Genomic DNA, 72,089 nt, shown 5'->3' on the forward strand with positions numbered 1-72,089 from the left:
GTTTCTGGAACAGAAGCTGAGGAATAAATAGGGAAGAGGGGCGAAAAGAAGTGCGGCTAAGACAATATTCACTGATCAAAGCCCGAAACTTTAATGGCGCCAGACCTTTTAACAGTTTGGGCAAACCCTTCCCCCCAGACTCCAGGCTGAGTTCCGGTGGAAGTTGTCTAGCTTCTCTTGGAGGTCCTCCGTCTTGACTGCTCTGGCAGCTGGGTGGGTCACCTGTTTAATTCAGGAATTCCTAGACCTGGAGGAACAATGAACTTAACCTTTACTTCGAGCACTCCACCCTGGGTGGAGAAGGATCCTGGCTATCTGGGAGGAGTTAACCTTGACCATAGTCAAACTCTGACCAAATGCAAGACTGCCCCAATATGGCTCTGTACATGTCCTCCTTTTTTTTTATTAATTTGAAAATGAGGAGGTCAATTATGTAGCTGCCAGCAGCCACATGTAAACCAGGTTACCTGTTGAGAGAATTTTGGGGTAACAGGGACAGAGGAGACGAAAAGAAATTTGAGTCAAGGCGGGGATTCCGGTTCAAGACTGGTTTTAATAATTTTAAGACAGGTTAAATAGTATTTTGGGGGATCGACCAACCCCCCACAAGTCTGTGGCTTCAGAGGCGGTCTTGGGTCTTGTGAATTCTCTGGCCCCACGTCTCAGTGGGTCGTCTGCCTTCGGGCCGGCGACTCAGGTAAACACGGGCTTGGGGGTGGTGTCAATAGCCAAGGTGCGGAGCCTATTGTTCACAGAACAAAGGCCGGAGGTAGCTATTGGAAGAGTTGAGTGACTCCAGCCAGCTTACTTGCGGGGGGGGGGGGGGGGGGGGGGGGGGGAGGAGACACCCAGGAACCACAACTCCTATGCAAGCACATGAGGGTCTTTATTCAAGCTTGAGCTCAGGTCACAGAGATTCCTGATGGTGCAACAGGAGAAGAGAGAGGCCCAGAGATCTAGGCGAAAGGGATTATAAAGGAGCAAGCAAGATGCAGGTGTTTGCAAGCCTTGGACCTACATGAGATTGTAAAGGGATGTTGGCCTTTAAGCTGGTTGGTTTACAGCACCTGTTTAAACCATAAGGAGGGCACATACATCAAAAAGAGCACCTTGACCTGGGAACAACTTATGTTTTCTTAGCCCATTCTGTTGTTAGCAGCTAGCAGCAGCCAATTTGTCAATTTTGCAACTACTGGGGACCTTTCATGATCTGTCTCAGACCTCAAGAGGGGGAACCACGCCTCTCTAAGCCATGTTACTTCATCAGCTATATCACCCTTGTGCATATACCCTAAAGACACCCCACTGTACCACAAGGATACATGCTCCCCCATGTTCATAGCAGCCTTATTTGTAATAGCCAGAAACCACTCAGATGTCCCTCAGCAGAATAATGGATACAGAAAATGTGCTTCACTTGCTCAAGGGAATACTACTCAGCTATAAAAACAAGGACATCGTGATTTATCAGGTAAATGGGTGGAACTAGATAAGTGAATATTACCCAAAACGTACTGATTACCTAGGGTACAACCCAGAGAACATCACAACATGCAGAAATGCCAAGTAAGGAGGCTTCAATCCTGCTCAGAAGTGGAGGGGGTGGATAATCACAGTAGGCAGAGGGAGGGAGGGACCTGTGTGGGAGATGGGAGGGAGAGGGGAAAGGAGGAACAGGGTCTGATATGGAGGGGACAGGAGAGAGTATAGCAGAGGGCCAGGAGAATGAATGGAAATATGCATCCTCTGTGAATGGGAAGTAGGGGGACCATCTATATAGCACAAGAGACCTAGGAGGTACTAGACTCTCAGGACTCATTGAAGGTGACCTTAGCCAAAACCCCCAACATAGGGAAGAGGGAACTCAAAGAATCCACCTCCTTTAGATAGACAGTGATAATAAACTACAGTCAAGACTCTGATCCAGGATTGTTCCTGTCTAAAAGAACCACAGAAACAAAACTGGGGAAGAGACTGGGGGAAATGCTGCCAATGACCAGCCCAACTTGGGATCCATCTCATGGGGGTGACCAGGTCCTGTCATTATTACTGATGCTATGTTGTGCTCACAGACCAAACCCTGACAAGGCTTTCCTGAGAGAGGCCCTACCAGCAGCTGACTTACAGAGAGGCAGATACTTACACCTGACCATTGGATTCAACCTGAGGTTGAATTTGGTGAAGGACTGAATAACCTGAAAAAGACAATGACCTCATAGGAATAGCAGAAGAATCAACTAACCTAGACTCCCAGGGACATCCCAGAGACTGAGACACCAACCAGGAGGATACAGGCCCAATCTGAGGCCCCTGGCACATATACAGCAGAGGACTGCCTTGTCTGGCCTCAGTGGGAGAAAATGCTCTTAATCCTTAGGAGCCTTGAGGGCCCAGGAAGGAGGAGGCATGGGGTGAGCACCTTCTTGTAGGCAAGAGGGAAGAGTAATGGGATGAGAATCTGTGGGAGGGGAATCAAGGGAAGAAATCAATTGGAATGTAAATAAACATAAAATAACGTTAAAAATAAAAAAAATTAAAAAGGAAAAAGTGAGTGATCATGGACAGCAACCTTGGAGAACAAAGAGCCTTTGATGCTGGGTTGGATGTAAAGAATCTGACCATGGTCCAATGCAGGGACTGCACTCTCCAGAAGCAGAATAAGAGGGTGTTTGCAACTATGATGCCTGTCACAGTCCTCTGGACATCACCTAGGCTAGTGTACCACTTGTTAGTCTTCTGAGATGTCCTTCCTCTTGTGGCCATTTACCATCCAACTGGATAGATTTCATACCATCAACATAACTCTGCACCATGGATGTCAGGGATTCAAACTGTCAAATACCAGCTGATACTAATGCACATCCAGGGAACCCAGCAGTGAAAGACAAAGGCTTCACTAGAGTTCTTCTAAGCTAGTGGAAAGGACAAAAGACTGTTTCCTCCAGGAGCAGGATCAAGGCACTTCTGTATGCTGTCCCCATGACACTGACTGATCTTCAAGGTTTATCCTCCCTCAGTTCCTTTATAAATGCACATTTAGGCTGAAGAAATCATTTAAACCTGCATTGGAGCAGCCGTGGAGCCTCGGTCTCAGAGAGCTCCTGGTAGCCTTCCTCCTAGGGAGGCACACGAGGGTGAAGGAAACCCAAGTGTCAGTGTACCCAACCTTGCAATGCCATGGTCCCAACCTCTGCCCACCTTGTCCTGATCTTACAAACCCTGCAGAAACACATTATATTTAATTTGACCCAACGCCCTCAATTTATTGTGTGTATGCCATGTCTCAAAGAACACAAAATTTCCTGTTCTTAGTACTATTTTCTTTTCATTAAAAATAGATTCTTTTCTTCTAGAAGAATAACATAAAAATTCCATAAAACAATAAAGTAGAAGCCATAAATCATGCACAAAGTCACGATGCAGATTCTTACAGGCCCTGTAAATGCAGCTTCAGTCATTGTGTGTTGATATAGGCTATAATCACACCAATCAGTACCCTCGCAATATAGCTTAGTTGTAGAGCCTCATGCCTTAAGTACATGGGGTCCTGGGTTCGACTCCCTGTATCTCTGAGGATTTTCTTTTTCTCTTCAGGGTCTCATTCTACACAGTGTGTCACAACCTAGAACACATTTCCATAAAGACCTCCAGAGTCTCCTCAGTATAGTAAAAGAGCTCATCTAGGACCATGAAAACAATGTTGCTCTATAACTTTGATGTGAAAACAATGTTGCTCTTTAACCTTGATGATGTTTCCATGGAGACCTCCATCTTCTGGTGAGCACTGTCTGGCCATGCCTCTAGGAATGTTTCCTTCACAAGGTGAGGGAATCTCTGCTTTCTAGCTGGTTTAGTTTCCCTTATGGGTATGATTTCTCAGGTGATAAAGGACAAGGGTGAATGAATTCTGCTTTGAGAGAAAGGAATGCTGAATTCTGCTTTGAGAGAAAGGAATGCTGTGGAGAGCATTCCTAGTTACTGAGCAGAGAGGGGAGGAGCATTTGTGGTTTGACTGCTGTTTGAAAATTTATATCTGGGAAGGGGAAAAATACTAGTTCTCTCATTGAGAATAGAATAAGGCAGGGGAGTGGCTCAGTCAGTAAAGTGATAACATTGTGAGCAGGAGAACCTTGGTTCCATCCCCAGGAAGAATAAAATGGGTGTGGCAGCACATGCTTGCCTGTGAATGTAGAGACCCAGATTCCCAGGTATTGCTGAGCAGTCAGCCTAGCCTAGCTGGGGTGTCCCAGGCCAGTGACAAACCTTGTTTAAGGAAAATGGCACCTGACTTGCAAAACTGGAGGCTCTCTTCTGCCTCCTGCTGCATGCATGTACACACACACACATTTGATAGAGGATGTACATGTATATATTTTCTATACACAGTGACAGTATTGTGTTTGAGTTTCATGGAACAAATGAATGAGATGCACAAATGGATTTTCCTCTGTGTGCTCTGTGTGTGCCTGCAGCTGTGTGTTCCTGTTTAGACTCATCCTAGCTTCTATAGCTCCATCATGTCTATTCTTTGTCTTCACCTCAGACCAGGATCGGGTTCCAATCTCTGGGGTGTATTAGATATGCCTAAGGTATGAATTGTTATATGCCAAGAAAATAATAAGAGGTAAAAAATTCTGCAAACTCCAGAGTTAAGGTCCTATCAAGTTCAGTTCACAGCCTGTTTTCTCTTCCTCCCAAACAGAGATCATCAGGCCTGAATCACACTGATGCAGTTCTCATTACAGCCACAGGGTGGCAGCACACCTATAGTCTTACATTTCAATGGAAAGGGCTCATGTTTTACAGAGTGCCAAATATCCTCTTGTTAATGTATTGCTGTCTGGAAGCTTCAAGGGTATACTAGAGCAGTTCCCACTTATGGAGCACCACAGATCTAGTGCTCAACAACTCACTTCATCGCTGCTCTGAGTAAAGAGAGCAGTTCAAACAGTGCATACAGGGGTCCTACATAGAGAATATGGTATCAATAATCTGATTGAATTCTGTTGCACTCAGATGTGTTTCCCAAACATTCCAACCCTCTCCAGAAGCCTATGCTATGACTTCCCAGATCCCTCCCTGTCAGAAATATTCATTCTCTTTCAATCATCAGCATTGTGCTCTGCTCCCTGGTTACTTTAAAAAGCAACCAAGTGTTTGTGGTTTGCTGTACAATTATTCTTTCATGCTTATCATTTTATACACAAAGTTGGAAACATTTGTTTATGATAACTTAGGTTTTGTTTGTGTGTGTGAAGGCCTGTGCACATATATGTGTGTGCCTGTGTACATGTGTGTGTTTGGAGAGTTATGGATGTGCATGTGATCCTTGTTCATATGTGTGTGTCTCTGTGTGTGTGTGTATGTCTGAGGTTCATGTGCATGTTTACATTAATATGAAGTCCACACACAGACAAAAACACACACAGTATGCTTCTGCATCAGTGACAAACAAATGTCTACAGCCCTTCTTGTCAGCAGCAGTAAGAAGACAGGCCAAGCAGGAGTTGTGTTCACAGGGAACATCATTTATATAATGCTAGGTCATTGATGTTGGTTTCTGCACAAAATGTCCTGTCTGCTCACCGCGCTTGCTTGAGCGCGGACTGCGGGACACTGAGGGACACAGGGTCAGGCTTGAGCTAACAGTCTCATGCAGCACAAGACCCCAGAGGTAATGGACGGGAGACTTAGAACACCCCCATCTCAATACTGTCCTTATGCAACCAGAAATGACAGGAGAAGGCTAATGTACACAGGCCTAGATCATGCAATGCAAACATGAGATTATGTCCTAAGCAGACAATATATTCCAAAAGCAAACAAGGGGCTTCAATGCCAGCCAGAACATAGGACTGCCAAATTCTGGTCAACCCACATTTTGCTCAGTTTCGTTTTCTCACCCAGGATCGTCTGCATAGATTCTAAATGATCAAGCCAGGTCTGAATAAATGCAGCAGAATGAATGTCACAATTAGGTCTGCAGAACTAACAAGTATTTTACCTGAGGGTACCCCAAGACTCATTTATCCCACCACCCTCCCCCTGTTTTGTTATGGACAATAGTATTTAGTTTTACTCGTGGTCCCTTGGGCTATCTCCTCTTGTTTTGGTCATGGAAGCATTTGTAGGTCCTGTCTATTGGAGTGGGCTTTAAATCAATTCAGATGTTGGTTGTTGACCCCTGCAGGACTATTCTGCAGATGACCTAGCATGTCTTGCAGCCAGGACCACATTGTCGATCCAAGCATTTATGACTGGAAGATTTGTTTGGTGACACTAGATGGACAGGCAACACTCCCTGTCTCTCCCTTTATTTGGAGACCACATTTGCATTGACTTCACATAATTTAGACTATTTCTACTGCAATAATCTCCTTAACACCTCTCCACTGCCCATGGATTCTGTCTCCACTGCATTCTCTTGCTCAACACCATCATCACCCCTCTCCCAAAGCACCTGATCCTCCTATTCTTGTACCCTCTGCACTCACCCACATTATCTACTCTACTCTCCCCTCCCAGAGAGATTCTTGTGTCCCCTTAGTCACTCCTTCTATGCAGAACCTCTCTGGGTCTATGGATTGTAGCTTGGTTATCATTATTTATTTAACTTGTGATATTCACATATAAGCAAATATGTACAATGTTTATCATGTTGCATGTGTGTTACCTCACTCTGGGATATTTTTTACTTGTCCATCCATGTGCTTGCAAATTTCATGTATTTGTTTATTGTTGACATCTGAGTGAATAACTCTCAGGGACCTGCTCTGGCATTCATGTTCTCTCTTGATATCTGAGGACAGAGTGTGTAGGTGGGAGCAAGACTTGCTCTTGCAAGATATTAGGGTTGCATTTTTATAATGTTTACCTATCTTAAGTCTAAGTTACTTTTCAAGGGTAGCTGGCCTGCCTATCCTTTGAGCCCAAGCACTGCAGGCTGTAGCTTTTAGCACCTCATCAGCAAACAGGGGGATTAAGTAAAGGATTAACTGCCAGGGGTTTGCTATCTCTTGGCCAGAAGACTTGTCTCTAGCTTGTCAGGCAGGAAGAAGGTTTTAGAACAAGAAACATTTATTGAACCAGACTAGAGTCACTAGCAAAAGGAAATTCTTTAACACAAGCAAATATGTATAGACTCACATAAATTCATATAGAAAATCATGCATACACAGTCATACAACTTCATGCAATTGAGAAGAACTTAGTTGCATGCTAAAATCATAATTACATACATACCTACACACACACACACACACACACACACACACACACACACACACACACACCCATACTTACCTACATATACACACACATTGATACTTACCTGCATATATGGAGCAATAAACCAAGTGTCTCTGCAGAAAGAATTCACTCACTCTGGATGAAAACTGAGCTCCCATCTTCACTGCATAGAGAAAGAGAAAGCTTCTGCCCATTTATTGGTAAAAGATTAAACCTCAGTCTTCAAGGAAAAAGCTCTGTTGTCTTTAGTAAGACTTAGGCAGCCTTACTGTTAAGAAAATTCCTGTTCAGTCCCATGGCAAGGAGAAGCCTGCCTGCTCCTTCTGCTTTCTCTGCAGCTTCTTCTGAGTCCCTCTGTCTCTCTGCATACTGCATATTGCTCTCTTAATCTCCAAGTTTGCTTTTAATTTCTTAGTTATTCTGCTCTGCTGTCCTTCTCCTGCCTTCTCCTAATCTTGCTCTCTCCTCCTGCTCTGATGTAATAGTTCCCTACAATGTAGTGGACATAGTTTTTCCCTAACTATTTTAGGGAAATGGATCACATGGATTTTACAAAAATCCATTTCTTTTTTTACAAGTTCACTAAAATTTCAAATGTAAATTCATATCATAAATTTAATAAGTAGTATACAACAGAGAGTGTCTGCATATGTATCCATTAAGACTAGATGTTCATTAATTGTAACTAGCTTTACAGGTTGCTGGAGGTTTAAAACCCATAAGTTGTTAATGAACTTTTGTATAAATCAACCCAGTCAATATTTTATCTTCTGTCCTTGCACCTACAATAAATCATTTCTTCTCTTTTATCACCTTTAGTTAATTGTTTTACAACCTCTTGGAATGTGTTCTAAGTTGTAAATAACTGCTTTCTATCTCTGAATCAATTAACTTGTGACCCATGGAGACTGACAGAATTCTCAGTGTAGTTTTAATATCAGAAAGGATCTTAAGATCAGTTCTATTATGAAGGCACAGGGCCTGCACCCTGATGTCTGCATATATTATATTATACCATTCAGGTTTGACTGGATATGGGACACCTAAGTATGTGAATAGGTGGATCTCAGATTCATTGCCTAATTTTGGGTTCCTTTCTTCTGTTCCCTTGGCCAGCTTCTATGTGATAGTTGTGCTTTATCTTATTCTAAGTCATTTTGTTATCTTTCGATGTGATATCTTAGAAGCCTGTGCTTTTGTAATGAGAGACAGGAAGAAAGTAGATCCAAATAGGAGGGAAAGGAGAGTGGATCTGAGACAAGTACAGGGACTGGAATCTGGAATTAGCATATTTTAGGAGAGGAAAGGGTGAATTTATTTCAAATAAAGGAAGAATATTTAAGTAAATCATCCAGAGAGAAATATAATACAAAAGGATCCTGACTCACAGAGAAATACTGACACATAATTCATAGCACTTGGTCGGTTGAGTATCAGCAATTATCCAGCACTGCCTAAGCACTCTCTCCCCATGGGCAATGGGTTGTTACTACTTATCTCTTCCCCACACTTTACCTTGGGGGTCCCTCTCTCCTTCCCTCTCCTGTGCTTCTGTCTTCACTTTTTATTTCCTCTCACTCTCCTTTACTACCTCATCTTCTCTGCCAATGCTTGTTGTCTTTATTCCAAGTCATTGTATCTTATTTTGATTGCATTCATTGTACGATTTCTGTAATGGGCTAAGTTGAACAATGTACTTAATCTTAGACTCAGACTTCTATAATCTGCCATATCTATATACACTTCAATGGAAATGAAGAAACATCATAGCCAAACTTATTGGACACAAAGAAAGGAGAATTAAGAGGAAAAGTCATAGCACTCCATGCCTTCAAAGAGAAATTGAAGTGATCCCATACAAGCAATTTATCAGCACACCTGAAAGCCATAGAGTAGAAAGAAGCAAACACCCCAGAGGAGTCCATGGCAGGAAATAGTCAAACTCAGGTCTGAAATCCAACAGTTACAAACGTAGACAAAGATACAAAGAATCAACAATCCCAAGAGCTGATACTTTGAGAAAATCAACAAGATAGACACACCTTTAGCTAGACTAACCAGAGGGCACAGACACAGTATCCAAATTAACAAAATCAGAAATGAAATGGGAGAATTAACAGCAGAAGCACGGGGAATACAAAAAAACAAAACAAAACAAAACAAAAAAAACATCATAACCCACATCAAAAGCCTATAGTCTACCAAAGTGGAAAACCTGGATGCAATGGATGACTTTCTAGACAGATACCACACATGAAAGTTATATCAAGATCAGATCAACTATCTAAACCATCCCATAACCTTTAAGGAAAAAGTCATCAAAACCCTCTCACCAAAATATTCCAGGGACAGATGGTTGTAGTGCACAATTCTACCTGACCTTCAAACAACTAATACCTATACTCCTAAAATTATTCCCTGATATAAAACCAGAAGGAATACTACCTAATTCATTCTATGAAGTCACAATTACTCTGATACCTAAACCATGCAAAGACCCAAGAAAGAATAAGAACTTCAAGCCAATCTCAATTATAAATATCAATACAAAAATACTCAATAAAACTCCCTGAAACTGAATCTAAGTACACATCAATACAATCATTCACCAAGATCAAGTTGGCTTCATCCGAGTGATGCAGTGATAGATAAATATATGGAAATCCATCAACATAATCCACTAAATAAACAAACTCAAAGGAAAAAAAACCCATGATCATCTCATTAGATTCTGAAAAATCCTTTGACAAAATACAACACCTCTTCATGTTGAAAGTCCTGGAGACATCAGGAATTCATGACACCTACCTAATCATAATAAAAGCAATATACATCCGACCAAAAGCCAACATCAAATGAAATGAAGCAATCCCACTAAAATCTGGGACAAGAAAATGTTGCCCACTCCCTATTAAATCAATCTAGTACTCAAAGTTCCAGCTAGAACAATTAGACAACAAAAGGAGATCAAGCGGATACACATTGGAAAGAAAGAAATCAAAGTTTAACTATTTGCAGATGTTATGATAGCATATATAATCGACCTGCAAAATTCCACCAGAGAAGTATGACCATTGATAAACAACATCAGCAAAATGACAGGATATAAAATTAGAGCACACAAATCAGTAGTCTTCATTTATACAAATGGCAAACTGCCAGGGAAAGAAATGAAAGAAATTAGGGAAGCAACATCCTTCACAATAGACACAAATATCAATAGGTATCTCGATGTAACTCTAACCAAGCAAGTGAAAGATCTGTATGACAGAACTTCACAACCCTGAGAAAAGAAGTTGAAGAAGACCTCAGAAAATCCCCCATGCTCATGGAATGGCAATATCAACATAGTGAAAATGGCCATCTTACCAAAGGAAATATGTAGATTCAATCCAATCCCCATCAAAATTCCAACAGAATTCTTCACAGACATGGGAAGATCAATTCTCGACTCCTTAAGGATAGACAAAATATCAAGAATATTCACAACAATTCGCAGCAATGAAAGAACTTCTGGGGAAATCACCATCCCTGACCTCAAGCTGTACTACAAAGTAATCGTAATAAAGACCTAGGGGGTTATGGGTGCAAAGACACACAATTCAATCAATGGAATAGAATCAAAGACCCAGAAGTTATCCCATATACCTATTGACACTTGAAATTTGACAAAGATCCCAAAAAACATACAGGGGGAAAATAGTGAGTCTTCAATAAATGGTGCTGATATAACTGGCAGTCTGTATGTAAAAAACTGAAAATAGAACCATATTTGTTACCTTGCACAAAGCTCAAGTCCAAGTGGATCAAGGACCTCAACACTGAGCCAGATACACTGGATCTAAAAGAAGAGAAATTTGGAAAGAGCGTCAAACTCATTGGCGCAGAAAAAATTTTTCCAAATAGGACTCCAGTGGCTCAGGCTCTAAGAGCAACAATTAACCAATGGAACCTCATGAAACTGAAAAACTACTGTAAGGCAAATGTGACCATCAATTCATCAAAAAAGCAATGTATAGATTAGAAAGAAACATCTTCAATAACCCTACATCGGACAGAGGGCACACATCCAAAATATAAATGAACATAACAAGTTAAACTCCCAACAAACAAATAACCCAATTAATAATTTTCCTTGAGGACATCGGTGCAGGGGGAAAGTTTCTGAACAGATCACCAATAGCGTATGCTCTAAGATCAAGAATTGACAAATGGGACCTCATAAAATTACAAAGTTTCTGTAAGGCAAAGGACACCATCAAAAGGACAAATCGGCAACCAACTAGTTGGGAAAAGATCTTCACCAATCCTACATCAGATAGAGGGCTAATATCCAATGTATATAAAGAACTCAAGAAGTTAGACTCCAGAAAACCAAATAACCCTATTAAAAAATGGAGTAAAGAGTCAAAGAATTTTCACCTGAAGAACTTCGGATGGCTGAGAAGCATCTTCAAAAATGCTCAACTTCATTAGTCATTAGGGAAATGCAAATCAAAACAACCCTGAGATTTCACCTTACACCAGTCAGAATGGCTAAGATTAAAAACTCAAGAGACAGCAGATGTTGGCGAGGATGTGGAGAAAGAGGAACACTCCTCCACTGCTGGTGGGCTTGCAAATTGGTACAACCACTCTGGAAATCAGTCTGGCAGTTCCTCAGAAATCTGGGCACCTCACTTCCAGAACATCCTGCTATACCACTCCTTGGCATATACCCATAGGATTCCCCAGCATGTAATAAGGATACATACTCCACTATGTTCATAGCAGCCCTATTTATAATTACCAGAAGCTGGAAAGAACCCAGGTATCACTCAACAGAAGAGTGGATGCAAAAAATGTGGTATATCTACACAATGGAGTACTATTCGTCCATTAGAAACAATGAATTCATGAAATTCTTAGGCAAATGGATGGAGCTGGAGAACATCACACTAAGTGAGGTAACCTGGACTCAAAAGATGAATCATGGTATGCACTCACTAATAACTGGATATTAGCCTAGAAAATTGGAATACCCAAATATAATCCACACATCAAATGATGTACAAGAAGAATGGAGGAGTGTCCTGGTGCTGGAAAGACTCATTGTAGCAATATAGGGCAAAATCAGAACAGGGAAGTGAGAAGGGGTGGGTGGGAGAACAGGGGGAGGGAAGAGGGCTCATGTGACCTCATCTATGACTACAGCAACAATGTTGCTCTATAACCATGACAATGTTTCCATGGAGACCTAGTCTAGTGAGGAGAGCCTGGGCCATGCACGCCTCTAGGAATGTTTTATTCACAGCTTGAGTGAAGCTCTGCTTTCTGGCTGGTGGTAGTTTCCCTTATGCTTTCTAATGCGACAGATAACAAGAGTGAATGAGTTCTGCATTGAGAGAAAGGAAGGGAGGGATGGGCAGAGCATTCCTAGTTCCTGAGCAGAGAGAGGGGAGGAGCATTGATTGTTGTCATGGAAACCCGGATTCAATATTTTTTAGATTCAGCTGTATCCCCCAACCTTCTTTAGAGGGAGGGTTTCTCTTCTTTCTGCTGCTGTAGTATACTGCATTTATTGTACTACATGTATTATATTACATGTCCCATGTATTCCAGGCTACCTTGCTCGTCAGATTTTTGGTAATTCTTATGCCCATGTCTCCCACCTTGCTATAGGAACCCTGAGATTACAGATCATGAGGACCACTTGTGGCCATTCCCCTGATTTGTTACAACCGAACTCAGATCATGAAGCATGCCTCAAAAGAAGTGCTTGTACTTGCTGAGCCTCCTGCAAGTTTAAAAATGTTATCTTCTCCGGTCCATAATCTATTTTAAATTCTAACTGAAAAGTGGCCCAGTTGGGTTTTGATTGATCAATAAAGATTCCAGCAGGTAATGGTTGGGGAGAGAGGAACAGGCTGGACCCTTAGAGTTGCCAAATCAAGGAAGCAGGACGGAGGAGAAAGGAACCAGCATGATTTAGGGGGAGAAAGAGACTCAGATGGATGGATGGATGGATGGACATAGGACCTGCAGGAGATAAAATCAACTAGCCATGTGAAATTTGAAGTAAGTGGTGATTCCCAGGGCGAGTGGCTGGAAGTGCTACTACCCTCCTGGAGCATAAAGAAGTGTAGCACACACTCACCTCTACATGGGAGGATTGTGAAGGAACAATATTAACAATGACTCCAGAAAGAGCTGGACATGCACCACATGTGCACCACGTGTGAGGACCAGTAATCTAACAGTGAGCGTTCTGGGACACCTGATGTAATAGAATTTATCCAGAGTCCTTTGGTCCCTCTGTCTGTTTGACACGGCAGTATATGTTTTGCACATGGAATCACATTGAACCTCAACAGACCTGCATACTGCTTATACATTAGAAAGGCTCCAAACATTCCTAAATAACTACATACACAAACCCAGAGTCTATTATGTTCTTGACTCTGACTATTCATTAGTGGTAAGATGTCTATTGTTTCAAAATTATTCTACATGTTTCATGCAACAAGAATAAGATAATACTATTTATTTTAATTGGGTGTCTAAAGTCAAACTGCATAGATTCATGCATAGAAAATGAAAATTAAGAATCAGAAGAAAGTCAGAGAAGAACATTGTCTGAAGACAGACCTCCATATAGACCTAATGTAACTGAGCCAGAATGGTATTGGAATTAAGGTTGACAAGTCCCGAAAAATGGAAATCAACAGTCATACTGACATCCACACATTTACAGACAACTGCTAATTTGGAGCCAAGATTTCTCAGTGTATCTCATGCTCAGATCAAGCTAGTGTGTAGGCTGGGCTGAGAAGAATTGAATATATTCCTGCTACATGCCCCCACGGTGTGCTCCAATAAAACCTGCGGGCCCCAGCGGGAGCCTTCAGGTGCCTGCTTCGGGATCTGAACAGCCTGGACAACAGCACCCTGTCTACAGGCAGTGCAGAGTGTAAGCTGTGCACCAGAGGCCAACGGGGAAGGGGCAGCTTGCACTGGTGAGTCCAGCACTGACAAGACCAAGTAACACCAGTGAGAGCTAGATGGCAAAAGGCAAACGCAGGAAGGTCACTAACAGAAATCAAGGCAATATGGCAACATCTGAACCAAATTCTCCTCTACCAGCAAGTCCTGGATACCCCATCACACCAGTAAAACAAGATTTGGATTTAAAATCACTGGTCATGATGCTGGTACAGGAACACATGAAGGACATTCAGGAGAAAATGGTTCAAAAGTTAGAAGCCCTTGCAAGGGAAACACAAAAATCATTGAAAGAAATCCAGGAGAATACAAAAGCCAACAAGGAGGAAATGCAAAAAACACTTAAAGAAATACAGGAGAACTTTGGTCAACAGGCTGAGGTCATGAAAGACGAAACACAAAAATCTCTTAAAGAAATACAGGAGAACTTTGGTCAACAGGCTGAGGTCATGAAAGAAAAAACACAAAAATCTCTTAAAGAATTACAGGAAAGCACAAACAAGCAAGTGAAGGAGCTAAGCAAAACCATCCAGGATCTAAAAACAGAAGTAGAAACAACTAAGAAAACTCAAAAGGAGACAACTTTGGAGATAGAAAGCCTTGGGAAGAAATCAGGGGACAGAGATGCAAATATCAACAACAGAATACAAGAAATAGAAGAAAGAATCTCAGATGCTGAAGATTCCATAGAAACCATGGACTCAACAGTTAAAGAAAATGCAAAATGCAAAAAGCTTGTAACCCAAAATATCCAGGAAATCCAGGACACAATGAGAAGACCAAACCTAAGGATTATAGGCATAGATGAGAGTGAAGATTTACAACTTAAAGGGCCAGCAAATATCTTCAATAAAATTATGGAAGAAAACTTCCCTAACCTAAAGAGAGAGATGCCCATGAATATACAAGAAGCCTACAGAACTCCAAACAGACTGGACCAGAACAGAAATACTTCCCGTCACATAATAATCAAAACACCAAATGTTCTAAACAAAGAAAGAATATTAAAGGCAGTAAGAGAAAAAGGCCAAGTAACATATAAAGGAAGACCTATCAGAATCACAGCAGACTTTTCACCTGAGACTATGAAGGCTAGAAGGTCCTGGGCAGATCTCATGCAGACTCTAAGAGAACACAAATGCCAACCAAAACTACTATATCCAGCAAAACTCTCAATCACCATAGATGGAGAAACTAAGATATTTCACGACAAAACCAAGTTCACCCAATATCTATCCACAAACCCAGCCCTAAAAAGGATAATAGGAGGACAACACCAATACAAGGAGGGAAACTTCACCCTGAAAAAAGCAAGATAGTAACCTTTCATCAAACCCAAAAGAAGTTAAGCAATCAAATTTAAAAAATAACGTCAAAAATGATAGGAAGTAACAATCACTATTCCTTAATATCTCTTAACATCAATGGAATCAATGCCCCAATAAAAAGACACAGACTAACTGACTGGATACGTAAACAGGACCCTACATTTTGCTGCTTACAGGAAACACACCTCAGGGTCAAAGACAAACACTACCTTAGAGTAAAAGGCTGGAAGACAATTTTACAAGCAAATGGTCTCAGGAAACAAGCTGGAGTAGCCATTTTAATATCAGATAAAATTGACTTTCAACCCAAAGTCATCAAAAGAGACTCTGAGGGACACTTCTTGCTGGTCAAAGGAAAAATACAACAAGAAGAACTCTCAATCCTGAACATCTATGCTCCAAATGCAAGGGCACCCTCTTTCATAAAAGAAACTTTATTAAAAATCAAAGCACACATTGCACCTAACACAATAATTGTGGGTGACTTCAACACTGCACTTTCCTCAATGGACCGATCAGGAAAACAGAAACTAAACAAGGACACAATGAAACTAATTGAAGCTTTGGACCAATTAGATTTAACTGATATATATAGAACATTCTATCCTAAAACAAAAGAATATACCTTTTTTTCAGCACCTCATGGTACCTTCTCCAAAATCGACCATATAATTGGTCACAAGACAGACCTCAACAAATATAAGAAGATAGAACTAATCCCATGCCTCCTATCTGATCACTATGGAATAAAAGTGGTCTTCAATAGCAACAAAAACAACAGAAAACCCACATACACGTGGAAATTGAACAATACTCTACTCAATGATACCTTGGTCAAAGAAGAAATAAAGAAAGAAATTAAAGACTTTTTAGAACACAATGAAAATGAAAACACAACATACCCAAATCTATGGGACACAATGAAAGCAGTGCTCAGAGGAAAACTCATACCCCTGAGTGCCTCCAAAAAGAAAATGGAGAGAGCATACATTACCAACTTAATGACACACCTGAAAGCCCTAGAACAAAAAGAAGCTATTTCACCCAGGAGGAGTAGAAGGCAGGAAATCATCAAACTCAGGGCCGAAATCAATCAAGTAGAAACAAAGAGAACCATACAAAAAAATCAACAAAACCAGGAGCTGGTTCTTTGAGAAAATCAACAAGATAGATAAACCCTTAGCCAGAATGACCAAAGGGCACAGAGAAAGTATCCAAATTAACAAACTTAGAAATGAAAGGGAGACATAACAACGGAAACTGAGGAAATCCAAAAAATCATCAGATCCTACTACAAGAGCCTGTACTCAACACAACTGGAGAATCTGGAGGAAATGGACAATTTCCTTGACAGATACCAAATACCAAAATTAAATCAGGACCAACTAGACCATCTGAACAGTCCCATAAAGCCTAAAGAAATAGAAGGAGTCATAGAAAGTCTTCCAACCAAAAAAAGCACAGGACCAGATGGTTTCAGTGCAGAATTCTACCAGACCTTCAAAGAAGAGTTAACACCAATACTCTTCAAACTATTCCACAAAATAGAAACAGAAGGAACACTACCCAATTCCTTCTACGAAGCCACAATTACGCTGATACCAAAGCCACACAAAGATCCAACAAAGAAAGAGAACTTCAGACCAATTTCCCTTATGAACATCGATGCAAAAATACTCAATAAAATTCTTGCCAACCGAATCCAAGAACACATCAAAACGATCATCCACCATGATCAAGTAGGCTTTATCCCGGGAATGCAGGGTTGGTTCAATATACGGAAATCCATCAATACAATCCACTACATAAACAAACTCAAAGAACAAAACCACATGGTCATTTCATTGGATGCTGAAAAAGCATTTGACAAAATTCAGCATCCTTTCATGCTTAAAGTCTTGGAGAGAACAGGAATTCAAGGCCCATACCTAAACATAGTAAAAGCAATATACAGCAAACCGGTAGCCAGCATCAAACTAAACGGAGAGAAACTTGAAGCAATCCCACTGAAATCAGGGACCAGACAAGGCTGCCCCCTTTCTCCTTATCTTTTCAATATTGTACTTGAGGTACTAGCTCGGGCAATTCGACAACATAAGGAGGTCAAAGGGATACAAATTGGAAAGGAGGAAGTCAAACTATCATTATTTGCAGACGACATGATCGTCTACCTAAGTGACCCAAAGAACTCCACTAGAGAGATCCTACAGCTGATAAACAACTTCAGCAAAGTGGCAGGTTACAAAATCAACTCAAGCAAATCAGTGGCCTTCCTATACTCAAAGGATAAGCAGGCTGAGAAAGAAATTAGGGAAATGACCCCCTTCACAATAGCCACAAACAGTATAAAGTATCTTGGGGTGACTCTTACCAAACATGCGAAAGATCTGTATGACAAGAACTTCAAGACTCTGAAGAAGGAAATGGAAGAAGACCTCAAAAATGGGAAAACCTCCCATGCTCATGGATCGGTAGAATCAATATAGTTAAAATGGCCATTTTGCCTAAAGCACTATACAGATTCAATGCAATACCCATCAAAATCCCAACTCAATTCTTCACAGAGTTAGAAAGAGCAATTATTAAATTCATCTGGAACAACAAAAAACCCAGGATAGCTAAAACCATTCTCAGCAACAAAAGAAAATCTGGGGGAATCAGTATCCCTGACCTCAAGCAATACTACAGAGCAATAGTGCTAAAAACTGCATGGTATTGGTACAGTGACAGGCAGGAGGATCAATGGAACAGGATTGAAGATCCAGAAATGAACCCACACACCTATGGCCACTTGATCCTCGACAAAGAGGCTGAAAACATCCAATGGAAAAAAGATAGCCTTTTCAACAAATGGTGCTGGTTCAACTGGAGGTCAGCATGCAGAAGAATGCGAATTGATCCATCCTTGTCTCCTTGTACTAAGCTCAAATCCAAATGGATCAAGGACCTCCACATAAAGCCAGACACTCTGAAGCTAATAGAAAAGAAACTGGGGAAGACCCTTGAGGACATCGGTACAGGGAGAAAGTTTCTGAACAGAACTCCAATAGCGTATGCTCTAAGAGCAAGAATTGACAAATGGGACCTCATAAGGTTACAGAGTTTCTGTAAGGCAAAGGACACCATCAAGAGGACAGATCGGCAACCAACAAATTGGGAAAAGATCTTCACCAATCCTACATCAGATAGAGGGCTAATATCCAATATATATAAAGAACTCAAGAAGTTAGACTCCAGAAAACCGAACAACCCTATTAAAAAATGGGGTACAGAGTTAAACAAAGAATTCTCACCTGAAGAACTTCGGATGGCGGAGAAGCATCTTAAAAAATGCTCAACTTCATTAGTCATTAGGGAAATGCAAATCAAAACAACCCTAAGATTTCATCTTACACCAGTCAGAATGGCTAAGATTAAAAATTCAGGAGACAGCAGGTGTTGGAGAGGGTGCGGAGAAAGAGGAACACTCCTCCACTGCTGGTGGGGTTGCAAATTGGTACAACCACTCTGGAAATCAGTCTGGAGGTTCCTCCGAAAACTGGGCACCTCACTTCCAGAAGATCCTGCTATACCACTCCTGGGCATATACCCAGAGGATTCCCCACCATGTAATAAGGATACATGCTCTACTATGTTCATAGCAGCCCTATTTATAATTGCCAGATGCTGGAAAGAACCCAGGTATCCCTCAACAGAAGAGTGGATACAAAAAATGTGGTATATCTACACAATGGAGTACTATTCAGCCATTAGAAACAATGAATTCATGAAATTCTTAGGCAAATGGATGGAGCTAGAGAACATCATACTAAGTGAGGTAACCCAGACTCAAAAGGTGAATCATGGTATGCACTCACTAATAAGTGGTTATTAACCTAGAAAACTGGAATACCCAAAACATAATCCACACATCAAATGAGATACAAGAAGAAAGCAGGAGTGGTCCCTGGTTCTGGAAAGACTCAGTGAAACAGTATTTGGCAAAACCAGAACGGGGAACTGGGAAGGGGTGGGAGGGAGGACAGGGGAAGAGAAGGGGGCTTACGGGACTTTCGGGGAGTGGGGGGGGGCTAGAAAAGGGGAAATCATTTGAAATGTAAATAAATTATATCGAATAAAAAAAAAAAAAAAAAAGAATATGTTCCATGACAGGTGTCTTGGACAACTGGTATTCCAAATACAATGTCAATTCTGTTCAGAAAGGGTGGTCTTTCAGGAAACAGTGCTGAGGTAAGTGTATATCCTCATCCACAAATATAAATTAGAATCAGCAGTCTACTACATGGGAAGACAATTCAAAATAGATTAGAGAAGTAAAAATATAAAAATATATGAAATGTGTAACAGAACATGTAGAAGAAACTACTTGTCACTGCAGGTTAGGTGAAGATTTTGTAGACAAGATACCAAATAAAAAACATAATTGGAGAACTGGAGAAAGTGAAATCTGTAAAATCTGAAACTTGCACTGTTCCAAATGCATGGGTGAAAAAGAAAATAAGAAAGTTTAAGTCCATGGCTAAGAGGAAAGTTTGAAAACTCTATATCCAATAAAGAATTTTTATGAAACATGCAGAAAGGTCCCAAAGTTCACTCAGAACAGAGAAATAGAAAACTCTGAAAGGTTTCCGGAGTTCTGTTGTTCCTGGGGACATTGAATAGGATTGTTCATTTTATAAGAGATTTATTAGTGACACTAGGGCCATATGCAGGCAATAGCATTGTAGGGATTCTTAGAATACATCATGGTCACATGGAAGAGTAGATACCACAAAAGAATGCAACTTGACTCTCAAACTGACCCCTAGCACACACAGTGCCCCACAATTTTAATCTCATCACCAGGAAGCTGAGGTTAGGACACCGTGAAATGCTCTCTCAAAGCAAAGAAAAACTGAAAATTATGAGAGAGAGAGAGAGAGAGAGAGAGAGAGAGAGAGAGAGAGAGAGAGAGAGAGAGAGAAGGGGGAGAGAAGGAGAGAGTGATGTAGAAGAGAGGGAGAGGGAGGGTAGAGGGGGGAGAGAGAGACAGGGGAGGGAAAGAAAAGAGGGAGAGAGGGAGAGAGTGACAAGGGAGGGAGAGGGAGAGGGGGAGAGAGAGACAGAGAGAAAGAGAGAGAGAAAGAGAGAGAGAGAGAGAGAGAGAGAGAGAGAGAGAGACAGAGAGAGAGAGAGCTCTAAGTAATTAGGAATGCACACAGTCCAATCGCCTTTCTCTACCTGACTCCACAAGAACACTCTGACAATAGCTTGAGTGCACCCTAGTACAAAAGCTTCTGAGGAGGCAGAAAGGTCCCAATCCCTCTCCTTCTGCCAACAACACAAAGGCCACAAATCCTGAAGTGGGAGTGAGCCTACTTGGGTCTGGGATCCCTGCATCTGTCTTCCACCCTCAGGGAGATTCAACCTCTGGGAATCCACAAGCCTGGCTCCAGAGAATGCTCCTTTCACTACATATTCTCCTAGGTACACACTGAAAAAGGTTTCCACAGTGACTCTAGGTTTCCATGACAACCACAATGAGCATTCTGTTTAGTAACTAGGGATGGCTCCACCCCACCCTCTCTTCCAGTCTCTCAAAGTAGAACACATTCCCTCCTGTTATCTAGGCCCCCAACCTGAGAAAGCTTACCCACAAGGGAAACTGCCACCAGCCAGAAAGCAGAGCTTCACTCATGCTATGAACAAAACATTTTCCTGGAGGCATGACCACAGTGTTCTCCCCAGTCTGTGGAGTTCTCCATGGAAATGTCATGTCATAGAGCAACAGTGTTTTCATGGTCCTAGATGCGTGCTTTCATCAATAATTACCTATGCATCTATCACTTAATAACAGAAAGTTAAAGTCTGAGACACCTTGTGTAGAAAAGGATCTGAAAATAAAAAATCCGAGGTTGAAGAGACTTAAATGGAGATGCAGGGAATCGAACCCAATACCCCATGCATGCAAAGCATGTGCTCTACCATTGAGCTACATCCTCATACCTGTGAGTAGTCTGATCACTTCATATATGAATTTACAGACACTGAAGCAAAATTCACAGGCTTCCAGGGATTCATATCAGATCTTTGTGTAAAATTCATGGCATCCACTTTAGTGTTTTAGATTTTTTGTGTGTCATTTCTTGTATGACGAAAAAAATCTATTTTCAATAAAAAGAAAATAAGAATATTAAGAGCAAATAATTATTTTCTCTTCAAAACCTGACAGATCTATAACAAATAATACTGAATTATTCGGGTTCCTCCATTTTAACTCAATTTTATGTTGGAATAATAATTCAGTTAACAGTATAATGCCAAATTCATAATAATGTTACTGAATTAACAATATGCTCTCATCTTTCAGGGCATCAAAGTTTCCAGTAACTTGTTGAACACACCTCTATTCTCTTTTAAAACCTGCCATACCTTTCAGGCCTTCAAAAACTGTTTTAAAAAATTTTGGGGAGGCTGGTAATCTTTTTCTCAACTTTGCCACATACTATTTTTCACTTCATATAGTTCAGTGGGTAAATGTAAAGTAACTAGGCAGACTACTCTCCACCAGCTTTCTTGAACTCTCCACAAACCTCTTGAGAAAACAGTACTAAGTCCACAATTGATTGCTGCTGGTCGGAGGAGATGGCCTTGGCCTGCTTTGAAACTGTCTGCATTACATGTATGATTAGTCAAGTGTCACTAAAACTTAGAGGACTCTACAATAATCTCCTACAAAGAAGAGACAATCCCTTCTCACCAAGACCTAGGAGAGGGACTATAGTGACTCTTGCTAAGAGGCAAGACTCACCAGAGGCTTTGTCCCTACAGGGGCAGTGGGTGGAGAGGGAATGGGTGAGGGGTGTGTATCCACAGCTGAGATGAGGACCTCAGGAGCCTCAGCCCCACTCCACTTCTTTCCTTGTTTTTGTTTTAATTCAGGTGGGAGAGTCATACCAGACAGCAAATCTCATAAAACAGACCTGTTGGGAGGGTTCAGATGGTGGAGAGACAAATACAGGACTATCTTCCTCTGCTTCCAAGAGGGAGCTGAGAACTGGGACAGAAACACACAGAGTCTTTGTAAAGTGTTTCCTAGGGGGCTGAGTTTTCTAGAGAGGAGATTTCCACTGTGAGTGATGGTGGGATTTCAAGTGCTGAGTCTGGGGGAGCTCAGAGATTAGTGAGTTTTCCTGTCCCTGGATTGGTGGGTTTTCATGCTCAGGGATTGGTGGCTTTTGTTCAGACTTTTCACCTAAAATTAGCATGATCTGGGGCAGGTTCTGTTGAGAGGCTAGAGATAAACTTTATGAACTTTACAGAGGCTGGAATCACTCTAATGACAGTTAAGGAAGTCTGGGGGTGTGTCCTGGCTGCTGGAGTTCCTCAAGATGGGACATGGCAGATTTCCTGTCTAGATGGTTTACCAAGTTTACAAAATATACAAAGTTTACGAAGGGAGTCCACAGCAGACCTACTCTAGGAACCTGGGAATTTGCATATAAGTCTTAGTTGTTTTCCTTTACCTTTAAGCTTATGGGAAGTTTGAAAACTGAATATATGAATACTTGAAAATGGATAAGTATAATAGGAAAATGAAATTTTAATTTCATATGAATTTAATCTTAAATTCAAAGGCTACATGTACCTATTCAGTGCCACAGTACTATATAACATTTGGTCTAGATATTTTTTAATAACTCAATCTCCTCAATTATACACCAAAGATCATATATAATGGATAAAACAAGTCCCCTGCTTACTTATATCTGAGTTCTAGTACAGGATATAGACCTAATGTGGATTATTCAGAGACTCCTGCAATGATGAAAATCTATCTTAATTTGAGTCTTGTTCAGGTATCATTGATTTTACAAGGAGTGACCTTATGCCTTTTGGTATACATGCTTTGTGTTTTGAGAAGAGAAACTTAGAAGAAGGGTGGCTAGATCAGAAAGGAAATACCCTCTATGCCTAAGTGAGAAGATTTGAATCAGAGACTTCAGGATAATATAGCAGTGAGAACGAAATGGAAGGGGAGAGAGTAAATGGCTCCCTGGGTAAATTGCTTGACAGAAAAGCATGAATCCTGAGGTCAGCTCTCCAGAATTCACGAAAACTTGTATGAGACAGTACATGTCTATAATCCCAGAGCTCCTTCAACCAGACTAGCTGTGGTAACAAGACAATTCCCAGGATCTCAGGAGACTGCAAGCTTAGCATGAACAACTGCTAACAGGAGACAGTGCCAACAAGATGATGGGTGAGGACCACAGCCGAGTGGTGAGTGCTTCTGATCTAATGCTTTTGATTCCCTGTGATTTCTGCTTCCTTATATTCTTGCTGTATGGTATGGGGGAAGAGATTTCCTACTGATCCTCAGTAAGAACAAATATCACAACGGAGTAAAGTGTAATAATAATGAAACAGACAAGGTGAGAGATCATGCCTGCATTCCAGATGACATAGCTGTGTGCAGACCCCAGGACCCTGAGGGGGGGGGTGTTCTTCTAATCTGATGGCTTCTAATCAGTCAGTCAATGTTTGTAGACCCAGCTTCTTTCTAGGAATCCCTGTTCCCACATACACAATGCCTCTCTCCCTCACTAGTCTAGCTCCCTGGTATCCACTAATGTGTTTGTTGAGGGGCCTAGAAGTCAAAACACATCTTCCAACAGATTCACCAGTAAAAGTTACACACAGGATGCTGAAAGCTATACAGTCATATTCTTTTAGTGGGAATCTTGCGAAGATGGCCTGTGGATTTGTCTCTGGGACATTTCTCTCTCTTCCTTCAATAGACTCAGTATCCTCTGCATGCTCTTAAGGAAGCAAAGGTGAACTGCAATAAACATCAAATAAAGTCTCCATCATTGAGTAATCTATGCAAATTCTTCATGACTATCCTGTACATGTCTTTACTGACATTTAATAATAGGCTCACAGAGAATGCAACAGATAGAACTTGTAGATTAAAACAATACTAGGTGTATTTGAATCAAAAGTGTAAAATATTTGTGAGCAATATGGATGCATAGACCTATACTGTTTATACATTAGAAAGCCTCAAAACATTGCTGAATTATTACATACACCAATCCAGAGTCTATTATGCTCATGAGTCTCACTATTCATTAGTAGAAAGATGTCTATTGTTTCAAAATTATTCTACATGTTCAGTGCAGCAACAATAATAATAGTACTATTTACTTTAATTGCATGTACAACTCCAAACTTCACTTATAAGTGTATAGAAAAAGACACTAAGAAACAGAACAAAATCAGAGAAGAACATTGGCTGAAGAGAGACTGAAATGGAAAAAAAAAAGTTCACGTCTGTTAAAAACTCTAATCCATTTTCCCATACATTATCCCAACATTCTGAAGCAAATACAAATGAAATTGTGAAGGGTTATGAAAAGAGGAGAACACTTGACATGTGAATGCATAGTTGTTTGGCACAGAAGGAACTCGTTAATAGACTACATTTGTCATAGAATAATAAGAATTTCAAGAAATCATATATTCTCTGTAAATTGCAGTGAATATATATTAAAATTACATATGAAAACATTTATGAGATTCTAAGGACATGGTCTAGAAGATCCTAAGTTAGTTGATAGTGCCCTAACACACGCTTAACACAAACACTGGGACATGTGAAATGATGACACTATAGGAAAAGATACTAACAGTAATTAATAATAAAGCATCTGGAAACAATTCATTCCATAGAGAGGAGTCATTATATCCTTCAGATGGGACTCATATTGGACTCAAATGGTTACACCTGAAGACGATTATTTTCAATGATGCATTTCAGGTAAATGATTTCATTTTTTTAAGGATATATAAAAATTGATAATTCAGATAAGAAATGACCCCCTTTTAATCTTTATATTGATTCTTTATGAATTCTCCTGATGCACCCCAATCTCTCTCATCTTCCTGTCCCTCCATTTCCACCCTCTGCCCTTGCAAATGCCCCCCACCAAAAATAATAAAAACAAGAAAAAATAACATTAAAAATCAAATGAGAAGGTCAAAAACAACAACAAAACAACATCTCACTGTGGAAGCTGTCACAGTGTGTCACAGAGTGTCACACAGTATACCCTTTTGTCCACACATCATTACTTGCAAATGTTCATTTTAGAGAGTCTTTGGTCTCTTTCGAGGCCTCTGGCTTTTGTTACTCTGTCAATACTGGAACCTCACTGGGACTCCTCTAGGATATCCTGTTGTTGCTTCTGTGATGTGGAGCTTTTGTTCTGAAGTGGTAGCCAAGAAAGGGTAACATTTAAACAGTAATAGTTCTGCTTTCCATTGGCTGTAAAACTAAGTGACTAAATAATAAGGTAATTATCTAATTATAAATGAATTCTTGTCATCCAAACTCAAATCTGATACATGGTAGATATTCCTAAAGTTCTATGTGAATGACATGAGCACAAACTAAATTGCAAGCACTAAACAATTAATCTAAGTTTTTCATTTCATTTTCATGCTAACAATTCTATGAAACACTTTGCATCATTACCACATTTTTCAGATTGAGAATATGTTACCTAATATTAAAGAAGTATTTAATGAACATAACAAAATGTATGTCAAAGTCAGGGACTTAATGTCTCATCAGTTCGAGTCCAAGGCCAATATTAAATATTCTGTACTTTCATTTGTTTTCTCATTTAGAAAACTAGACACTTTTTTGAGCTCTATAAACTGCAACCATTTTGAACACTACACCAGAGACCTCTAAATAAACTGTGTCTGCCTCTGAGCATTATGAATCCCACACACATGCTATTTTTATAATTATTATAGAACTATTTCTTTAAACCTGTGATATATTAAGTTCTATTGGCATTAGAAATTTACCATGAGCCTATGAGGCCCTGGACTACGTAGGATTTCTATTACTTTTCCTAATTTTCACAGCAGTGTGAAAATGTGATAGGTATTACTATGATTCTGATTTTGTGGATGACAAAATGAAGTTTTAGAGGAGTGAAGTAACTTAGCAAATATTCAGCAGGTGACAAAAACAAGTTGTGTCCTATCCTGGGGCCTGTGGCTTCATTCATTTACCAATTTACTTTGGTGATTGACAAACCAGCCAAAGGGACCTAACAGTCTTTACTCCTGCCTTAGCAAGCACTGTCCATGGCTGCAGGAATGTAAGTCTCCTCCAGGACTCAGCAATTCTGACTTTGCTTCTATATTCAATCTAATCCCTACACCCTCTAGGATCTCTTTCCTGATTTTATATACATACATACATACATACAACCACTGCAGTTCTCTTTCAGCTATCATGGTATCAACTGAACCGCTGCCAGAGCTTGACCAATAGAGAGGCAGAAGCTCACAGCCAACCATTGGACTGAGCATGGGGTCCCCAATGGGGGAGATTGGGAGAGCACTGAAGTATCTGAGGGGGTTTGCAGCCCCAAGGATGGAGCAACAGTGTCAACTGTCCAGACCCCCTGGAGCTCCTGGGGACTGAGCCACCAACCAAAGAGTACACATGGAGTGACCCATGGCCCTGGGCACATATGTGGCAGAGGATGGCCTTGTTTGGTCATCAGTGAGAGGAGCAGCCCTTGAGCCTGAGGGTGTTTGATGCCCCAGTGTAGGGGAATGCCAGTGAGGAAGGACAGGAGTGGGTGGGTGAGTAGGTGAGCACCCTCACAGAGGCAGGGGACGGTGGGATAGGGGATTTCCCAAGGGGTAACCTGGAGAGGGGATATCATTTGAAATGTTAATAAAGAAAATATCCAATCCAAAATTAAATGAATAAATAAAAACCAATATAAATTAGGATCTGCAGATGTATCATATGGAAAAACATTTTTATAAATTTATTTTATTTTATTTTAGAAATTTATAAAAATAAATGCATATAAAATGTCTAACAGAATGTATAAAAGAAAATCTCATTCACTAGGATATATGTGAAGATTTCACACCCAAGACACCAAATAAAAAACAAAATTGGAGAACTGGAGATATCTAAAATTTTCCATAGGCTAAAAAATATGAAATGATTTAAGACCATGTGTAGGGGAATAGTTTGAAAAGTTCATATCTATAGTAAACATGACAACGACAAGTGCTCCTCCCCTCTCCTCATTAACTAGGAAGGCTCTCCACTGCCCTCCCTTCCTTTCTCTCAAAGCAGAATTCATTCACCCTTGTCCTTTATCACCTGAGAAATCCTACCCATAAGGGAAACTACACCCGCTAGAAAGCAGAGCTTCGCTCAACTTGTGAAGGAAACATTCCTAGAGGCATGGCCAGGCTCTGCTCACGAGAAGATGGAAGTCTCCATGGAAACATCATCAAGGTTAAAGAGCAACATTATTCTCACATCAAGATTAGAGAGCAACATTGTTTTCAAGGTGCTAGATGAGCTCTTTTACTATACTGAGGAGACTCTGGAGGTCTCTATGGAAATGTGTTCTAGGATGTGACACACTGTAGAATGAGACCCTGAAGAGAAAAAGAAAAACCTCAGAGATACCAGGTGTCGAACCCGGGACCCCATGTGTTCAAGGCTTGGTGCTCTACTGCTAAGCTATATCAAGAGGCCGACAAGTAGAGTGATTATAACCTATATCAATATAAAATGACTGAAGCTGCCTTTAAAGGGCATATAAGGATCTGCATCATGTTTTTGTGTATGATTTATGGCTTCTAGTTTATTAGTTTATGGAATTTTTCTGTTATTTCTTCTTGGACAAATGAATCTATTTTTAATGAAAAGAAAATAATAGATCGGCGGCGGCGGCGGCGGCGGCAGCAGCGGCAGCAGTGGCTGCTCCAGCTGAAGGGCCATCAGCAGTGGAACCAAGGCGTCACAGGGACCAGTTAGGCCCTGCGCCCACGACCACTGACCTTCGCTGACCAGCCGGACAGCAAGCAGCTGCAGTTGTGCGGCGCCTTTCCTGCACGGAGGCCACTTCAGAACTCGGCCTCCCACCAGTCAGGAGAGGAGGATCCATCTTGGTTCCGTACTCCAGGAATCGGACAGACTGAGGTACACAAACATAATCCGAGGCCAACACCGCGGTGGTCTGAGCCCGACGGGCGTTGGCCTGCACCCAGGCCCTGGGCGGGTCGGGGGGCCATCCGGGTGCCAACCCAACCAGGAGGTTTTTTGCCCAGGCCTGCGAGCGCGCCGCCGCCATTTTGCCTGCAGGACGACAGAGAGCTCAGGCGGGCAGACCTGTAACAGGCATAGCCTAAGGCTAACAAAGCGGGGGTCCAGGCCCCAAAAGGCACAGGACTGACCCCAAGAACTGGGCGGCTTGGTGGGCCATCTGTGAGTCAACCCGCCCAGGTGATTGTTAGCAAAGCAGACTCTCCCGGCGCTTTCAGGGAGCGCGGGCGCACACGCCCGCCATCCTAGTCACCTGGCAAACCCAATTAACAGTCAAAGCCGTAGGGGAACTTTGCTCGGACCTTGGCCTCCCAGGCTTTTGCCTGGACTCAGGGACTGGGCGGCCAGGCTAACCTTGTGTGCGATAGCCCGGTTGGCAGATCGGCTGCCCAGCGGAGTGAGCGGAACTCAGGGGAGGTCACAGTAGCATACACCGTCGGCACTCCCTGGGAGTGCACACGGGCTCCATCTGCTCCACAGACACAATCTGGGGCAAGGCCTCAGGCAGAAGCCCTTAGCTCTACTCTCTCCGCTTCCGGATCCAGATCAGTCTGGGCGGCAGCATTACATCTCCAAGTCCTGCAAGTGGCTAGCTGGGCTTCCGGGCGGCCAGCTGGGAGAAGTCAGTGTGCTCCAGTGAATCCAGCGGGCCCCAGCGGGAGCCTTCGGGTGCCTGCTTTGGGATCTGAACAGCCTGGGCAGCAGCACACTGTCTACAAGCAGTGCAGGAGGTAAGCTGTGCACCAGAGGCCAACTGGGAAGGGGCAGCTTGCACTGGTGAGTCCAGCACTGACAAGATAAACTAACACCAGTGAGATCTAGATGGCAAAAGGCAAACGCAGGAACGTCACTAACAGAAATCAAGGCAATATGGCAACATCTGAACCCAATTCTCCTCTACCAACATGTCCTGGATACCCCATCACACCAGTAAAACAAGATTTGGATTTAAAATCACTGGTCATGATGCTGGTACAGGAACACATGAAGGTCATACATAAAGAAATTCAGGAGACAATGGATCAAAAGGTAGAAGCCCTTGCAAGGGAAACACAAAAATCATTGAAAGAAATCCAGGAGAATACAAAAGCCAACAAGGAGGAAATGCAAAAAACACTTAAAGAAATACAGGAGAACTTTGCTCAACAGGCTGAGGTCATGAAAGACGAAACACAAAAATCTCTTAAAGAAATACAGGAGATCTTTGGTCAACAGGCTGAGCTCATGAAAGAGAAAACACAAAAATCTCTTAAAGAATTACAGGAAAACACAAACATGCAAGTGAAGGAGCTAAGCAAAACCATCCAGGATCTAAAATCAGAAGTAGAAACAACTAAGAAAACTCAAAGGGAGACAACTTTGGAGATAGAAAGCCTTGGGAAGAAATCAGGGGACAGAGATACAAATATCAACAACAGAATACAAGAGATAGAAGAAAGAATCTCAGATGCTGAAGATTCCATAGAAACCATGGACTCAACAGTTAAAGAAAATGCAAAATGCAAAAAGCTTGTAACCCAAAATATCCAGGAAATCCAGGACACAATGAGAAGACCAAACCTAAGGATTATAGGCATAGAGGAGAGTGAAGATTTACAACTTAAAGGGCCAGCAAATATCTTCAATAAAATTATGGAAGAAAACTTCCCTAACCTAAAGAGAGAGATGCCCATGAATATACAAGAAGCCTACAGAACTCCAAACAGACTGGACCAGAACAGAAATACTTCCCGTCACATAATAATCAAAACACCAAATGTTCTAAACAAAGAAAGAATACTAAAGGCAGTAAGAGAAAAAGGCCAAGTAACATATAAAGGAAGACCTATCAGAATCACAGCAGACTTTTCACCTGAGACTATGAAGGCTAGAAGGTCCTGGGCAGATCTCATGCAGACTCTAAGAGAACACAAATGCCAACCAAAACTACTATATCCAGCAAAACTCTCAATCACCATAGATGGAGAAACTAAGATATTTCATGACAAAACCAAGCTTACCCAATATCTATCCACAAACCCGGCCCTAAAAAGGATAATAGGAGGACAACACCAATACAAGGAGGGAAACTTCACCCTGGAAAAAGCAAGATAGTAACCTTTCATCAAACCCAAAAGAAGTTAAGCATTCAAATTTAAAAAATAACGTCAAAAATGATAGGAAGTAACAATCACTATTCCTTAATATCTCTTAACATCAATGGACTTAATGCCCCAATAAAAAGACACAGACTAACTGAATGGATACGTAAACAGGACCCTACATTTTGCTGCTTACAGGAAACACACCTCAGGGTCAAAGACAAACACTACCTTAGAGTAAAAGGCTGGAAGACAATTTTACAAGCAAATGGTCTCAGGAAACAAGCTGGAGTAGCCATTTTAATATCAGATAAAATTGACTTTCAACCCAAAGTCATCAAAAGAGACCCTGAGGGACACTTCTTGCTGGTCAAAGGAAAAATACAAAAAGAAGAACTGACAATCCTGAACATCTATGCCCCAAATGTAAGGGCACCCTCTTTTGTAAAAGAAACTTTATTAAAATTAAAAGCACACATTGCACCTAACACAATAATTGTGGGTGACTTCAACACTGCACTTTCCTCAATGGACCGATCAGGAAAACAGAAACTAAACAGGGACACAATGAAACTAATTGAAGCTTTGGACCAATTAGATTTAACAGATATATATAGAACATTCTATCCTAAAACAAAAGAATATACCTTTTTCTAAGCACCTCATGGTACCTTCTCCAAAATCGACCATATAATTGGTCACAAGACAGACCTCAACAAATATAAGAAGATCGAACTAATCCCATGCCTCCTATCTGATCACTATGGAGTAAAAGTGGTCTTCAATAGCAACAGAAACAACAGAAAGCCCGCATACACGTGGAAACTGAACAATACTCTACTCAATGATACCTTGGTCAAGGAAGAAATAAAGAAAGAAATTAAAGACTTTTTAGAACACAATGAAAATGAAAACACAACATACCCAAATCTATGGGACACAATGAAAGCAGTGCTAAGAGGAAAACTCATAGCCCTGAGTGCCTCCAAAAAGAAAATGGAGAGAGCATACATTACCAGCTTAATGACACACCTGAAAGCCCTGGAACAAAAAGAAGCTATTTCGCCCAGGAGGAGTAGAAGGCAGGAAATCATCAAACTCAGGGCCGAAATCAATCAAGTAGAAACAAAGAGAACCATACAAAAAATCAACAATACCAGGAGCTGGTTCTTTGAGAAAATCAACAAGATAGATAAACCCTTAGCCAGAATGACCAAAGGGCACAGAGAAAGTATCCAAATTAACAAACTTAGAAATGAAAAGGGAGATATAACAACGGAAACTGAGGAAATCCAAAAAATCATCAGATCCTACTACAAGAGCCTATACTCAACACAACTGGAGAATCTGGAGGAAATGGACAATTTCCTTGACAGATACCAAATACCAAAATTAAATCAGGACCAACTAGACCATCTAAACAGTCCCATAATGCCTAAAGAAATAGAAGGAGTCATAGAAAGTCTTCCAACCAAAAAAAGCACAGGACCAGATGGCTTCAGTGCAGAATTCTACCAGACCTTCAAAGAAGAGTTAACACCAATACTCTTCAAACTATTCCACAAAATAGAAACAGAAGGAACACTACCCAATTCCTTCTACGAAGCCACAATTACGCTGATACCAAAGCCACACAAAGATCCAACAAAGAAAGAGAACTTCAGACCAATTTCCCTTATGAACATCGATGCAAAAATACTCAATAAAATTCTTGCCAACCGAATCCAAGAACACATCAAAACGATCATCCACCATGATCAAGTAGGCTTTATCCCAGGAATGCAGGGTTGGTTCAATATACGGAAATCCATCAATACAATCCACTACATAAACAAACTCAAAGAACAAAACCACATGGTCATTTCATTGGATGCTGAAAAAGCATTTGACAAAATTCAGCATCCCTTCATGCTTAAAGTCTTGGAGAGAACAGGAATTCAAGGCCCATACCTAAACATAGTAAAAGCAATATACAGCAAACCGGTAGCCAGCATCAAACTAAATGGAGAGAAACTTGAAGCAATCCCACTGAAATCAGGGACCAGACAAGGCTGCCCCCTTTCTCCTTATCTTTTCAATATTGTACTTGAGGTACTAGCTCGGGCAATTCGACAACATAAGGAGGTCAAAGGGATACAAATTGGAAAGGAAGAAGTCAAACTATCATTATTTGCAGACGACATGATCGTCTACCTAAGTGACCCAAAGAACTCCACTAGAGAGCTCCTACAGCTGATAAACAACTTCAGCAAAGTGGCAGGTTATAAAGTCAACTCAAGCAAATCAGTGGCCTTCCTATACTCAAAGGATAAGCAGGCTGAGAAAGAAATTAGGGAAATGACCCCCTTCACAATAGCCACAAACAGTATAAAGTATCTTGGGGTGACTCTTACCAAACATGTGAAAGATCTGTATGACAAGAACTTCAAGACTCTGAAGAAGGAAATGGAAGAAGACCTCAAAAAATGGGAAAACCTCCCATGCTCATGGATCGGCAGAATCAATATAGTTAAAATGGCCATTTTGCCTAAAGCACTATACAGATTCAATGCAATACCCATCAAAATCCCAACTCAATTCTTCACAGAGCTAGAAAGAGCAATTATCAAATTCATCTGGAACAACAAAAAACCCAGGATAGCTAAAACTATTCTCAGCAACAAAAGGAAATCTGGGGGAATCAGTATCCCTGACCTCAAGCAATACTACAGAGCAATAGTGTTAAAAACTGCATGGTATTGGTACAGTGACAGACAGGAGGATCAATGGAACAGGATTGAAGATCCAGAAATGAACCCTATGGCCACTTGATCCTCGACAAAGAGGCTGAAAACATCCAATGGAAAAAAGATAGCCTTTTCAACAAATGGTGCTGGTTCAACTGGAGGTCGGCATGCAGAAGAATGCGAATTGATCCATCCTTGTCTCCTTGTACTAAGCTCAAATCCAAATGGATCAAGGACCTCCACATAAAGCCAGACACTCTGAAGCTAATAGAAAAAAAACTGGGGAAGACCCTTGAGGACATCGGTACAGGGAGAAAGTTTCTGAACAGAACACCAATAGCGTATGCTCTAAGAGCAAGAATTGACAAATGGGACCTCATAAAATTACAAAGTTTCTGTAAGGCAAAGGACACCATCAAGAGGACAAATCGGCAACCAACAAATTGGGAAAAGATCTTCACCAATCCTACATCAGATAGAGGGCTAATATCCAATATATATAAAGAACTCAAGAAGTTAGACTCCAGAAAACCAAACAACCCTATTAAAAAATGGGGTACAGAGTTAAACAAAGAATTCTCACCTGAAGAACTTCGGATGGCGGAGAAGCATCTTAAAAAATGCTCAACTTCATTAGTCATTAGGGAAATGCAAATCAAAACAACCCTAAGATTTCATCTTACACCAGTCAGAATGGCTAAGATTAAAAATTCAGGAGACAGCAGGTGTTGGAGAGGGTGTGGAGAAAGAGGAACACTCCTCCACTGCTGGTGGGGTTGCAAATTGGTACAACCACTCTGGAAATCAGTCTGGCGGTTCCTCCGAAAACTGGGCATCTTACTTCCAGAAGATCCTGCTATACCACTCCTGGGCATATACCCAGAAGACTCCCCACCATGTAATAAGGATACATGTTCTACTATGTTCATAGCAGCCCTATTTGTAATTGCCAGATGCTGGAAAGAACCCAGGTATCCCTCAACAGAAGAGTGGATGCAAAAAATGTGGTATATCTACACAATGGAGTACTATTCAGCCATTAGAAACAATGAATTCATGAAATTCTTAGGCAAATGGATGGAGCTAGAGAATATCATACTAAGTGAGGTAACCCAGACTCAAAAGGTGAATCATGGTATGCACTCACTAATAAGTGGATATTAACCTAGAAAACTGGAATACCCAAAACATAATCCACACATCAAATGAGGTACAAGAAGAAAGGAGGAGTGGCCCCTGGTTCTGGAAAGACTCAGTGAAACAGTATTCAGCAAAACCAGAACGGGGAAGTGGGAAGGGGTGGGTGGGAGGACAGGGGAAGAGAAGGGGGCTTGCGGGACTTTCGGGGAGTGGGGGGGGCTAGAAAAGGGGAAATCATTTGAAATGTAAATAAATTATATCGAATAATAAAAAAAAAATTGCAAAAAAAAAAAAAAAAAAAAAAAAAAAAAAAGAATGTCTGCCAGGTAAGTCCCTAGAAAGATTATTTTATGCTGAAAAGTTTCTGTATATACTGGTTATTACTTATTACAATGGTGACAAATGAGCTGTCAGAGTTCTCTAAAATGACAGAGCATTTCAAAAAGAATCCAAAAATTAAAATCCATGTTAAGAAAAGCCAAAAAAACAAAAAAAAAAAAAAAAAAGAAAATAATACTAAGAACAGGAAATTTTGTGTTCTTTGAGACATGGCATACCTACAATAAATTGAGAGTGTCATGTCAAATTTATTATAATGTGTTTCTGCAGGGTTAGTAAGATCAGGACAAGGTGGACAGAGGTTGGGACCATGGCATTGCCAGGTTGGGTACACTGACACTTGGGTTTCCTTCACCCTCGTGTGCCTCCCTAGGAGGAAGGCTACCAGGAGCTCTCTGAGACCGAGGCTCCACGGCTGCTCCAATGCAGGTTTAAATGATTTCTTCAGCCTAAATGTGCATTTATAAAGGAACTGAGGGAGGATAAACCTTGAAGATCAGTCAGTGTCATGGGGACAGCATACAGAAGTGCCTTGATCCTGCTCCTGGAGGAAACAGTCTTTTGTCCTTCCCACTAGCTAGAAGAACTCTAGTGAAGCCTTTGTCTTTCACTGCTGGGTTCCCCCTGGATGTGCATTAGTATCAGCTGGTATTTGACAGTTTGAATCCCTGACATCCAGGGTGCAGAGTTATGTTGATGGTATGAAATCTATCTGGTTGGATGGTAAATGGAACAAGAGGAAGGACATCTCAGAAGACTAACAAGTGGTACACTAGCCTAGGTGATGTGGAGAGGACTGTGACAGGCATCATGGTTGCAAACACCTCTTATTCTGCTTCTGGAGAGTGCAGTCCCTGCATTGGACCATGGTCAGATTCCTTACGTCCAACCCAGCATCAAAGGCTCTTTGTTCTCCAAGGTTGCTGTCCATGATCACTCACTTTTTCCTTTTTAATTTTTTTATTTTTAACGTTATTTTTTGTTTATTTAAATTCCAATCAATTTCTGCCTTCTATCCCCTCCCTTTCCTCCTCCCTCTTGCCTACAAGAAGGTGCTCACCCCATGCCTCCTCCTTCCTGGGCCCTCAAGTCTATTAAGGATTACAAGCATTTTCTCTCACTGAGGCCAAATTAGAGAGTCCTCTGCTGTATATGTGCCAGGGGCCTCAGATGGGGCCTGTATGCTCCTGGTTGGTGTCTCAGTCTCTGGGATCTCCCTGGGAGTTTAGGTTAGTTGAGTCTTCTGCTATTCCTATGTGGTCATTCTCTTTTTCATATTATTCAGTCCTTCCTCATGTTGAATCCAATGGTCAGGTGTAAGTATCTGCCTTTCTGTATGTCAGCTGCTGGTAGGGCCTCTCTCAGGAAAGACTTGTCAGGGTTTGGTCTGTGAGCACACCATAGGATCAGTAATAGTGACAGGCCTTGGTCACTCCCATGAGATGGATCCCAAGATGGGCTGGTCATTGGCAGCATTTCCCCCAGTCTCTTCCCCAGTTTTGTTTCTGTGGTTCTTTTAGAGAGGAACAATTCTGGATCAGAGTCTTGACTGTGGTTTATTAACACTGTCTATCTAATGGAGGTGGAATCTTTTAGTTCCCTCTTCGCCATGTTGGGGTTTTAGCTCAGGTCACCTTCAATGAGTCCTGAGAGTCTCCTAACTCCTAGGTCACTTGTACTATATAGATGGTCCCCCTACTTCCCATTCCCAGAGGATGCACATTTCCACCCATTCTCCTGGCCCTCTGCGATACTCTCTCCTGTCCCCTCCTTATCAGACCCTGTTCCTCCTTTCCCCTATTCCTCCCTTCTCCCACACAGGTCCCTCCCTCCCTCTGCCTACTGTGATTATCCACCCCCCCCCACTTCTAAGCAGGATTAAAGCCTCCATACTTGGCATTTCTTCATGTTGTGGTGTTCTCTGGGTTGTATTCTAGGTATTCAGTACATTTTGGGTAATATTCACTTATCTAGTTCCACGCATTTACCTGATAAATCATGATGTCCTTGTTTTTATAGCTGAGTAGTATTCCCTTGAGCAAGTGAAGCACATTTTCTGTTGAGGGACATCTGGGTGGTTTCTGGCTATTACAATTAAGGCTGCTATGAACATGGGGGAGCATGTATCCTTGTGGTATGGTGGGGTGTCTTTAGGATATATGCACAAGGGTGATATATCTGGTGAAGAAACATGGCTTAGAGAGCTGTGGTTCACACTCTTGAGGTCTGAAAAAAATCATGAAATGTCCCAGATAGTTGCAAAACAGACAAATCGGCTGCTGCTAGCTGATAACAACAGAATGGGCTAAGAAAACATAAGTTGTTCCCAGGTCGAGGTGCTCTTTTTGATGTATGTGCCCTCCTTATGGTTTAACCAGGTGCTGTAAACCAATCAGCTTAAAGGCCGACATCCCTTTACCGTCTCATGCAATGCCAAGGCATGCATACCCCTGCTTTTTGTTTGTTCCATTATAATCCCCTTCCCCACTCAAGCAAATCAGTGGCCTTCCTATACTCAAAGGATAAGCAGGCTGAGAAAGAAATTAGGGAAATGAAACCCTTCACAATAGCCACAAACAGTATAAAGTATCTTGGGGTGACTCTTACAAAATATGTGAAAGATCGTTATGACAAGAATTTCAAGACTCTGAAGAAGGAAAAGGAAGAAGACCTCGAAAAATGGAAAAACTTCCCATGCTCATGGATCACCAGGATTAATATAGTTAAAATGGCCATTTTGCCAAAAGCAATATACAGATTCAATGGAATACCCATCAAAATCCCAACTCAATTCTTCATAGAGTTAGAAAGAGCAATTCTGAAATTCCTTGAGTATAGGAAGGCCACTGATTTGCTTAGTTGATTTTATAACCTGCCACTTTGCTGAAGTTGTTTATCAGCTGTAGGAGCTCTCTAGTGAAGTTTATTGGGTCACTTAGGTATTTGCCCGAGCTGGTACCTCAAGTACAGTATTGAAAAGATAAGGAAAAAGGGGGCAGCCTTGTCTGGTCCCTGATTTCAGTGGGATTGCTTCAAGTTTCTCTCCATTTAGTTTGATGCTGGCTACCGGTTTGCTGTATATTGCTTTTACTATGTTTAGGTATGGGCCTTGAATTCCTGTTCTCTCAAAGACTTTAAGCATGAAAGGATGCTGAATTTTGTCAAATGCTTTTTCAGCATCCAATGAAATGACCATGTGGTTTTTTTCTTTGAGTTTGTTTATGTAGTGGATTGCATTGATGGATTTTCGTATATTGAACCAACCCTGCATCCCTGGGATAAAGCCTACTTGGTGGATGATCGTTTTGATGTGTTCTTGGATTCGATTGGCAAGAATTTTATTGAGTAATTTTGCATCAATGTTCATAAGGGAAATTGGTCTGAAGTTCTCATTCTTTGTTGGATCTTTGTGTGGTTTTGGTATCAGCGTAATTGTGGCTTCATAGAAGGAATTGGGTAGTGTTCCTTCTGTTTCTATTTTGTGGAATAGTTTGAAGAGTATTGGTGTTAACTCTTTTCTGAAGGTCTGATAGAATTCTGCACTGAAACCATCTGGTCCTGTGCTTTTTTTGGTTGGAAGACTTTCTATGACTCCTTCTATTTCTTTAGGATTTATGGGACTGTTTAGATGGTCTAGTTGGTCCTGATTTAATTTTGGTATTTGGTATCTGTCAAGGAAATTGTCCATTTCCTCCAGATTCTCCAGTTGTGTTGAGTACAGGCTCTTGTAGTAGGATCTGATGATTTTTTGGATTTCCTCAGTTTCCGTTGTTATATCTCCCTTTTCATTTCTAAGTTTGTTAATTTGGATACTTTCTCTGTGCCCTTTGGTCAGTCTAGCTAAGGGTTTATCTATCTTGTTGATTTTCTCAAAGAACCAGCTCCTGGTTTTGTTGATTCTTTGTATGGTTCTCTTTGTTTCTACTTGACTGATTTCAGCCCTGAGTTTGATGATTTCCTGCCTTCTACTCCTCCTGGGTGAAATAGCTTCTTTTTGTTCCAGGGCTTTCAGGTGTGTCATTAAGCTGGTAATGTATGCTCTCTCTATTTTCTTTTTGGAGGCACTCAGGGCTATGAGTTTTCCTCTGAGCACTGCTTTCATTGTGTCCCATAGATTTGGGTATGTTGTGTCTTCATTTTCATTGTATTCTAAAAAGTCTTTAATTTCTTTCCTTATTTCTTCCTTGACCAAGGTATCATTGAATAGAATATTGTTCAGTTTCCACGTGTATGCGGGTTTTCTGTTGTTTTTGTTGCTATTGAATACCACTTTTACTCCATAGTGCTCTGATAGGAGGCATGGGATTAGTTCGATCTTCTTATATTTGTTGAGGTCTGTCTTGTGACCAATTATATGGTCGATTTTGGAGAAGGTACCATGAGGTGCTGAGAAAAAGGTATATTCTTTTGCTTTAGGATAGAATGTTATATATATATATATATATATATATATATATATATATATATATATATATATATATATATCTGTTAAATCTAATTGGTCCAAAGCTTCAATTAGTTTCATTGTGTCCCTGTTTAGTTTCTGTTTTCCTGATCGGTCCATTGAGGAAAGTGCAGTGTTGAAGTCACCGACAATTATTGTGTTAGGTGCAATGTGTGCTTTGAGTCTCAATAAAGATTCTTTTACGAAAGAGGGTGCCCTTGCATTTGGAGCATAGATGTTCAGGATTGAGAGTTCTTCTTGTTTTATTTTTCCTTTGACCAGCAAGAAGTGTCCCTCAGAGTCTCTTTTGATGACTTTGGGTTGAAAGTCAATTTTATCTGATATTAAAATGGCTACTCCAGCTTGTTTCCTGGGACCATTTGCTTGTAAAATTGTCTTCCAGACTTTTACTCTAAGGTAGTGTTTGTCTTTGACCCTGAGGTGTGTTTCCTGTAAGCAGCAAAATGTAGGGTCCTGTTTACATATCCAGTCAGTTAGTCTGTGTCTTTTTATTGGGGCATTAAGTCCTTTGATGTTAAGAGATATTAAGGAATAGTGATTGTTACTTCCTATCATTTTTGACGTTATTTTTTAAATTTGAATGCTTAACTTCTTTTGGGTTTGATGAAAGGTTACTATCTTGCTTTTTCCAGGGTGAAGTTTCCCTCCTTGTATTGGTGTTTTCCTCCTATTATCCTTTGTAGGGCTGTGTTTGTGGATAGATATTGGGTAAACTTGGTTTTGTCATGAAATATCTTAGTTTCTCCATCTATGGTGATTGAGAGTTTTGCTGGATATAGTAGTTTTGGCTGGCATTTGTGTTCTCTTAGAGTCTGCATGAGATCTGCCCAGGACCTTCTAGCCTTCATAGTCTCAGGTGAAAAGTCTGCTATGATTCTGATAGGTCTTCCTTTATATGTTACTTGGCCTTTTTCTCTTACTGCCTTTAATATTCTTTCTTTGTTTAGGACATTTGTGTTTTGATTATTATGTGACGGGAAGTATTTCTGTTCTGGTCCAATCTGTTTGGAGTTCTGTAGGCTTCTTGTATATTCATGGGCATCTCTCTCTTTAGGTTAGGGAAGTTTTCCTCCATAATTTTATTGAAGATATTTGCTGGCCCTTTAAGTTGTAAATCTTCACCCTCATCTATGCCTATAATCCTTAGCTTTGGTCTTCTCATTGTGTCCTGGATTTCCTGGATATTTTGGGTTTCAAGCTTTTTGCATTTTGCATTTTCTTTTACTGTTGAGTCCATGGTTTCTATGGAATCTTCAGCATCTGAGATTCTTTCTTCTATCTCTTGTATTCTGTTGTTGATATTTGCATCTCTGTCCCCTGATTTCTTCCCAAGGCTTTCTATCTCCAAAGTTGTCTTCCTTTGAGTTTTCTTAGTTGTTTGTACTTCTGATTTTAGATCCTGGATGGTTTTGCTTAGCTCCTTCACTTGCTTGTTTGTGCTTTCCTGTAATTCTTTAAGAGATTTTTGTGTTTCCTCTTTCATGACCTCAGCCTGTTGACCAAAGTTCTCCTGTATTTCTTTAAGTGTTTTTTGCGTTTCCTCATTGTTGGCTTTTGTATTCTCCTTGATTTCTTTCAATGATTTTTGTGTTTCCCTTGCAAGGGCTTCTAACTTTTGATCCATTTTCTCCTGAATTTCTTTAAGTATGTCCTTCATGTGTTCCTGTACCAGCATCATGACCAGTGATTTTAAATCCAAATCTTGTTTTACTGGTGTGATGTGGTATCCAGGACATGCTGGTAGAGGAGAATTGGGTTCAGATGTTGCCATATTGCCTTGATTTCTGTTAGTGTCGTTCCTGCATTTGCCTTTTGCAATCTAGTTCTCACTGGTGTTAGTTGGTCTTGTCAGTACTGGACTCACCAGTGCAAGCTGCTCCTTCCCAGATGGCCTCTGGTGCACAGCTTACCTCTTGCACTGCCTGGAGACAGGGTGCTGTTGCCCAGGCTGTTCAGATCCCAATGCAGACACCCGAAGGCTCCCGCTGGTGCCCGCTGGATTCACTGGAGCACACCGACTTCTCACAGCTGGCCGCCCAGAAGCCCCTCCTGCCTCTTGCAGTACCTGGAGAGGACCTGGGTGTTGCTGCCCAGGCTGATCTGGATCTGGAAGCAGAGAGAGTTGAGCTGAGGGCTCCAGCCAGAGGCCTCAGGACTGGGACCCAAGCTCTGGGCCACAGGAGCAAGCCGTGCTGTGAGCTCCCAGTCTGCCTCTGGGTGCACACCGGGTCTCCTGCACTTCCTGGAGACCGAGCACTGTGGCCCTGGTCGTTCAGATCCCAAAGCAGGCACCCGAAGGCTCCTGCTGGGGCCCGCTGGATTCACCGGAGCACACCAACTTCTCCCCGCTGGCCTGCTGATGTGTTCTTAGGTGCCCTTGCAGCTCTAGTGTGCTTTGTCCCAGATTGTGTCTGTGAACCAGATGGAGCCCGTGTGCACCCCCAGGGAGCGCAGACAGTGTACGTTGCAGGGACCTCGCCCGCATGCTGATCACTCCGCTGGGCAGCTGATCCCCCAACCGGGCTGGCGCACACAAGGTTAGCCTGGCCGCCCAGGCCCTGGGTCCATGCAAAAGCCTGGGAGGCCAAGGTCCGAGCAAAGTTCCCCTCTGGCTATGACTGTCAACGAGGTCTGCCAGGTGACCAGGATGGCGGGCGTGCTTGCTCGCGCTCCCCGAAAGTGCCGGGAGAGTCTGCTGGGCTAACAACCTCCTGGGTCGGTTGACACACAGATGGCCCGCCAAGCCGCCCAGTTCTTGGGGTCAGTCCAGGGCCTGTTGGGGCCTAGACCCCCGCTTTGTTAACCTCAGGCTATGCTTGTTAGCCGTCTCTGCCCTCCGGAGCTCTCTGGGTCCTGTAGGCAAAATGGTGCCGTGCACGCTGGCCAGGGCAAAAAAAACCCAACTGGCTGGATTGGCACCCCGATGGCCCCCCAAACAGCCCAGGGTCTGGGTGCAGGCCAACGCCCGTCGGGCTCAGACCCCCGCGATGTTGGCCTCGGGTTATGTTTGTGTACCTCAGTCTGCCCGATCTCTCTGGAGTCCGAAACTAAGATGGAGGTGAACCTCTCCTGACTGGCGGGAGGCCGAGTTCTGAAGTGGCTTCCGTGCAGCAAAAGGCACCGCAAATCTGCAGCTGCTTGCAGCCCAGCTGGTCAGCGAAGGTCAGTGGTCATGGCCGCAGGGCCTAACTGGACCCTGTGTCGACTTGGTTCCACTGCTGATGGCCCTTCAGCTGGACCAGCCACTGCTGCATTGCCTCCACCGCTGCCGCCGACGCCGCCCAAAAACAGTAATGGTTTTTACTTTTGATTTTTCCAGCCGTTTTAACTATCTCTGACTTCTAAAGAATAAATTCTCCCCCAGAGAATTCAGCTCGGGTAAGCTGCATAAATTCCTCAGGTGTGAGCCAGTCCTACGTGGAAGATTCAAAGTGCTTTTTAAAATTTTAAAGTCAAGGGACTTGTTTGGGCTCTGGCTTTTTCTATCTTTGAAATAAATCTTGAAGTTAGAGTGACCATTTGTCCTTTTCAATCTCGTAGCTCCTTTAAGAGGGCTATTCTTAAAGCAAGCACTGGCTCCCCCTGGGAGCCCCGGGGAGAGTTCTCTTTTCTTTGTAAAGGGCAGGGCACTCTGGAATGGTTTCACCTGGAGAGAGGGGCCCATGGCGACCTGCCCACAGACTTCTGGGCAAAAGGAATGCCCAGAAAGTGTCGGGGAGAGAGGGACCCACCAAAGAAACGCCCTCCTGGTAAGGAGGTGGGGCTGGCAGAGTGGAGTGGAAATTTGACACCTTGGCGGTCTTTTGTCTTTTGTTCTTAAGTCTCTTTCTTCTTTTTGTTACCTCACTGGCTCACGAGAGTGAATTTCTCCTTCACTCTCAGAATCTTCCGTCTCTAAGATAGCTCAATGAAGAGCCAGAAAAATTGGATGCGACTGAAGTCCCCATCCTAACAAGTTTCTTTATCACTGCTATTGCATAATTAGTGGCAGAACCTAAAACTACTCCCCCAAATAACCACGAAGGCTAGCAGAAAGCATACTGCTGTAAAAGCAGGGTCATGAACTTTCTTGTAATTCTCATGGTTCTTAGCTGCGGAGTTTGTTATTAGATCATTACTGTGCAAATCCTCTTTCCTTTTGTTCCATCTCAAACTTCTTCCCACTCTGCCTTAATCTGCAGGAAGGGGCTAACTAGCCACACTCTCCACCTTAGTCTGTACTTCAGACCGGAGACTCGTTGGCCTCTTTTACCGAGAAATTTTTTCTTTTTGACTTTCCTTTATAACTTAAACTTGTCCCAAATACCAGGAACTTCCCTCCCATATAACGGGAATTTTTAATTTAACCCCATTTACCAGGAACTTACCAGTGCACTACCCCCAACCGCAGCAGGTTCTGAAGTCTCCATACAGGCTACCAAACGTCACGCCCAGCCTCGCTGGCAAGGAAGACACAACACCAGGGAGTTTCTTCCTTCTTATGGTTTATTTCGGGAACCTTGAACAAAGCTTATTTCTTCTTTTGGAGGCCCCGAGCTCTCTCCCTGCCTGACCTTATATAGCCTACTCAGCCCCGTCTGCCAAGAGAGATAGCCAGCCGCTTCCTCATAGGCCAACTAAGTGAATTCTTCATTAGCATGTAAGTGTGATAACGAATACAGCACACTGCACATGTACTAAAGTAATTTACTACCAGGGAGCTGCATCTGGCCAGCACCATCTTGTAATAGAGATGAACAAAAAGTGGCTTACTACAAGGTTTTATACTTAGTCACGGGTGAGGAGTGTTGTGAATGTGCCAGTGCCCAGAAGTTTGCATCATCTGTAGCTGGGGTTGCAGGCAGTTGTGACCTTCATGACATGGGTGCTGGTCACTGACCTCAGGTCCTCTGGAGGGACAAATAGCTCTTACCTGCTGAACCATCTATCCATCTGTTTTTCCAACTCCCCAAACACAGTACTCTATGAAAAATGACACAGAAACACACACACACACACACACACACACTTTATTAAGAATATTTTAATGTATATAATTAACATATTTCAGTGTATTAGGATTTGTTTGTATGATAGGAACTACTAATAAAACTATATCTGAGGAAGCTGTGGAAGGAAAGAAGCCCCGCAGCCATATTTGCTGTCTGCATGGACACAAAAGGATCACTAGGTACTGTAATTCCCTGAGCTTTAGATTTCTGGTGGTGCAAACCGCCAGGGGTCTGCCTGCACTCAGGAACTGAGAACGTAGGCGGCTTTTGTCTGCAAGCCCGCCGGGCTCTGGGCCCTTGTCCTGCCCAGGAAGCTGTGGAAGGAGAGAAGCCCCACAGCCATATTTGCTGTCTGCAGGGACACTAAAGGATCACTAGGTACTGTAACACCCTGAGCTTTAGATTTCTGGTGGTGCAAACTGCTAGGGGTCTGCCTGCACTCAGGAACTGAGCACGTAGGCGGCTTTTGTCTGCCAGCCTGCTGGGCTCAGGGCCCATATCCTGCCCAGGGAGCTGTAGAAGGAGAGAAGCCCCATGGCCATACTCGCTGCCTGGAGGGACACAAAAGGATCACTAGGTACTGTATCACCCTGAGTTTTAGATTTCTGGTGGTGCAAACCGCCAGGGGTCTGCCTGCACTCAGGAACTGAGCACATAGGCGGTTCATCTGCAAGCCAGTCCATTGCAGGACCTGTGTCCTATGTGAGAATCAACAGAAGGAGTGACCCCACCACAACTTCTTCCCTCTATAATAGAGCAGACAAAGAACACCTGGTTGACCTTGACAACCTAAGTATAGCATTGCTTGAGGCAAGACAGAGAAGGACTCCAAAGGCACAAAAGAGGAAGCCAGAATATCAGTAATCTGGTCCAGAAGAAATCCAGTCATCCAGTGGTGCAGAGATAATCTTAAAGATCCACAGTAGGTTGAAGCACCAGACAGTGACAATAAGACCATCTAACTGCTGGGAGAACTAGATGGCTAAAGGCAGACGTAGGAACTTTACTAACAGAAACCAAGGCATTATGGCAGCATCTGAACCCATTTCTCCAACATTAGCAAGTCCTGGATACCCCAACACACCAGAAAAACAAGATTTGGATTTAAAATCACTGGTCATGATGCTGGTACAGGAACACATGACAGACATACTTAAAGAAATTCAGGAGATTAGAAGCCCTTACAAGGGAAACACAAAAATTATTGAAAGAAATTCAGGATAATACAAAAGCCAGTAAGGAGGAAACACAAAAATCACTAAAAGAAATACAAGAGAACCTTGATCAACAGGCAAAGTCATGAAAGAGGAAACACAAAAATCACTTAAAGAATTAGAGGAAAACACAAACAAGCAAATGACAGAACTGAGCAAAAATTTCCAGGCTCTAAAAACAGAAGTAGAAACAACTAAGAAAGCACAAAGGGAGACAACTTTGGAGATAGAAAATCTTGGGAAGAAATCAGGGACCATAGACACAACTATCAACAACAGAATGCAAGAGATAGAAGAAAGAATCTCAGATGCCGAAGATACCATAGAAACCATGGACTCAACAGTTAAAGAAAATGCAAAATGCAAAAAGCTTGTAACCCAAAATATCCAGGAAATCCAGGACACAATGAGAAAGCCAAATCTAAGGATTATAGGTATTGATGAGAGTGAAGATTTACAACTTAAAGGGCCAGCAAATATCTTCAACAAAATTATGGAAGAAAACTTCCCTAACCTAAAGAGAGAGATGCCCATGAATATACAAGAAGCCTACAGAACTCCAAACAGACTGGACCAGAACAGAAATACCTCCAGTCACATAATAATCAAAACCCCAAATGTACTAAACAAAGAAAGAATGCTTAGAGCAGTAAGAGAAAAAGGGCAAGTGACATATAAAGGAATACCTATCAGAATTACACCAGATTTCTCACCAGAGACCATGAAAGCTAGAAGATCCTGGGTGGAGCTCATGCAGACTCTAAGAGAACAAAAATGCCAGCCGAGACTACTATACCCAGCAAAACTCTCAATCACCATAGATGGAGAAACCAAGATATTCCATGACAAAACCAAATTTACACAATATCTTTCTACAAACCCAGCCCTACAAAGGATAATAGGGGGAAAGCACCAGTACAACGAGGGAAACTATACCCTGGAAAGAGCAGGATATTAAGCTTCTTTCATCAAACCCCAAAAGGATAACCACACATGTATAAAATTATAATCAAAAATGTTAGGAAGCAATAACCACTACTTCTTGATATCTCTTAACATCAATGGAATCAATTCTCCAATAAAAAGACATAGACTAACAGACTGGTTACATAAACAGGACCCTACATTTTGCTGCTTACAGGAAACACACCTCAGTGTCAAAGACAAAAACTTCCTTAGAGTAAAAGGCTGGAAGACAATTTTACAAGCAAATGGTCCCAGGAAACAAGCCGGAGTCGCCATTCTAATTTCAGATAAAATTGACCTTCAACCTAATGTCATCAAAAGAGACATGGAAGGTCACTACTTGCTGGTCAAAGGAAAAATCCAACAAGAAGAACTCTCAATCCTGAACATCTATGCCCCAAATCCAAGGGCGCCCTCATTCATAAAAGAAACTTTACTAAAGCTCAAAGAACACATTGCACCTAACACAATAATTGTGGGTGACTTCAACACTCCACTTTCACCAATGGACCGATCAGGAAAACAGAAACTAAACAGGGAGACAATGAAACTAATTGAAGCTTTGAACCAATTGGAGTTAACAGATATATATATAGAACTTTTTATCCCAAAGCAAAAGAATATATGTTTTTCTCAGCACCTCATGGTACATTCTCCAAAATAGATCATATAGTTGGTCACAAGACAGAACTCAACAAATATAAGAAGACTGAAATAATCCCATGCCTCCTATCAGATCACTATGGAGTAAAAGTGGTCTTTAGTAACAGTAAAAACAACAGAAAGCCCACATACACATGGAAACTGAACAATACTCTACTCAATGATACCTTGGTCAAGGAAGAAATGAAGAAAGAAATCAAAGATTTCTTAGAATTTAATGAAAATGAAGGCACAACATACACAAATCTATGGGACACAATGAAAGCAAATCAAAACAACCCTGAGATTTCACCTCACACCAGTCAGAATGGCTAAGGTCAAAAACTCAGGAGACAGCACATGTTGGTGAGGATGTGGAGAAAGAGGAACACTCCTCCACTGCTGGTGGGATGGCAAGATGGTACAACCACATGGGAAATCAGTCTGGCAGTTCCTCAGAAAACTGGGCATGACACTTCCTGAGGACCTGGTTATACCACTCCTGGGCATATATCCAGAGGATTCTTCAGCATGCAATAAGGACACATGCTCCATTATGTTCATAACAGCCCTATTTGTTGTATCCAGAAGCTGGAAAGAACCCAAGTGTCCTTCAGTGGAGGAATGGATACAAAAAATGTGGTATATTTACACAATGGAGTACAATTCAGCCATTAGAAACAATGAATTCATGAAATTCCTAGACAAATGGATGGAGCTGGAGAACATCATACTAAGTGAGGGAACCCAGTCTCAAAAGATCAGTCATGGTATGCATTCACTGATAAGTGTATATTAGCCGAGAAACCTTGAGTACCCAAGACATAATCCACATATTAAATGATGTCCAAAAAGAATGGAGGAGTGGCTCCTGGTTCTGGAAAGACTCAGTGCAAGAGTATAGGGGAATTCCAGAACAGGGAAGCGGGAAGGGCTAGATTGAGGAACAGGGGGAGGGAAGAGGGCTTATGGGAGTTGATGGGAGTGGGGACTCAGAAAAGGGGAAATCATTTGAAATGTAAATAAAAATATATCAATAAAAATACATTTGGGAGATAATTTAAAAAGAAAAAAGACAATGTTTGTGCCTTTCATAGACATGAAACGACCACAACAAAGAATATGCCCCTGGAGCTCTAAGGGGTTTACTTTACTCATGTGACTGTGCTGCCCCTCAAGATTCTGCTATTTTGTTTTATAATGAAATAACATTCAGTATTGGACTTACTTGGAATACAAACACAGGTGTAAAATCATCATTTTAAGATAGCACAGATGTTTTAATTGAACATGTTCAACTTTATGATTTATCACTAAATATTTATCACTGTATTTTAGACTACTGAAACTTATTTAGAAACATGTTCCATGGGACAAAAAATTAACAATTATGTTCTGTATTTGTCAACTGGTATCTTCGTATGTTGATCTTACTCAATTCTCTTGTTCATATTTTCCTATCCTAGTACATCACATGCTTGCCTTCCTGGATATGTTCTTGCTGTTGTAATTGTTTTGGGTGGTTGTATTTTTGTTTATTTTTTTCCTTTGCTAGACAGGGTTTCTGCATGTAATCCTCGCTGTCCTGAATATTGCTTTGCAGAACAGGCTGGCCTTGTATTAGGAAATTTGTCTGTTTCTGCCTTTCCAGCACTTCGATTAAAGATGTATACCACCATTCAAAAAAAAAAAAAAACTCCAAGTGGACCAAGGACCTCCGTGTAAAACCAGACACACTGAAACTAATATAAAAGAAACTGGGGAAGACCCTAGAGGACATGGGCACGGGGGAAAATTTCCTGAACAGATCACCAATAGCTTATGCTCTAAGATCGAGAATTGACAAATGGGACCTCATAAAATTACAAAGTTTCTGTAAGGCAAAGGACACTGTTAAAAGGAAAAAATGGCAATCATCAAATTGTGAAAGGATATTCACCAACCCTACATCTGATAGAGGGCAAATATCCAATATATACAAAGAACTCAAGAAGTTAGACCCCAGGGAACCAAATAACCCTATTAAAAAATGGAGTACAGATCTAAACAAAGAATTTTCACCTGAAGAAATTCAGATGGCCAAGAGGCACCTTAAGAAGAGCTCAACATCATTAGTCATTAGGGAAATGCAGATCAAAACAACCCTGAGACTTCACCTTACACCAGTCAGAAGGGCTAAGGTCAAAAACTCAGGAGACAGCAGCTGTTGGAAAGGATGTGGAGAAAGAGGAACACTCCTCCACTGCTGGTGGGGTTGTAAATTGGTACAACCACTCTGGAAATCAGTCTGGCAGTTCCTCAGAAAACTGGGCACCTCACTTCCAGAACATCCTGCTATACCACTCCTCGGCATATACCAAGAGGATTCCCCACCATGTAATAAGGATACATGCTCTACTACGTTCATAGCAGCCCTATTTATAATTGCCAGAAGCTGGAAAGAACCCAGGTATCCCTCAACAGAAGAGTGGATGCAAAAAATGTGGTATATCTACACAATGGAGTACTATTCAGCCATTAGAAACAATGAATTCATGAAATTCTTAGGCAAATGGATGGAGCTAGAGAACATCATACTAAGTGAGGTAACCCAGACTCAAAAGGTGAATCATGGTATGCACTCACTAATAAGTGGATATTAACCTAGAAAACTGGAATACCCCAAATATAATCCATACATCAAATGAGGTACAAGAAGAAAGGAGGAGTGGCCCCTTGTTCTGGAAAGACTCAGTGAAGCAGTATTCTGCAAAACCAGAACGGGGAACTGGGAAGGGGTGGGTGGGAGGACAGGGGGAGAGAAGGGGGCTTATGGGACTTTCGGGGAGTCGGGGGCTAGAAAAGGGGAAATCATTTGAAATGTAAATAAAAAATATATCGAATAAAAAAAAAGAATTTGCTTTTTGTCACCTGCTGAATATTTACTAAGTTACTTCACTCTTCCAAAACTTCATTTTCTCATCCACAAAATCAGAATCATAGTAACATCTACTCCATTTTCACACTGCTGTGAAAATTAGGAAAAGTAATAGAAATCCTACGTAGTCCAGGGCCTGATAGGCTCATGGTAAATTGCTAATGCTAATAGAACAAAATATATCACAGGTTTAAAGACATAGTTCTATAATAATTATAAAAATAGCATGTGTGTGGGATTCATAATGCCCAGAGGCAGACACAGTTTATTTAGAGGTCTCTGGTGTAGTGTCCAAAATGCTTGCAGTTTATAGAGCTCAAAAAAGTGTCTAGATTTCTAAATGAGAAAACGGATGAAAGTACAGAATATTTAGTATTGGCCTTGGAGTCGAGATGATGAGACATTAAGCCCCTGACTTTGACATACATTTTTTAATGTTCATTAAATACTTCTTTAATATTAGGTAACATTCTCAATTTGAAAAATGTGGTAATGATGCAAAGTATTTCATAGAACAACTATGCATTCATATGTGAAATGTTCTCCTCTTTTTATAACCCTTCACAATTTCATTTGTATTTGGTTCAGGATGCTGGGATAATGTATGGGAAAATGGATTAGAGTTTTTAACAGATGTGAACTTTTATTTTTCCATTTAGGTCTCTCTTCAGCCAATGTTCTTCTCTGATTTTGTTCTGTTTCTTTTTCTATACAGTCATCAGTGAAGTTTGGAATTGGACACCCAATTAAAGTAAATAGTTTAATTCTTATTCTTGCTGCACTGAACATGTAGAATAATTTTGAAACTATAGGCATCTTTCTACGAATGAATAGTGAGACTCATGAGCATAATAGACTCTGGATTGGTGTATGTAGTAATTCAGCAATGTTTTGAGGCTTTCTAATGTATAAACAGTATAGGTCTATGCACCCATATTGCTCACAAATATTTGACACGTTTGATTCAAATACTCCTAGTATTGTTTTAATCTACAAGTACTATCTGTTGCATTCTCTGTGAGCCGATTATTAAATGTCAGTAAAGACATGTACAGGATAGTCATGAAGAATTTGCATAGATTACTCAATGATGGAGACTTTATTTGATGTTTAATGCAGTTCACCCTTACTTCCTCAAGAGCATGCAGAGGATACTGAGTCTATTGAAGGAAGTGAGAGAAATGCCCTAGAGACAAATCCACAGGCCATCTTCTCAAGATTCACACTAAAAGAATATGACTGTATAGCTTTCAGCATCCTGTGTGTAACTGTTACTGGTGAATCTGTTGGAAGATGTGCTTTGACATCTAGGCCCCTCAACAAACACATTAGTGGATACCAGGGAGCTAGACTAGTGAGGGAGAGAGGCATTGTATATATGGGATCAGAGATTCCTAGAAAGAAGCTGGGTCTACAAAGATTGGTTGACTGATTGGAAGCCATCAGATTAGAAGAACACCCCCCCCCAGGGTCCTGGGGTCTGCACACAGCTATGTCATCTGGAATGCAGGCTTGATCTCTCACCTTGTCTGCTTCATTACTACTCTTTACTCCATTGTAATATTTGTTCTTACTGAGAATCAGTAGGAAATCTCTTCCCCCATACCATACAGCAAGAATATAAGGAAGCAGAAATCACAGGGAATCAAAAGCATTACATCAGAAGCACGCACCACTCAGCTGTGGTCCTCGCCTATCACCTTGTTGGCACTGTCTCCTGTTAGCAGTTGTTCATGCTAAGCTTGCAGTCTCCTGAGATCCTGGGAATTGTCTTGTTACCACAGCTAGTCTGGTTGAAGGAGCTCTGGGATTACAGACATGTACTGTCTCATACAAGTTTTCGTGAATTCTGGAGAGCTGACCTCAGGATTCATGCTTTTCTGGCAAGCACTTTACCCAGGGAGCCATTTACTCTCTCCCCTTCCATTTCCTTCTCACTGCTGTATTATCCTGAAGTCTCTGATTCAAATCTTCTCACTTAGGGATAGAGGGTATTTCCTTTCTGATCTAGCCACCCTTCTTCTAAGTTTCTCTTCTCAAAACACAAAGCATTGTTGAAGTCACCCACAATTATTGTGTTAAGTGCAATGTGTGCTTTGAGCTTTAATAAAGTTTCTTTTATGAATGATGGTGCCCTTGCATTTGGAGCATAGATGTTCAGGATTGAGAGTTCTTGTTGTATTTTTCCTTTGACCAGCAAGAAGTGTCCCTCAGAGTCTCTTTTGATGACTTTGGGTTGAAAGTCAATTTTATCTGATATTAACATGGCTACTCCAGCTTGTTTCCTGAGACCATTTGCTTGTAAAATTGTCTTCCAGCCTTTTACTCTAAGGTAGTGTTTGTCTTTGACCCTGAGGTGTGTTTCCTGTAAGCAGCAAAATGTAGGGTCCTGTTTACGTATCCAGTCAGTTAGTCTGTGTCTTTTTATTGGGGCATTAAGTCCATTGATGTTAAGAAATATTAAGGAATAGTGATTGTTACTTTCTGTTGTATATCTACACAATGGAGCCATTAGAAACAATGAATTCATGAAATTCTTAGTAAAATAGATGGAGCTAGAGTACATCATACTAAGTGAGGTAACCCAGACTCAAAAGATCAATCATGGTATGCACTCACTAATAAGTGGATATTAACCTAGAAAACTGGAATACCCAAAACATAATCCACACATCATATGAGGTACAAGAAAAAAGGAGGAGTGGCCCCTTGTTGTGGAAAGACTCAGTGAAGCAGTATTCGGCAAAACCAGAACTGGGAAGTGGGAAGGGGTGGGTGGGAGGACAGGGGAAGAGAAAGGGGCTTATGGGACTTTCGTGAGTGGGGGGCTAGAAAAGGGGAAATCATTTGAAATGTAAATAAAAAATTATATCGAAGCTGGGCGGTGGTGGCGCACGCCTGTAATCCCGGCACTCTGGGAGGCAGAGGCAGGCGGATTTCTGAGTTCGAGGCCAGCCTGGTCTACAGAGTGAGTTCCAGGACAGCCAGGGCTACACAGAGAAACCCTGTCTCGAAAAAACCAAATCCAAAAAAAAAAAAAAAAAATTATATCGAATAAAAAAAAAACACAAAGCATGTATATCAAAAGGCATGAATAAGTATAAGGTCACTCCTTGTAAAATCAATCATACCTGAAAAAGAGTCAAAATAAGATTGATTTTCGTCAGTGTAGGAGTCACTGAATAATCCAAGTTAGGTCTATATCCTGTACTAGAACTCAGATATAATAAAACAGGGGACTTGCTTTGTCCATTATATATGATCTTTGGTGTATAACTAAGTGAGGAGATTAAGTTATTAAAAAATATCTAGACCAGATGTTATGTATTACTGTGGCACTGGATAGCTACATGTAGCTCTTCAATTTTATGAATATATTCATAAAAAATTCAAATTTCATTTTCCTAAAATAGGAAATTTATCCTTTTCAAGTATTCATATATTCAGTGTTCAATCTTCCCATAAGATTGAAGGTAAAGGAAAACAATTAAGACTTATATTCAACTTCACAGGGTCCTAGAGTAGGTCTGCTATAGACTCCCTTCGTAAACTTTGTATATTTTGTAAACTTGGTAGACCATCTAGAGGGGAAAGCTGCCAGGTCCCATCTTGAGAAGCTCCAGCAGCCAGGACACACCCCCAGACTTCCTTAACTGTCATTAGAGTGATTCCAGCCTCTGTAAAGTTCATAAAGTTTATCTCCAGCCTCTCATCAGAACCTGCCCCAGAGCCACCAATCCCTGAGCATGAAAACCCACCAATCCAGGAACAGGAAAAGTCACTAATCTCTGAGCTCCCCCAGACTCAGCACTTGAAATCCCACCATCACTCACAGTGGAAATCTCCTCTCTAGAAAACTCAGTCCCCTAGGAAACACTTTACAAAGACTGTGTGTGTTTCTGTCCCAGTTCTCAGCTCCCTCTTGGAAGCAGAGGAAGCCACTCCTGTATTTGTCTCTCCACAACCTGAACCCTCCCAACAGGTCTGTTTTATGAGATTTGCTGTTTGGTATGACTCTCCCATCTGAATTAAAACAAAAACAAGGGAAGAAGTGGAGTGGGGCTGAGGCTCCTGAGGTCCTCATCTCACCTGTGGATACACACCCCTCCCCCACCCCCTCCCCACCCACTGCCCCTGTAGGGATAAAGCCTCCAGTGAGTCTTGCCTCTTAGCACCAGTCACTACAGTCCCTCTCCTAGGTCATGGTGAGAAGGGATTGACTCTTCTTTGTAGGAGATTATTGTTGAGTCCTCTAAGTTTCAGTGACACTTGACTAATCATACATGTAATGCAGACAGTTTTTTTCATGTCTTTGTGTACGATTTATGGCTTCTAGTTTATTCTTTTATGGAATTTTTCTGTTATTTCTTCTAGGACAAAAGAATCTATTTTTAACGAATAGAAAATAGTACTAAGAACAGAAAAATTTTGTGTTCTTTGAGACATGGCATACACACAATAAATTGAGGGTGTTGGGTCAAATTAAATATAATGTGATTCTTCAGGGTTAGTAAGATCAGGACAAGGTGGGCAGAGGTTGGGACCCTGGCATTGCAAGGTTAGGTACACTGACACTTGGGTTTCCTTCACACTCGTGTGCCTCCCTAGGAGGAAGGCTACCAGGAGCTCTCTGAGACCGAGGCTCCACGGCTGCTCCAATGCAGGTTTAAATGATTTCTTCAGCCTAAATGTGCATTTATAGAGGAACTGAGGGAGGATAAACCTTGAGGATCAGTCAGTGTCATGGGGACAGCATACAGAAGTGCCTTGATCCTGCTCCTGGAGGAAACAGTCTTTTGTCCTTCCCACTAGCTAGAAGAACTCTAGTGAAGCCTTTGTCTTTCACTGCTGGGTTCCCCCTGGATGTGCATTAGTATCAGCTGGTATTTGACAGTTTGAATCTCTGACATCCATGGTGCAGAGTTATGTTGATGGTATGAAATCTATCCGGTTGGATGGTAAATGGCCACAAGAGGAAGGACATCTCAGAAGACTAACAAGTGGTATACTAGCCTAGGTGATGGCCACAGGACTGTGACAGGCATCATGGTTGCAAACACCTCTTATTCTGCTTCTGGAGAGTGCAGTCCCTGCATTGGACCATAGCCAGATTCTTTACATCCAACCCAGCATCAAAGGCTCTTTGTTCTCCAAGGTTGCTGTCCATGATCACTCACTTTTTCCTTTTTTTATTTTTTTTATTTTTAACATTATTTTTTATTTACATTCCAATCAATTTCTGCCTTCTATACCCCTCACACAGATCCTCATCCCATGCCTCCTCCCTCTTGCCTACAAGAAGGTGCTCACCCCATGCCTTCTCCTTCCTGGGCCCTCAAGTCTAGTAAAGATCAAGATCATTTTCTCCCACTGAGGCCAGACCAGACAGTCCTCTGCTGTATATGTGCCAGGGGCCTCAGATTGGGCCTGCATGCTCCTGGTTGGTGTCTCAGTCTCTGGGATGTCCCTGGGAGTCTAGGTTAGTTGTGTCTTCTGCTATTCCTATGTGGTCATTCTCTTTTTCAGGTTATTCAGTCCTTCACCAAATTCAACCTCAGGTTGAATCCAATGGTCAGGTGTAAGTATCTGCCTCTCTGTAAGTCAGCTGTTGGTAGGGCCTCTCTCAGGAAAGCCTTGTCAGGGTTTGGTCTGTGAGCACAACATAGCATCAGTAATAGTGACAGACCTTGGTCACCCCCATGAGATGGGTCCCATGTTGGGCTGGTCATTGGCAGCGTTTCCCCCAGTCTCTTCCCCAGTTTGGTTTCTGCGGTTCTTTTAGACAGGAACAATCCTGGATCAGAGTCTTGACTGTGGTTTATTTACACTGTCTATCTAAAGGAGGTGGATTCTTTGAGTTCCCTCTTCCCTATGTTGGGGGTTTTGGCTAAGGTCACATGATTCCTGAGAGTCTCTTACCTCCTAGGTCTCTTGTACTATATAGATGGTCTCCCTACTTCCCATTCCCAGAGGATGCACATTTCCATTCATTCTCCTGGCCCTGTACAATACTCTCTCCTGTCCCCTCCATATCAGACCCTGTTCCTCCTTTGCCCTCTTCCTCCCTTCTCTCACACAGGTCCCTCCCTCCCTCTGCCTACTCTGATTATCCATTCCCCACTTCTAAGCAGGATTGAAGCCTCCTTACTTGGCATTTCTGCATGTTGTGATGTTCTCTGGGTTGTATTCTAGGTATTCAGTACTTTTTGGGTAATATTCAGTTATCTAGTTCCACCGATTTACCTGATAAATCATGATGTCCTTGTTTTTATAGCCGAGTAGTATTCCCTTGAGCAAGTGAAGCACATTTTCTGTATCCATTATTCTGCTGAGGGACATCTGAGTGGTTTCCGGCTATTACAAATAAGGCTGCTATGAACATGGGGGAGCATGTATCCTTGTGGTATGGTGGTGTGTCTTTAGGGTATATGCACAAGGGTGATATAGCTGGTGAAGTAACATGGCTTAGAGAGGCGTGGTTCCCACTCTTGAGGTCTGAGACAAATCATGAAATGTCCCAGATAGTTGCAAAACAGACAAATCGCCTGCTGCTAGCTTATAACAACAGAATGGGCTAAGAAAACATAAGTTGTTCCCAGGTTGAGGTGCTCTTTTTGATGCATGTGCCCTCCTTATGGTTTAAACAGGTGCTGTAAACCAACCAGCTTAAAGGCCAACATCCCTTTACCATCTCATGTAGGTCCAAGTCTTGGAAACACCTGCATCTTGCTTGCTCCTTTATAACCCCCTTCCCCTAGATCTCTGGGCCTCTCTCTTCTCCTGTTGCACCATTAGGAAGGTCTGTGACCTGAGCTCAAGCTTGAATAAAGACCCTCATGTGCTCGCATAGGAGTTGTGGTTCCTGGGACTTATATTCAACTTCACAGGGTGCTAGAGTAGGTCTACTGTGGACTCCCCTTGTAAACTTTGTATATTTTGTAAACTTGGTAAACCATCTTAGAGGGGAAAGCTGCCATGTCACATCTTGAGGAACTCCAGCAGCCAGGACACACCCCCAGACTTCCTTAACTGTCATAAGAGAGATTCCAGCCTCTGTAAAGTTCATAAAGTTTATCTCTAGCCTCTCAACAGAACCTGCCCCAGATCATGCTAATTTTAGGTGAAAAGTCTGAACAAAAGCCACCAATCCCTGAGCATGAAAACCCACCAATCCAGGAACAGGAAAACTCACTAATCTCTGAGCTCCCCCAGACTCAGCACTTGAAATCCCCCCATCACTCACAGTGGAAAACTCCTCTCTAGAAAACTCAGTCCCCAAGGAAACACTTTACAAAGACTGTGTGTGTTTCTGCCCCAGTTCTCAGCTCCCTCTTGGGAGCAGAGGAAGACACTCCTGTATTTGTCTCTCCACAACCTGCACCCTCCCAACAGGTCTCTTTTATGAGATTTGCTGTCTGGTATGACTCTCCCACCTGAATTAAAACAAAAACAAGGAAAGAAGTGGAGTGGGGCTGAGGCTCCTGAGGTCCTCATCTCAGCTGTGGATACACACACCTCACCCATTCCCTCCCCACCCACTGCCCCTGTAGGGACAAAGCCTCTGGTGAGTCTTGCCTCTTAGCACCTGTCACTACAGTCCCTCTCCTAGCTCGTGGTGAGAAGGGATTGTCTCTTCTTTGTAGGAGATTATTGTAGAGTCCTCTAAGTTTCAGTGACACTTGACTAATCATACATGTAATGCAGACAGTTTCAAAGCAGGCCAAGGCCATCTCCTCCGACTAGCAGCAATCAATTGTGGACTTAGTACTGTTTTCTCAAGAGGTCTGTGGAGAGTTCAAGACAGCTGGTGGAGAGTAGTCTGCCTAGTTACTTTACATTTACCCACTGGACTATATGAAGTGAAAAATAGTGTGTGGCAAAGTTGAGAAAAAGATTACCAGCCTCCCCAAAATTTTTTAAAAGTTTTTGAAGGCCTGAAAGGTATGGCACATTTTAAAAGAGAATAGAGGTGTGTTCAACAAGTTACTGGAAACTTTGATGCCCTGAAAGATGAGAGCATATTGTTAATTCAGTAACATTATTATGAATTTGGCATTATACTGTTAACTGAATTATTAATCCAACATAAAATTGAGTTAAAATGGAGGAACCTGAATAATTCAGTATTATTTGTTAAGCTCTGTCAGGTTTTGAAGAGCATATCATTATTTGCTCTTAATATACTTATTTTCTTTTTATTGAAAATAGATTTTTTTTAGTCATACAAGAAATGACACCAAAAAAAATCTCCTAAAACACTAAAGTGGATGCCATGAATTTTACACAATTTTGATTCACTGTCTGTAAATTCATATATTAAGTGATCAGACTACTCGCAGGTATGGGGATGTAGCTCAATGGTAGAGCTCATGTTTTGAATGTAGGGGGTCCTGGGTTCGATTCCCTGCATCTCCATTTAAGTCTCTTCAACCTTGGATTTTTTATTTTCAGATCCTTCTCTACACAAGGTGTCTCAGACTTTAACTTTCTGTTATGAAGTGATAGATGCATTGGTAATTATTTATGAAAGCACGCATCTAGGACCATGAAAACACTGTTGCTCTATGACATGATATTTCCATGGAGACCTCCACAGACTGGGGAGAACACTGTCGTCATGTCTCCAGGAATATGTTTTGTTCACAGCTTGAGTGAAGCTCTGCTTTCTGGCTGGTTGCAGTTTCCCTTGTGGGTAAGCTTTCTCAGGTTGGGGGCCTAGATAACAGGAGGGAATGAGTTCTACTTTGAGAGACTGGAAGAGAGGATGGGGTGGAGCCATCCCTAGTTACTAAACAGAATGCTCAATGTGGTTGTCATGGAAACCTAGAGTCATTGTGGAAACCTTTTTCAGTGTGTACCTAGGAGAATATGTAGTGAAAGGAGCATTCTCTGGAGCCAGGCTTGTGGGTTCCCAGAGGTGAGCACTTGAATCTCCCTGAGGGTGGAAGACAGATGCTGGGATTCCAGACCAAAGTAGGCTCACCCCCACTTCAGGATTTGTGGCCAGTGTGTTGTTGGCAGAAGGAGAGGGATTGGGACCTTTCTGCCTCCTCAGAAGCTTTTGTACTAGGGTGCACTGAAGCTATTGTCAGAGTGTTCTTGTGGAGTCAGGTAGAGAAAGGAGATTGGACTGTGTGCATTCCTAATCAGTTAGAGCTCTCTCTCTCTCTCTCTCTGTCTCTGTCTCTGTCTCTGTCTCTCTCTCTCTCTCTTTCTCTCTGTCTCTCTCCCCCTCTCGCAGCTCTCCCTCCCTTGTCACTCTCTCCCTCTTTTCTTTCCCTCTCCCCCATCTCTCTCCCCCCTCTACCCTCCCTCTCCCTATCTTCTACCTTCCTCTCTCTCTCTCTCTCTCTCTCTCTCTCTCTCTCTCTCTCTCTCTCTCTCTCTCTCTCTCTCTCTCTCTCGTAATTTTCAGTTTTGCTTTGCTTTGAGAGAGCATTCCACTGTGTCCTAACCTCAGATTCCTGGTGATGAGATTACAATTTTGGGGCACTGTGTGTGCTAGGGGTCAGTCTGAGATTTAAGTTGCATTCTTTTGTAGAATCTACTCTGTCATGTTACCATGATGTATTCTAAGAATCCCTACAATGCTATTGCCTGCATATGGCACTAATGTCACTAATAAATCTCTTATAAAATGAACAATCCTATTCAATGTCCCCAGGAACAACAGAACTCCGGAAACCTTTCAGAGTTTTCTATTTCTCTGTTCGGAGTGAACTTTGGGACCTTTCTGCATGGTTCATCAAAAATTCTTTATTGGATATAGAGTTTTCAAACTTTCCTCTTAGCCATGGACTTAAACTTTCTCATTTTCTTTTTCACCCATGCATTTGGAACAGGGCAGATTTCACTTTCTCCAGTTCTCCAATTAAGTTTTTTATTTGGTATCTTGTCTACAAAATCTTCACCTAACCTGCAGTGACAAGTAGTTTCTTCTTCATGTTCAGTTACACATTTCATATATTTTTATATTTTTACATCTCTAATCTATTTTGAATTGTCTTCCCATGTAGTAGACTGCTGATTCTAATTTATATTTGTGGATGAGGATATACACTTACCTCAGCACTGTTTCCTGAAAGACCACCCTTTCTGCACAGAATTGACTTTGTATATTTATGGAATACCAGTTGTCCAAGACACCCGTCATGGAACATATTCTAATAATCCCAGAGCCTGAGATGGGGGCATGTAGCAGGAATATATTCAATTCTTCTCAGCCCAGCCTACACACTAGCTTGATCTGAGCATGAGATACACTGAGAAATCTTGGCTCCAAATTAGCAGTTGTCTGTAAATGTGTGGATGTAAGTATGACTGTTGATTTCCGTTTTTCTGGACTTGTCAACCTTAATTCCAATACCATTCTGGCTCAGTTACATTAGGTCTATATGGAGGTCTGTCTTCAGGCAATGTTCTCTGACTTTCTTCTGATTCTTAATTTTCATTTTCTATGCATGAATCTATGAAGTTTGACTTTAGAGACCCAATTAAAATAAATAGTATCATCTTATTCTTGTTGCATGAAACATGTAGAATAATTTTGAAACAATAGACATCTTACCACTAATGAATAGTCAGAGTCAAGAACATAATGGACTCTGGATTTGTGTATGTAGTTATTTAGGAATGTTTGGAGCCTTTCTAATGTATAAGCAGTATGCAGGTCTGTTGAGGTCCAATGTGATTCCATGTGCAAAACATATACTGCCGTGTCAAACAGACAGAGGGACCAAAGGACTCTGGATAAATTCTATTACATCAGGTGTCCCAGAATGCTCACTGTTAGATTACTGGTCCTCACACGTGGTGCACATGTGGTGCATGCCCAGCTCTTTCTGGAGTCATTCTTAATATTGTTCCTTCACAATCCTCCCATGTAGAGGTGAGTGTGTGCTACACTTCTTTATGCTCCAAGAGGGTAGTAGCACTTCCAGCCACTCACCCTGGGAATCGCCACCTACCTCAAATTTCACATGGCTAGTTGATTTTATCTCCTGCAGGTCCTATGTCCATCCATCCATCTGAGTCTCTTTCTCCCCCTAAGTCATGCTGGATCCTTTCTCCTCTCTCCTGCTTCCTTGATTTGGCAACTCTAAGGGTCCAGCCTGTTCCTCTCTCCCCAACCATTACCTGCTGGAATCTTTATTGATCAATCAAAACCCAACTGGGCCACTTTTCAGTTAGAATTTAAAATGGATTATGGACCGGAGAAGATAACATTTTTAACTTGCAGGAGGCTCAGCAAGTACAAGCACTTCTTTTGAGGCATGCTTCATGATCTGAGTTCAGTTGTAACAAATCAGGGGAATGGCCACAAGTGGTCCTCATGATCTGTAATCTCAGGGTTCCTACAGCAAGATGGGAGACATGGGCATAAGAATTACCAAAAATCTGACGAGCCAGGTAGCCTGGAATACATGGGACACGTAATATAATACATGTAGTACAATAAATGCAGTATACTACAGCAGCAAAAAGAAGAGAAACCCTCCCTCTAAAGAAGGTTGGGGGATACAGCTGAATCTAAAAGAATATTGAATCCGGGTTTCCATGACAACAATAAGTGCTCCTCCCCTCTCTCTGCTCAGGAACTAGGAATGCTCTGCCCATCCCTCCCTTCCGTTCTCTCAAAGCAGAACTCATTCACACTTGTTATCTGTCGCATTAGAAAGCATAAGGGAAACTACCACCAGCCAGAAAGCAGAGCTTCACTCAAGCTGTGAATAAAACATTCCTAGAGGCGTGCATGGCCCAGGCTCTAATCACTAGACTAGGTCTCCATGGGAACATTGTCATGGTTATAGAGCAACATTGTTGCCCTGGTCATAGATGAGGTCTTTTATGTTCCTCAGGAGATTATGGAGATATGCTAGGTTGTGTCACCCTGTGTAGAAAGAGACCCAAAGAGGAAAAGTAAAGATTTGGCCATGCTGGGAATCAAACCCGGAACCACATGCATCCAAAGCATGGGCTCAAACCTCAGAGCTACATCTCCAGCCTGGCCACTTGCCAGGTTTATAGCCTATATCAATAATGAGTGACCAAAACTGCATTTATAGGGTTTGAAAGAATCTGCAGCACATCTTTATATGATTTGTTGCTTTCTAATTTAAGATGTTTGTGGGATTTTTATGTTTTTCTTCTATGAGAACAGAATCTCTTTTCAATGAAAAGAAAATAGTATTAGCAACAAGAAATTCTGTGTTCTTTAAAACATGGTATACATACAATACATTGATATATTTATTTACATTTCAATTGATTTCCCCTTTTCTGGACCCCCACTTCCCGAAAGTCCCATCAGTCCCCTTCCCTCCCCCTGTTTTCCCACCCACTCCTTCCCACTTCCCCGTTCTGATTTTGCTCTATACTGCTTCACTGAGTCTTTTCAGATCAAGGGGCCACTCCTCCATTCTTCTTGTACCTCATTTGATGTGTGGGTTATGTTTTGGGTATTCCAGGTTTCTAGGTTAATAACCACTTATTAGTGAGTGCGTACCATGATTCACCTTTTGAGACTGGGTTACCTCACTTAGTATGATGTTCTCTAGCTCCATCCATTTGCCTAAGAATTTCATGAATTCATTGTTTCTAATGGCTGAATAGTACTCCATTGTGTAGATATACCACATTTTTTGCATCCACTCTTCTGTTGAGGGATACCTGGGTTCTTTCCAGCATCTGGCAATTATAAATAGGGCTGCTATGAACCCAGTAGAGCATGTATCCTTATTACATGGTGGGGAATCCTCTGGGTATATGCCCAGGAGTGGTATAGCAGGATCTTCTGGAAGTGAGGTGCCCAGTTTTCAGAGGAACCTCCAGACTGATTTCCAGAGTGGTTGTACCAATTTACAACCCCACCAGCAGTGGAGTAGTGTTCCTCTTTCTCCACACCCTCTCCAACACCTGCTGTTAAGTGAATTTTTAATCTTAGCCATTCTGACTGGTGTAAGATGAAATCTCAGGGTTGTTTTGATTTGCATTTCCCTAATGACTAATGAAGTTGAGCATTTTTTAAGATGCTTTTCCGCCATCCGAAATTCTGCAGGTGAGAATTCTTTGTTTAACTCTGTACCCCATTTTTTAATAGGGTTGTTTGGTTTTCTGGAGTCTAACTTCTTGAGTTCTTTATATATATTGGATATTAGCCCTCTATCTGATCTAGGATTGTTGAAGATCTTTTCCCAATTTGTTGGTTTCCGATCTGTCCTTTTGATGGTGTCCTTTGCCTTACAGAAACTTTGTAATTTTATGAGGTCCCATTTGTCAATTCTTGACCTTAGAGCATACACTATTGGTGTTCTGTTCAGAAACTTTCTCCCTGTACCGATGTCCTCAAGGGTCTTCTCCAGTTTCTTTTCTATTAGCTTCAGAGTGTCTGGCTTTATGTGGAGGTCCTTGATCCATTTGGATTTGAGCTTAGTACAAGGAGACAAGGATGGATCAATTCGCATTCTTCTGCATGCTGACCTCCAGTTGAACCAGCACCATTTGTTGAAAAGGCTATCTTTTTTCCATTGGATGTTTTCAGCCTGTTTGTCGAGGATCAATTGGCCATAGGTGTGTGGGTTCATTTCTGGATCTTCAATCCTGTTCCATTGATCTGCCTGCCTGTCACTGTACCAATACCATGCAGTTTTTAACACTATTGCTCTGTAGTATTGCTTGAGGTCACGGCTACTGATTCCCCCAGAATTTCTTTTGTTGCTGAGAATAGTTTTAGCTATCCTGGGTTTTTTGTTATTCCAGATGAATTTGATAATTGCTCTTTCTAACTCTGTAAGAATTGAGTTGGGATTTTCATGGTATTGCATTGAATCTGTATATTGCTTTTGGCAAAATGGCCATTTTAACTACATTGATCCTGCCGATCCATGAGCATGGGAGGTTTTCCCATTTTTTGAGGTCTTCTTCCATTTCTTTCTTCAGAATCTTGAAGTTCTTTTCATACAGATCTTTCACATGTTTGGTAAGAGTCACCCCAAGATACTTTATACTGTTTGAGGCTATTGTGAAGGGGGTCATTTCCCTAATTTCCTTCTCAGCCTGCTTATCATTTGAGTATAGGAATGCCACTGATTTGCTTGAGTTGATTTTATAACCTGCCACTTTGCTGAAGTTGTTTATCAGCTGTAGGAGTTCTCTAGTGGAGTTTTCTGGGTCACTTAGGTAAACTATCATGTCATCTGCAAATAATGATAGTTTGACTTCTTCCTTTCCAATTTGTATCCCTTTGACCTCCTTATGTTGTCGAATTGCCCGAGCTAGTACCTCAAGTACAATATTGAAAAGATAAGTAGAAAGGGGGCAGCCCTGTCTAGTCCCTGATTTTAGAGGGATTGATTCAAATTTCTCTCCATTTAGTTTGATGCTGGCTACCGGTTTGCAGTATATTGCTTTTACTATGTTTAGGTATGGGCCTTGAATTCCTGTTCTTTCCAAGACTTTAAGCATGAAAGGATGCTGAATTTTGTCAAATGCTTTTTCAGCATCCAATGAAATGACCATGTGGTTTTTTTCTTTGAGTTTGTTTATGTAGTGGTTTGCTTTGATGGATTTCCGTATATTGAACCAACCCTGCATCCCTGGGATAAAGCCTACTTGATCATGGTGGATGATCGTTTTGATGTGTTTTTGGATTCGGTTGGCAAGAATTTTATTGAGTATTTTTGCATCGATGTTCATAAGGGAGATTGGTCTGAAGTTTCTTTCTTTGTTGGATCTTTGTGTGGTTTTGGTATCAGTGTAATTGTGGCTTTGTAGAATGAATTGGGTAGGGTTCCTTCTCTTTCTATTTGTGGAATAGTTTGAAGAGTATTGGTGTTAGGTCTTCTTTGAAGGTCTGATAGAATTCTGCACTGAAACCATCTGGTTCTGTGCCTTTTTGGTTGGAGGACTTTCTATGACACCTTCTATTTCTTTAGGGGTTATGGGACTGTTTAGATGATCTATTTGGTCCTGATTTAATTTTATTATTTGGTATTTGTCTGGGAAATTGTCCATTTCCTCCAGATTCTCCAATTGTGTTGAGTATAGGCTTTTGTAGTAGGATCTGATGATTTTTTGGATTTCCTCAGTTTCTGTTGTAATATCTACCTTTTCATTTCTAATTTTGTTAATTTGGATACTTTCTCTGTGCCCTTTGGTCAGTCTGGCTAAGGGTTTATCTATCTTGTTGATTTTCTCAAAGAACCAGCTCCTGGACTCGTTGATTCTTTGTATAGTTCTCTTTGTTTCCACTTGATTGATTTCAGCCCTGAGTTTGATGATTTCCTGTCTTCTACTCCTCCTGGGTGAATTGGCTTCTTTTTGTTCCAGGGCTTTCAGGTGTGTCATTAAGCTGCTAGTATATGCTCTCTCCATTTTCTTTTTGGAGGCACTCAGGGCTATGAGTTTTCCTCTTAGCACTGCTTTCATTGTCTCCCAAAGATTTGGGTATGTTGTGCCTTCATTTTAATTAAATTCTAAAAAGTCTCTGATTTCTTTCTTTATTTCTTCTTTGGCCAAGGTGTCTTTGAGTAGAGTATTGTTCAGCCTCCATGTGTATGTGGGCTTTTGTTGTTTTTGTTGCTATTGAAAACCACTCTTACACCATAGTGATCTGATAAGAGGCATGGGATTAGTTCGATCTTCTTGTATTTGTTGAGGTCTGTCTTGTGACCAATTATATGGTCGATTTTGGAGAAGGTACCATGAGGTGCTGAGAAAAAGGTATATTCTTTTGCTTTAGGGTGAAATGTTCTATAAATATCCGTCAAATCCAATTGGTCTAAAGCTTCCATTAGTTTTACTGTGTCCCTGTTTAGTTTCTGTTTTCCTGATCGGTCCATTGAGGAGAGTGGAGTGTTGAAGTTCCCCACAATTATTGTGTTAGGTGCAATGTGTGCTTTGAGCTTTAGTTAAGTTTCTTTTACGAATGAGGGTGCCCTTGTATTTGGAGCATAGATGTTCAGAATTGAAAGTTCTTCTTGGTGGATTTTTCCTTTGACCAGCAAGAAGTGTCCCTCAGTGTCTCTTCTGATGAATTTAGGTTGAAAGTCGATTTTATCTGATATTAGAATGGCTACTCCGGCTCATTTCCTGAGACCATTGGCTTGTAAAATTGTCTTCCATCCTTTTACTCTAAGGTAGTTTTTGTCTTTGACATTTAGGTGTGTTTCCTGTATGCAGCAAAATGTAGGTAGGGTCCTGTTTCCTTATCCAGTCTGTTAGTCTGTGTCTTTTTATTGGGGAATTGAGTCCATTGATGTTAAGAGATATTAAGGAATAAAGATTATTACTTCCTGTCATTTTTGATGTTATTTTTATATTTGAGTGGTTATCTTCTTTTGGGTTTGATGAAGGAAGGTTACTATCTTACTTTTTCCAGGGTGTAGTTTCCCTCCTTGTATTGGAGTTTTCCTCCTATTATTCTTTGTAGAGCTGGGTTTGTGGAAAGATATTGTGTAAATTTGGTTTTGTCATGGAATGTCTTGGTTTCTCCATCTATTGTGATTGAGAGTTTTGCTGGGTATAGTAGTCTTGGCTGACATTTGTGTTCTCTTAGAGTCTGCATGAGATCTGCCCAGGATCTTCTAGCTTCTCTAGTGAGAAGTCTGGTGTGATTCTGATAGGTCTTCCTTTATATGTTACTTGGCCTTTTTCTCTTACTGCCTTTAATATTCTTTCTTTGTTTAGTGCATTTGGGGTTTTAATTATTATGTGGTGAGAGGTATTTCTGCTCAGATCCAGTCTGTTTGGAGTTCTATAGGCTTCCTCTATATTCATAGGTATCTCTCTCTTTAAGTTGGGAAAGTTTTCTTCCATAATTTTTTTAAAGATATTTGCTGGCGCTTTCAGTTGTAAATCTTCACTCTCATCTATACCTATAATCCTTAGGTTTGGTCTTCTCATTGTATCCTGGATTTACTGGAAGTTCTGGGATACAAGCTTTTTGCATTTTGCATTTTCTTTGACTGTTGAGTCAATGGTTTCTATGGTATCTTCGGCATCTGAAATTCTTTCTTCCATCTCTTGTATTCTGTTGTTTATATTTGCATCTATGGCCCCTGATATCTTCTCAAGGTTTTCTATTTCCAAAGTTGTCTCCCTTTGTGATTTCTTATTTGTTTCTACTTCTGTTTTTTAGATCTAGGATGGTTTTGCTCAGTTCCATCATTTGTTTGTTTGTGTTTTCCTGTAATTCTTTAAGAGATTTTTGTGTTTCCTCTTTCATGACTTCTGCCTTTTGACTCAAGTTCTCCTGCATTTCTTTAAGGTTGGTTTTGTGTGTGTGTGTGTGTGTGTGTGTGTGTGTTTCTTCTTTATTGGCTTCTATCTCTTGAGCCTTATTCTCCTGCATTTCTTTAAGTGATTTTTCTGTTTTCATTATACGGGTTTCTAGCTTATTCATGCTCCCCTGTATTTCTTTAAGAGATTCATTTACGTCCTTTTTGTGTTCTTCTAGCAGCATCATGATCAGTGATTTTAAATCCAAATCTTGTTTCTCTGGTGTGTTGGCATAACCAGGACTTGCTGATGTTGGAGAGTTTGGTTCAGATGCTGCCATATTGCCTAGATTTCTGTTAGTAGCGTTCCTGTGTTTGCCCTTTGCCATCTTGTTCTCTGGAGTTAGTTGGTCTTGTCCCTGGCTGGTGTTTGGGCCTCCTGAGGGGCTCTGGGGCTATTACTGCAACGCTATATGGCTGGGTTTCCCCTGTAGCAGATTGCTGATATGCTGTCTTCCTCTTGGGTGCCCTTGCAGCTCTAGTGTGCTTTGCCCCAGATTGTGTCTGTGAACCAGTTGGAGCCCGTTTGCACCTTCAGGGAGTGCTGATGGTGTATGCTGCCGGGACCTTTTCTGCGTGCTGATCACTCTGCTGGGCAGCCGATCTTCCAACCGGGTTGGTGCACACAAGGCTAGCCTGGCTGCTCAGGCCCTGGGTCCAGGTAAAAGCATGGGAGGCCAAGGTCCTAGCAAAGTTCCCCTCGGGCTATGACTGTTAATTGGGTCTGTCAGGTGGCCAGGATGGTGGGCGTGTGTGCTAGTGTTCCCTGAAAGTGCTGGGAGAGTCTGCTGGGCTAACAACCTCCTGGGCGGGTTGACACACAGATGGCCCACCAAGCCGCCCAGTTCTTGGGGTCAGTCTAGGGCCTGTTGGGGCCTAGACCCCCGCTTTGTTAGCCTCAGGCTATGCCTCTTATGGCTTTGCCTGCTAGAGCTCTCTGGTGTTCTGTAGGTAAAATGGCGGCGCGCGCGCCAGTGCAGGCAAAAAAATCTCCTGGCTAGGTTGGCACCCCGATGGCCCCCTGAACAGCCCAGGGCCTGGGTGCAGGCCAACGCCCATCGGGCTTAGACCCCCGCGATGTTAGCCTCGGGTTATGTTTGTGTACCTCAGTCTGTCAGATCTCTCTGGAGTCTGAAACCAAGATGGAGGCGAGTCTCTCGTGACTGGGGGGAGGCAGAGTTCTGATGTGGCTTCTGTGTGGTGAAAGGCACCATAAATCCGTAGGTGCTTGCCATCCGGCTGGCCAGCGAAGGTCAGTGGTCGTGGGTGCAGGGCCTAACTGGACCCTGTGTCGCCTTGTTTCCACTGCTGATGGCCCTTCGGCTGGACCAGCCACTGCTGCACTGCCGCCACCGCCGCCGCTGCCACCACTTCTCCAACAGGTATTTTCTTAACAGCAAGGCTGCCTTAGTCTTACTAAAGACAACAGAACTTTAATTCTTTTACCAATAAAAGGGCAGAAGCTTTCTCTTTCTCTAGGCAGTAAAGATGGTAGCTCAGTTTTCATCCAGAGTGATAGAATTCTTTCTGCACAGGCACTTGGTTTTTTGCTCCATATATGTAGGTAAGTATCGATGTGTGTGTATATGTAGGTAAGTATGGGTGTGTGTGTGTGTAGGTATGTATGTAATTATGATTTTAGCATGCAACTAAGTTCTTCTCAATTGCATGAAGTTGTATGACTGTGTATGCATGATTTTCTATGTGAATTTATGTGAGTCTATACATATTTGCTTGTTGTAAAGAATTTCCTTTTGCTAGTGACTCTAATCTGGTTCAGTAAATGTTTCTTGTTCTAAAACCTTCTTCCTGCTTGACAAGCTAGTGGCAAGTCTTCTGGCCAAGAGATAGCAAACCCCTGGCAGTTAATCCTTTACTTAATCCCCCTGTTTCATGATGAGGTGCTAAAAGCTACAGCCTGCAGTGCTTGGGCTCAAAGGATAGGCAGGCCAGCTACCATTGAAAAGTAACTTAGACTTAAGATAGGTAAACATTATAAAAATGCAACCCTAATATCTTGCAAGAGCAAGTCTTGCTCCCACCTACAAACTCTGTCCTCAGATATATTCAAGAGAGAACATGAATGCCAGAGCAGGTCCCTGACAGAGATTCACTCAGATGTCAACAATAAATAAATACATGAAATTTGCAAGCACATGGATGGACAAGTAAAAAATATTCCAGAGAGAGGTAACTCAGATGCAGCATGATAAACATTGTACATATTTGCTTATATGTGAGTATAATGAATTAAATAAATAATGATAACCAAGCTACAATCCATAGACCCAGAGAGGTTCTGCATAGAAGGAGTGACTAAGGGGACACAAGAATCCTCTGAGAGGGGACAGTAGAGTAGATGATGTGGGTGAGTGCTGAGGGTACAAGAATAGGAGGATCAGGTGCTTTGGGAGAGGGGTGATGATGGTGTTGAGCAAGAGAATGCAGTGGAGACAGAATCCATGGGCAGTGGAGAGGTGTTAAAGAGATTATTGCAGTAGAAATAGTCTAAAATATGTGAAGTCAATGCAAATGTGGTCTCCAAATAAAGGGAGAGACAGAGGGTGTGTCATCTGTCCATCTAGTGTCACCAAACAAATCTTCCATACTTGGAAGGGTTGAATCTAATTGAAATTTAAGCCAGAGGTTTCCCATGAAAAGACCCCCAAACACAGTGAATGCGCTTCTTGGGGCCAGACTGCTTATAGCCTTCAGGTTTCCTATATTAGCACCTGCCTTCTCCTTCCTAAATCTGCAATTCAGACACTGCAAAAGCCACTTACAAGTTCATTCACAGAAGAGCTGTCTTCGAGACTAAAATAAAAAGCCAGCTCATGCAGTTTACTTTAGTTTTAAATGCCATGTACATTTTAATCTTTCCTTTACAACTTGCTGTATATGATTAGAGTTCAGACTTATAACTTCAAACTCCACAGGCTCACAGATATAAACTTCTTAATGACCCTTGAGGGCCACTCTCTCTTGAAAGCCCCTGTCCATCCAATTCATTTGATTACTTTTATAGTGCCCTTTGCCTGTGTGAGACTTTGTCTTAGTACTTAATAGACTCAGTCCTGATGCTTTGCTGTGTCTCTTTCTGAAATTCTTCTCTAAGGTGGCATCAATGACCTAGCTTTATATAAATGAAGTTCCCTGTGAACACAACTCCTGCTTGGCCTGTCTTCTTACTGCGGCTGACAAGAAGGGCTGTAGACCTTTTTTTGTCACTGATGCAGAAGCACACTGTGTGTGTGTTTTTGTCTGTGTGTGGACTTCATATTAATGCAAACATGCACATGAACCTCGGACATACACACACACACACACAGAGAGAGAGAGAAAGAGAGAGAGAGGGGGGGAGAGGGAGAGACAGAGACAGAGACAGAGAGAGACAGAGATAGACACACACATATGAACAAGGATTACATGCACATCCATAACCCTCCAAAAACACACATGTACACAGGTACACACATATATATGTGCACAGACCTTCACACACCCAAACAAAACCTAAGTTATCATAAACAGATGTTTCCAACTTTGCGTATAAAATGATAAGCATGAAAGAATAATTGTACAGCAAACCACAAACACTTGGTTGCTTTTTAACCAGGGAGCAGAGCACAATGCTGATGATTGAAAGAGAATGAATATTTCTGACAGGGAGGGATCTGGGAAGTCATAGTATAGGCTTCTGGAGAGGGTTGGAATGTTTGGGAAACACATCTGAGTGCAACAGAATTCAATCAGATTATTGATACCATATTCTCTATGCACGGTTTGAACTACTCTCTTTACTCAGAGCAGCGATGAAGTGAGTTGTTGAGCACTAGATCTGTGGTGCTCCATAAGTGGAAACTGCTCTAGTATACCCTTGAAGCTTCCAGACAGCAATACATTAACAGGAGGATATTTGGCACTCTGTAAAACATGAGCCCTTTCCATTGAAATGTAAGACTAAAACCACCAGCAGTGGAGGAGTGTTCCTCTTTCTCCACATCCTCGCCAACACCTGCTGTCTCCTGAGTTTTTGACCTTAGCCATTCTGACTGGTGTAAGGTGAAATCTCAGGGTTGTTTTGATCTGCATTTCCCTAATGGCTAATGATATTGAGCACTTCTTAAGGTGCTTCTTGGCCATCTGAATTTCTTCAGGTGAAAATTCTTTGTTTAGATCTGTAACCCATTTTTAATAGGGTTATTTGTTTCCCTGGGGTCTAACTTCTTGAGTTTGGATATTAGCCCTCTATCAGATGTAGGGTTGGTGAATATCCTTTCCCAATTTGGTGGTTGCCGTTTTTTCCTTTTAACAGTGTCCTTTGCCTTACAGAAACTTTGTAATTTTATGAGGTCCCATTTGTCAATTCTTGATCTTAGAGCATAAGCTATTGGTGATCTGTTCAGGAACTTTTCCCCCGTGCCCATGTCCTCAAGGGTCTTCCCCAGTTTCTTTTCTATTAGTTTCAGTGTGTCTGGTTTTACATGGAGGTCCTTGATCTACTTGGAGTGAATTTTAGTACATGGAGATAAGAATGGATCAATTCTCATTCTGCATGCTGACCTCTAATTGATCCAGCACCATTTCTTGAAAAGGCTATCTTTTTTCCTCTGGATGTTTTCGGCTCCTTT

General features: G+C 41.6%; 1 long non-coding RNA gene and 1 pseudogene across 1 annotated transcript; one reads left to right on the plus strand and one right to left on the minus strand.

Moving 5' to 3' along the window:
- Positions 1-10,637: 10,637 nt before the first annotated feature.
- LOC127675250 (uncharacterized) lies at positions 10,638-43,886 on the minus strand. The gene is made up of 3 exons (XR_007975458.1): positions 43,820-43,886; positions 11,028-11,089; positions 10,638-10,702 (listed from the first exon to the last, which is right to left on the minus strand). It is a non-coding gene; the product is annotated as an uncharacterized LOC127675250 (long non-coding RNA).
- A 7,438-nt stretch (positions 43,887-51,324) lies between these two features.
- Positions 51,325-56,439, plus strand: LOC127674606 (presenilins-associated rhomboid-like protein, mitochondrial; annotated as a pseudogene).
- Positions 56,440-72,089: the final 15,650 nt, after the last annotated feature.

This window comes from Apodemus sylvaticus, chromosome X, assembly GCF_947179515.1.
Source record: "Apodemus sylvaticus chromosome X, mApoSyl1.1, whole genome shotgun sequence".
NCBI lineage: Eukaryota > Metazoa > Chordata > Mammalia > Rodentia > Muridae > Apodemus > Apodemus sylvaticus.